General features: G+C 44.2%; 6 protein-coding genes across 6 annotated transcripts; all 6 read left to right on the plus strand.

Moving 5' to 3' along the window:
• The first annotated feature begins 23,732 nt into the window (after positions 1–23,732).
• On the plus strand, positions 23,733–24,852 carry LOC148356100 (uncharacterized). The gene has a single exon (XM_088348135.1). It carries the CDS (start codon positions 23,851–23,853, stop codon positions 24,799–24,801), a length of 951 nt encoding a protein of 316 aa, XP_088204261.1. The 5' UTR covers positions 23,733–23,850; the 3' UTR covers positions 24,802–24,852.
• Positions 24,853–29,000: 4,148 nt separating this feature from the next.
• LOC148356101 (uncharacterized) lies at positions 29,001–30,120 on the plus strand. Its single transcript, XM_088348016.1, has one exon. The coding sequence runs from the start codon at positions 29,119–29,121 to the stop codon at positions 30,067–30,069; it is 951 nt and encodes a 316-aa protein (XP_088204142.1). The 5' UTR covers positions 29,001–29,118; the 3' UTR covers positions 30,070–30,120.
• Positions 30,121–30,755: 635 nt separating this feature from the next.
• LOC148356102 (uncharacterized) lies at positions 30,756–31,875 on the plus strand. The gene has a single exon (XM_088348134.1). The coding sequence runs from the start codon at positions 30,874–30,876 to the stop codon at positions 31,822–31,824; it is 951 nt and encodes a 316-aa protein (XP_088204260.1). The 5' UTR covers positions 30,756–30,873; the 3' UTR covers positions 31,825–31,875.
• Positions 31,876–35,960: 4,085 nt separating this feature from the next.
• LOC148356103 (uncharacterized) lies at positions 35,961–37,080 on the plus strand. The gene has a single exon (XM_088348003.1). It carries the CDS (start codon positions 36,079–36,081, stop codon positions 37,027–37,029), a length of 951 nt encoding a protein of 316 aa, XP_088204129.1. The 5' UTR covers positions 35,961–36,078; the 3' UTR covers positions 37,030–37,080.
• A 4,099-nt stretch (positions 37,081–41,179) lies between these two features.
• LOC148356104 (uncharacterized) lies at positions 41,180–42,299 on the plus strand. The gene has a single exon (XM_088348004.1). It carries the CDS (start codon positions 41,298–41,300, stop codon positions 42,246–42,248), a length of 951 nt encoding a protein of 316 aa, XP_088204130.1. The 5' UTR covers positions 41,180–41,297; the 3' UTR covers positions 42,249–42,299.
• Positions 42,300–46,398: 4,099 nt separating this feature from the next.
• Positions 46,399–47,518, plus strand: LOC148356105 (uncharacterized). The gene has a single exon (XM_088348006.1). The coding sequence runs from the start codon at positions 46,517–46,519 to the stop codon at positions 47,465–47,467; it is 951 nt and encodes a 316-aa protein (XP_088204132.1). The 5' UTR covers positions 46,399–46,516; the 3' UTR covers positions 47,468–47,518.
• Positions 47,519–65,672: the final 18,154 nt, after the last annotated feature.

The raw sequence follows: 65,672 nt of genomic DNA on the forward strand, positions 1-65,672 counted from the left end.
CTAACCCTAACCCTAACCCTAACCCTAACCCTAACCCTAACCCTAACCCTAACCCTAACCCTAACCCTAACCCTAACCCTAACCCTAACCCTAACCCTAACCCTAACCCTAACCCTAACCCTAACCCTAACCCTAACCCTAACCCTAACCCTAACCCTAACCCTAACCCTAACCCTAACCCTAACCCTAACCCTAACCCTAACCCTAACCCTAACCCTAACCCTAACCCTAACCCTAACCCTAACCCTAACCCTAACCCTAACCCTAACCCTAACCCTAACCCTAACCCTAACCCTAACCCTAACCCTAACCCTAACCCTAACCCTAACCCTAACCCTAACCCTAACCCTAACCCTAACCCTAACCCTAACCCTAACCCTAACCCTAACCCTAACCCTAACCCTAACCCTAACCCTAACCCTAACCCTAACCCTAACCCTAACCCTAACCCTAACCCTAACCCTAACCCTAACCCTAACCCTAACCCTAACCCTAACCCTAACCCTAACCCTAACCCTAACCCTAACCCTAACCCTAACCCTAACCCTAACCCTAACCCTAACCCTAACCCTAACCCTAACCCTAACCCTAACCCTAACCCTAACCCTAACCCTAACCCTAACCCTAACCCTAACCCTAACCCTAACCCTAACCCTAACCCTAACCCTAACCCTAACCCTAACCCTAACCCTAACCCTAACCCTAACCCTAACCCTAACCCTAACCCTAACCCTAACCCTAACCCTAACCCTAACCCTAACCCTAACCCTAACCCTAACCCTAACCCTAACCCTAACCCTAACCCTAACCCTAACCCTAACCCTAACCCTAACCCTAACCCTAACCCTAACCCTAACCCTAACCCTAACCCTAACCCTAACCCTAACCCTAACCCTAACCCTAACCCTAACCCTAACCCTAACCCTAACCCTAACCCTAACCCTAACCCTAACCCTAACCCTAACCCTAACCCTAACCCTAACCCTAACCCTAACCCTAACCCTAACCCTAACCCTAACCCTAACCCTAACCCTAACCCTAACCCTAACCCTAACCCTAACCCTAACCCTAACCCTAACCCTAACCCTAACCCTAACCCTAACCCTAACCCTAACCCTAACCCTAACCCTAACCCTAACCCTAACCCTAACCCTAACCCTAACCCTAACCCTAACCCTAACCCTAACCCTAACCCTAACCCTAACCCTAACCCTAACCCTAACCCTAACCCTAACCCTAACCCTAACCCTAACCCTAACCCTAACCCTAACCCTAACCCTAACCCTAACCCTAACCCTAACCCTAACCCTAACCCTAACCCTAACCCTAACCCTAACCCTAACCCTAACCCTAACCCTAACCCTAACCCTAACCCTAACCCTAACCCTAACCCTAACCCTAACCCTAACCCTAACCCTAACCCTAACCCTAACCCTAACCCTAACCCTAACCCTAACCCTAACCCTAACCCTAACCCTAACCCTAACCCTAACCCTAACCCTAACCCTAACCCTAACCCTAACCCTAACCCTAACCCTAACCCTAACCCTAACCCTAACCCTAACCCTAACCCTAACCCTAACCCTAACCCTAACCCTAACCCTAACCCTAACCCTAACCCTAACCCTAACCCTAACCCTAACCCTAACCCTAACCCTAACCCTAACCCTAACCCTAACCCTAACCCTAACCCTAACCCTAACCCTAACCCTAACCCTAACCCTAACCCTAACCCTAACCCTAACCCTAACCCTAACCCTAACCCTAACCCTAACCCTAACCCTAACCCTAACCCTAACCCTAACCCTAACCCTAACCCTAACCCTAACCCTAACCCTAACCCTAACCCTAACCCTAACCCTAACCCTAACCCTAACCCTAACCCTAACCCTAACCCTAACCCTAACCCTAACCCTAACCCTAACCCTAACCCTAACCCTAACCCTAACCCTAACCCTAACCCTAACCCTAACCCTAACCCTAACCCTAACCCTAACCCTAACCCTAACCCTAACCCTAACCCTAACCCTAACCCTAACCCTAACCCTAACCCTAACCCTAACCCTAACCCTAACCCTAACCCTAACCCTAACCCTAACCCTAACCCTAACCCTAACCCTAACCCTAACCCTAACCCTAACCCTAACCCTAACCCTAACCCTAACCCTAACCCTAACCCTAACCCTAACCCTAACCCTAACCCTAACCCTAACCCTAACCCTAACCCTAACCCTAACCCTAACCCTAACCCTAACCCTAACCCTAACCCTAACCCTAACCCTAACCCTAACCCTAACCCTAACCCTAACCCTAACCCTAACCCTAACCCTAACCCTAACCCTAACCCTAACCCTAACCCTAACCCTAACCCTAACCCTAACCCTAACCCTAACCCTAACCCTAACCCTAACCCTAACCCTAACCCTAACCCTAACCCTAACCCTAACCCTAACCCTAACCCTAACCCTAACCCTAACCCTAACCCTAACCCTAACCCTAACCCTAACCCTAACCCTAACCCTAACCCTAACCCTAACCCTAACCCTAACCCTAACCCTAACCCTAACCCTAACCCTAACCCTAACCCTAACCCTAACCCTAACCCTAACCCTAACCCTAACCCTAACCCTAACCCTAACCCTAACCCTAACCCTAACCCTAACCCTAACCCTAACCCTAACCCTAACCCTAACCCTAACCCTAACCCTAACCCTAACCCTAACCCTAACCCTAACCCTAACCCTAACCCTAACCCTAACCCTAACCCTAACCCTAACCCTAACCCTAACCCTAACCCTAACCCTAACCCTAACCCTAACCCTAACCCTAACCCTAACCCTAACCCTAACCCTAACCCTAACCCTAACCCTAACCCTAACCCTAACCCTAACCCTAACCCTAACCCTAACCCTAACCCTAACCCTAACCCTAACCCTAACCCTAACCCTAACCCTAACCCTAACCCTAACCCTAACCCTAACCCTAACCCTAACCCTAACCCTAACCCTAACCCTAACCCTAACCCTAACCCTAACCCTAACCCTAACCCTAACCCTAACCCTAACCCTAACCCTAACCCTAACCCTAACCCTAACCCTAACCCTAACCCTAACCCTAACCCTAACCCTAACCCTAACCCTAACCCTAACCCTAACCCTAACCCTAACCCTAACCCTAACCCTAACCCTAACCCTAACCCTAACCCTAACCCTAACCCTAACCCTAACCCTAACCCTAACCCTAACCCTAACCCTAACCCTAACCCTAACCCTAACCCTAACCCTAACCCTAACCCTAACCCTAACCCTAACCCTAACCCTAACCCTAACCCTAACCCTAACCCTAACCCTAACCCTAACCCTAACCCTAACCCTAACCCTAACCCTAACCCTAACCCTAACCCTAACCCTAACCCTAACCCTAACCCTAACCCTAACCCTAACCCTAACCCTAACCCTAACCCTAACCCTAACCCTAACCCTAACCCTAACCCTAACCCTAACCCTAACCCTAACCCTAACCCTAACCCTAACCCTAACCCTAACCCTAACCCTAACCCTAACCCTAACCCTAACCCTAACCCTAACCCTAACCCTAACCCTAACCCTAACCCTAACCCTAACCCTAACCCTAACCCTAACCCTAACCCTAACCCTAACCCTAACCCTAACCCTAACCCTAACCCTAACCCTAACCCTAACCCTAACCCTAACCCTAACCCTAACCCTAACCCTAACCCTAACCCTAACCCTAACCCTAACCCTAACCCTAACCCTAACCCTAACCCTAACCCTAACCCTAACCCTAACCCTAACCCTAACCCTAACCCTAACCCTAACCCTAACCCTAACCCTAACCCTAACCCTAACCCTAACCCTAACCCTAACCCTAACCCTAACCCTAACCCTAACCCTAACCCTAACCCTAACCCTAACCCTAACCCTAACCCTAACCCTAACCCTAACCCTAACCCTAACCCTAACCCTAACCCTAACCCTAACCCTAACCCTAACCCTAACCCTAACCCTAACCCTAACCCTAACCCTAACCCTAACCCTAACCCTAACCCTAACCCTAACCCTAACCCTAACCCTAACCCTAACCCTAACCCTAACCCTAACCCTAACCCTAACCCTAACCCTAACCCTAACCCTAACCCTAACCCTAACCCTAACCCTAACCCTAACCCTAACCCTAACCCTAACCCTAACCCTAACCCTAACCCTAACCCTAACCCTAACCCTAACCCTAACCCTAACCCTAACCCTAACCCTAACCCTAACCCTAACCCTAACCCTAACCCTAACCCTAACCCTAACCCTAACCCTAACCCTAACCCTAACCCTAACCCTAACCCTAACCCTAACCCTAACCCTAACCCTAACCCTAACCCTAACCCTAACCCTAACCCTAACCCTAACCCTAACCCTAACCCTAACCCTAACCCTAACCCTAACCCTAACCCTAACCCTAACCCTAACCCTAACCCTAACCCTAACCCTAACCCTAACCCTAACCCTAACCCTAACCCTAACCCTAACCCTAACCCTAACCCTAACCCTAACCCTAACCCTAACCCTAACCCTAACCCTAACCCTAACCCTAACCCTAACCCTAACCCTAACCCTAACCCTAACCCTAACCCTAACCCTAACCCTAACCCTAACCCTAACCCTAACCCTAACCCTAACCCTAACCCTAACCCTAACCCTAACCCTAACCCTAACCCTAACCCTAACCCTAACCCTAACCCTAACCCTAACCCTAACCCTAACCCTAACCCTAACCCTAACCCTAACCCTAACCCTAACCCTAACCCTAACCCTAACCCTAACCCTAACCCTAACCCTAACCCTAACCCTAACCCTAACCCTAACCCTAACCCTAACCCTAACCCTAACCCTAACCCTAACCCTAACCCTAACCCTAACCCTAACCCTAACCCTAACCCTAACCCTAACCCTAACCCTAACCCTAACCCTAACCCTAACCCTAACCCTAACCCTAACCCTAACCCTAACCCTAACCCTAACCCTAACCCTAACCCTAACCCTAACCCTAACCCTAACCCTAACCCTAACCCTAACCCTAACCCTAACCCTAACCCTAACCCTAACCCTAACCCTAACCCTAACCCTAACCCTAACCCTAACCCTAACCCTAACCCTAACCCTAACCCTAACCCTAACCCTAACCCTAACCCTAACCCTAACCCTAACCCTAACCCTAACCCTAACCCTAACCCTAACCCTAACCCTAACCCTAACCCTAACCCTAACCCTAACCCTAACCCTAACCCTAACCCTAACCCTAACCCTAACCCTAACCCTAACCCTAACCCTAACCCTAACCCTAACCCTAACCCTAACCCTAACCCTAACCCTAACCCTAACCCTAACCCTAACCCTAACCCTAACCCTAACCCTAACCCTAACCCTAACCCTAACCCTAACCCTAACCCTAACCCTAACCCTAACCCTAACCCTAACCCTAACCCTAACCCTAACCCTAACCCTAACCCTAACCCTAACCCTAACCCTAACCCTAACCCTAACCCTAACCCTAACCCTAACCCTAACCCTAACCCTAACCCTAACCCTAACCCTAACCCTAACCCTAACCCTAACCCTAACCCTAACCCTAACCCTAACCCTAACCCTAACCCTAACCCTAACCCTAACCCTAACCCTAACCCTAACCCTAACCCTAACCCTAACCCTAACCCTAACCCTAACCCTAACCCTAACCCTAACCCTAACCCTAACCCTAACCCTAACCCTAACCCTAACCCTAACCCTAACCCTAACCCTAACCCTAACCCTAACCCTAACCCTAACCCTAACCCTAACCCTAACCCTAACCCTAACCCTAACCCTAACCCTAACCCTAACCCTAACCCTAACCCTAACCCTAACCCTAACCCTAACCCTAACCCTAACCCTAACCCTAACCCTAACCCTAACCCTAACCCTAACCCTAACCCTAACCCTAACCCTAACCCTAACCCTAACCCTAACCCTAACCCTAACCCTAACCCTAACCCTAACCCTAACCCTAACCCTAACCCTAACCCTAACCCTAACCCTAACCCTAACCCTAACCCTAACCCTAACCCTAACCCTAACCCTAACCCTAACCCTAACCCTAACCCTAACCCTAACCCTAACCCTAACCCTAACCCTAACCCTAACCCTAACCCTAACCCTAACCCTAACCCTAACCCTAACCCTAACCCTAACCCTAACCCTAACCCTAACCCTAACCCTAACCCTAACCCTAACCCTAACCCTAACCCTAACCCTAACCCTAACCCTAACCCTAACCCTAACCCTAACCCTAACCCTAACCCTAACCCTAACCCTAACCCTAACCCTAACCCTAACCCTAACCCTAACCCTAACCCTAACCCTAACCCTAACCCTAACCCTAACCCTAACCCTAACCCTAACCCTAACCCTAACCCTAACCCTAACCCTAACCCTAACCCTAACCCTAACCCTAACCCTAACCCTAACCCTAACCCTAACCCTAACCCTAACCCTAACCCTAACCCTAACCCTAACCCTAACCCTAACCCTAACCCTAACCCTAACCCTAACCCTAACCCTAACCCTAACCCTAACCCTAACCCTAACCCTAACCCTAACCCTAACCCTAACCCTAACCCTAACCCTAACCCTAACCCTAACCCTAACCCTAACCCTAACCCTAACCCTAACCCTAACCCTAACCCTAACCCTAACCCTAACCCTAACCCTAACCCTAACCCTAACCCTAACCCTAACCCTAACCCTAACCCTAACCCTAACCCTAACCCTAACCCTAACCCTAACCCTAACCCTAACCCTAACCCTAACCCTAACCCTAACCCTAACCCTAACCCTAACCCTAACCCTAACCCTAACCCTAACCCTAACCCTAACCCTAACCCTAACCCTAACCCTAACCCTAACCCTAACCCTAACCCTAACCCTAACCCTAACCCTAACCCTAACCCTAACCCTAACCCTAACCCTAACCCTAACCCTAACCCTAACCCTAACCCTAACCCTAACCCTAACCCTAACCCTAACCCTAACCCTAACCCTAACCCTAACCCTAACCCTAACCCTAACCCTAACCCTAACCCTAACCCTAACCCTAACCCTAACCCTAACCCTAACCCTAACCCTAACCCTAACCCTAACCCTAACCCTAACCCTAACCCTAACCCTAACCCTAACCCTAACCCTAACCCTAACCCTAACCCTAACCCTAACCCTAACCCTAACCCTAACCCTAACCCTAACCCTAACCCTAACCCTAACCCTAACCCTAACCCTAACCCTAACCCTAACCCTAACCCTAACCCTAACCCTAACCCTAACCCTAACCCTAACCCTAACCCTAACCCTAACCCTAACCCTAACCCTAACCCTAACCCTAACCCTAACCCTAACCCTAACCCTAACCCTAACCCTAACCCTAACCCTAACCCTAACCCTAACCCTAACCCTAACCCTAACCCTAACCCTAACCCTAACCCTAACCCTAACCCTAACCCTAACCCTAACCCTAACCCTAACCCTAACCCTAACCCTAACCCTAACCCTAACCCTAACCCTAACCCTAACCCTAACCCTAACCCTAACCCTAACCCTAACCCTAACCCTAACCCTAACCCTAACCCTAACCCTAACCCTAACCCTAACCCTAACCCTAACCCTAACCCTAACCCTAACCCTAACCCTAACCCTAACCCTAACCCTAACCCTAACCCTAACCCTAACCCTAACCCTAACCCTAACCCTAACCCTAACCCTAACCCTAACCCTAACCCTAACCCTAACCCTAACCCTAACCCTAACCCTAACCCTAACCCTAACCCTAACCCTAACCCTAACCCTAACCCTAACCCTAACCCTAACCCTAACCCTAACCCTAACCCTAACCCTAACCCTAACCCTAACCCTAACCCTAACCCTAACCCTAACCCTAACCCTAACCCTAACCCTAACCCTAACCCTAACCCTAACCCTAACCCTAACCCTAACCCTAACCCTAACCCTAACCCTAACCCTAACCCTAACCCTAACCCTAACCCTAACCCTAACCCTAACCCTAACCCTAACCCTAACCCTAACCCTAACCCTAACCCTAACCCTAACCCTAACCCTAACCCTAACCCTAACCCTAACCCTAACCCTAACCCTAACCCTAACCCTAACCCTAACCCTAACCCTAACCCTAACCCTAACCCTAACCCTAACCCTAACCCTAACCCTAACCCTAACCCTAACCCTAACCCTAACCCTAACCCTAACCCTAACCCTAACCCTAACCCTAACCCTAACCCTAACCCTAACCCTAACCCTAACCCTAACCCTAACCCTAACCCTAACCCTAACCCTAACCCTAACCCTAACCCTAACCCTAACCCTAACCCTAACCCTAACCCTAACCCTAACCCTAACCCTAACCCTAACCCTAACCCTAACCCTAACCCTAACCCTAACCCTAACCCTAACCCTAACCCTAACCCTAACCCTAACCCTAACCCTAACCCTAACCCTAACCCTAACCCTAACCCTAACCCTAACCCTAACCCTAACCCTAACCCTAACCCTAACCCTAACCCTAACCCTAACCCTAACCCTAACCCTAACCCTAACCCTAACCCTAACCCTAACCCTAACCCTAACCCTAACCCTAACCCTAACCCTAACCCTAACCCTAACCCTAACCCTAACCCTAACCCTAACCCTAACCCTAACCCTAACCCTAACCCTAACCCTAACCCTAACCCTAACCCTAACCCTAACCCTAACCCTAACCCTAACCCTAACCCTAACCCTAACCCTAACCCTAACCCTAACCCTAACCCTAACCCTAACCCTAACCCTAACCCTAACCCTAACCCTAACCCTAACCCTAACCCTAACCCTAACCCTAACCCTAACCCTAACCCTAACCCTAACCCTAACCCTAACCCTAACCCTAACCCTAACCCTAACCCTAACCCTAACCCTAACCCTAACCCTAACCCTAACCCTAACCCTAACCCTAACCCTAACCCTAACCCTAACCCTAACCCTAACCCTAACCCTAACCCTAACCCTAACCCTAACCCTAACCCTAACCCTAACCCTAACCCTAACCCTAACCCTAACCCTAACCCTAACCCTAACCCTAACCCTAACCCTAACCCTAACCCTAACCCTAACCCTAACCCTAACCCTAACCCTAACCCTAACCCTAACCCTAACCCTAACCCTAACCCTAACCCTAACCCTAACCCTAACCCTAACCCTAACCCTAACCCTAACCCTAACCCTAACCCTAACCCTAACCCTAACCCTAACCCTAACCCTAACCCTAACCCTAACCCTAACCCTAACCCTAACCCTAACCCTAACCCTAACCCTAACCCTAACCCTAACCCTAACCCTAACCCTAACCCTAACCCTAACCCTAACCCTAACCCTAACCCTAACCCTAACCCTAACCCTAACCCTAACCCTAACCCTAACCCTAACCCTAACCCTAACCCTAACCCTAACCCTAACCCTAACCCTAACCCTAACCCTAACCCTAACCCTAACCCTAACCCTAACCCTAACCCTAACCCTAACCCTAACCCTAACCCTAACCCTAACCCTAACCCTAACCCTAACCCTAACCCTAACCCTAACCCTAACCCTAACCCTAACCCTAACCCTAACCCTAACCCTAACCCTAACCCTAACCCTAACCCTAACCCTAACCCTAACCCTAACCCTAACCCTAACCCTAACCCTAACCCTAACCCTAACCCTAACCCTAACCCTAACCCTAACCCTAACCCTAACCCTAACCCTAACCCTAACCCTAACCCTAACCCTAACCCTAACCCTAACCCTAACCCTAACCCTAACCCTAACCCTAACCCTAACCCTAACCCTAACCCTAACCCTAACCCTAACCCTAACCCTAACCCTAACCCTAACCCTAACCCTAACCCTAACCCTAACCCTAACCCTAACCCTAACCCTAACCCTAACCCTAACCCTAACCCTAACCCTAACCCTAACCCTAACCCTAACCCTAACCCTAACCCTAACCCTAACCCTAACCCTAACCCTAACCCTAACCCTAACCCTAACCCTAACCCTAACCCTAACCCTAACCCTAACCCTAACCCTAACCCTAACCCTAACCCTAACCCTAACCCTAACCCTAACCCTAACCCTAACCCTAACCCTAACCCTAACCCTAACCCTAACCCTAACCCTAACCCTAACCCTAACCCTAACCCTAACCCTAACCCTAACCCTAACCCTAACCCTAACCCTAACCCTAACCCTAACCCTAACCCTAACCCTAACCCTAACCCTAACCCTAACCCTAACCCTAACCCTAACCCTAACCCTAACCCTAACCCTAACCCTAACCCTAACCCTAACCCTAACCCTAACCCTAACCCTAACCCTAACCCTAACCCTAACCCTAACCCTAACCCTAACCCTAACCCTAACCCTAACCCTAACCCTAACCCTAACCCTAACCCTAACCCTAACCCTAACCCTAACCCTAACCCTAACCCTAACCCTAACCCTAACCCTAACCCTAACCCTAACCCTAACCCTAACCCTAACCCTAACCCTAACCCTAACCCTAACCCTAACCCTAACCCTAACCCTAACCCTAACCCTAACCCTAACCCTAACCCTAACCCTAACCCTAACCCTAACCCTAACCCTAACCCTAACCCTAACCCTAACCCTAACCCTAACCCTAACCCTAACCCTAACCCTAACCCTAACCCTAACCCTAACCCTAACCCTAACCCTAACCCTAACCCTAACCCTAACCCTAACCCTAACCCTAACCCTAACCCTAACCCTAACCCTAACCCTAACCCTAACCCTAACCCTAACCCTAACCCTAACCCTAACCCTAACCCTAACCCTAACCCTAACCCTAACCCTAACCCTAACCCTAACCCTAACCCTAACCCTAACCCTAACCCTAACCCTAACCCTAACCCTAACCCTAACCCTAACCCTAACCCTAACCCTAACCCTAACCCTAACCCTAACCCTAACCCTAACCCTAACCCTAACCCTAACCCTAACCCTAACCCTAACCCTAACCCTAACCCTAACCCTAACCCTAACCCTAACCCTAACCCTAACCCTAACCCTAACCCTAACCCTAACCCTAACCCTAACCCTAACCCTAACCCTAACCCTAACCCTAACCCTAACCCTAACCCTAACCCTAACCCTAACCCTAACCCTAACCCTAACCCTAACCCTAACCCTAACCCTAACCCTAACCCTAACCCTAACCCTAACCCTAACCCTAACCCTAACCCTAACCCTAACCCTAACCCTAACCCTAACCCTAACCCTAACCCTAACCCTAACCCTAACCCTAACCCTAACCCTAACCCTAACCCTAACCCTAACCCTAACCCTAACCCTAACCCTAACCCTAACCCTAACCCTAACCCTAACCCTAACCCTAACCCTAACCCTAACCCTAACCCTAACCCTAACCCTAACCCTAACCCTAACCCTAACCCTAACCCTAACCCTAACCCTAACCCTAACCCTAACCCTAACCCTAACCCTAACCCTAACCCTAACCCTAACCCTAACCCTAACCCTAACCCTAACCCTAACCCTAACCCTAACCCTAACCCTAACCCTAACCCTAACCCTAACCCTAACCCTAACCCTAACCCTAACCCTAACCCTAACCCTAACCCTAACCCTAACCCTAACCCTAACCCTAACCCTAACCCTAACCCTAACCCTAACCCTAACCCTAACCCTAACCCTAACCCTAACCCTAACCCTAACCCTAACCCTAACCCTAACCCTAACCCTAACCCTAACCCTAACCCTAACCCTAACCCTAACCCTAACCCTAACCCTAACCCTAACCCTAACCCTAACCCTAACCCTAACCCTAACCCTAACCCTAACCCTAACCCTAACCCTAACCCTAACCCTAACCCTAACCCTAACCCTAACCCTAACCCTAACCCTAACCCTAACCCTAACCCTAACCCTAACCCTAACCCTAACCCTAACCCTAACCCTAACCCTAACCCTAACCCTAACCCTAACCCTAACCCTAACCCTAACCCTAACCCTAACCCTAACCCTAACCCTAACCCTAACCCTAACCCTAACCCTAACCCTAACCCTAACCCTAACCCTAACCCTAACCCTAACCCTAACCCTAACCCTAACCCTAACCCTAACCCTAACCCTAACCCTAACCCTAACCCTAACCCTAACCCTAACCCTAACCCTAACCCTAACCCTAACCCTAACCCTAACCCTAACCCTAACCCTAACCCTAACCCTAACCCTAACCCTAACCCTAACCCTAACCCTAACCCTAACCCTAACCCTAACCCTAACCCTAACCCTAACCCTAACCCTAACCCTAACCCTAACCCTAACCCTAACCCTAACCCTAACCCTAACCCTAACCCTAACCCTAACCCTAACCCTAACCCTAACCCTAACCCTAACCCTAACCCTAACCCTAACCCTAACCCTAACCCTAACCCTAACCCTAACCCTAACCCTAACCCTAACCCTAACCCTAACCCTAACCCTAACCCTAACCCTAACCCTAACCCTAACCCTAACCCTAACCCTAACCCTAACCCTAACCCTAACCCTAACCCTAACCCTAACCCTAACCCTAACCCTAACCCTAACCCTAACCCTAACCCTAACCCTAACCCTAACCCTAACCCTAACCCTAACCCTAACCCTAACCCTAACCCTAACCCTAACCCTAACCCTAACCCTAACCCTAACCCTAACCCTAACCCTAACCCTAACCCTAACCCTAACCCTAACCCTAACCCTAACCCTAACCCTAACCCTAACCCTAACCCTAACCCTAACCCTAACCCTAACCCTAACCCTAACCCTAACCCTAACCCTAACCCTAACCCTAACCCTAACCCTAACCCTAACCCTAACCCTAACCCTAACCCTAACCCTAACCCTAACCCTAACCCTAACCCTAACCCTAACCCTAACCCTAACCCTAACCCTAACCCTAACCCTAACCCTAACCCTAACCCTAACCCTAACCCTAACCCTAACCCTAACCCTAACCCTAACCCTAACCCTAACCCTAACCCTAACCCTAACCCTAACCCTAACCCTAACCCTAACCCTAACCCTAACCCTAACCCTAACCCTAACCCTAACCCTAACCCTAACCCTAACCCTAACCCTAACCCTAACCCTAACCCTAACCCTAACCCTAACCCAGATCCTGCGGTCCCCCTCGGGGACCTTCGCCGAAGGAGACACCCGGGCCCAAGGGGACGAGGACGGCAGGGAGTCCCACGGGGCCCCCTGAACCACAGGGATCACCACCGAGACGGGAAAATGGAAGGGGAGAAGAAACCTCTGGACGACAGGACAACAAAGGTCCCAAGCCACTTCCACAAAGACCACAGAGGCCCACGCGAACCTCCAATCCTGTCTCCAGAGATGACCCGGACCCAAGACCTAACCTTAACCCTACCCCAAACCCTAACCCTAACCCTAACCCTAACCCTAACCCTAACCCTAACCCTACACCCAACCCCAGCCACAGCCCCTTTCACCCAAACAGACATCCCAGAACACCCCGGAAAATTCAACAATGGACACTTACAGCGGTCAAACCAAATATAATCTTGGGAGATTCCAATCTCTCGAGGATAGAATCTTACTCCAGAGAGGACGTCCAGATCGACAGCTACCCCGGAGCAACGTTTTACCACATGGCACATCTTCTAGAAAAAACTCCACGAAACGACAAGGTACAGAGGGTCATTCTGTCGGTTGGAATAAACAACAGGGAGCAACAACCTAAGAAGACAGCTGTGAAACAACTCCAGATGATGGTGAAAAACACCAAGGCCACCTTCCCAGCAGCTGAAATCTGGATACCGCTGATCAACTACTCACAGCAACTAGAAGACCCCCATAAACTCAACCTGGAGGAAATCAATGACCACATCTCCAGGAACATGCCATGCCTACCAAAACTCCCAGAACAGGACTTCCACACCACCGGAGACGGGATCCACTGGACAGGTGAGACAGCAGACAAGATGTTAAAACACTGGCTACACAATTTAAACTAAACACCCCCACAAACCCAAATAGGGAGGGGTATAAGAACATCATCCTACTAGCTCAGAACTTCACACTAGCTCAGAACTTCACACCTACACAAAATCAGATTAGTCTACTAGAAAAAGGCTTATCGTTTGTCCCCACGGTAAATATTCGTAAGAAACAAAAGGAAATCCTAAGAGGAGAAATCCAAGATTTCCACCGAAAGCTTAAATTAGCAGCCTTCTTTGACAGGTCAGAAGATTCGGAACAAAAACATTTCATACCAAAATCTGATTGGGAACCAAGAAACAACCAAATCCCTAACATAATAACACAAGTAATTGAGGAGAACCAAAGCCTAATTAACACATTAAACCCGCAGTCTCACAGAGACAAAGATAACCTTAGCAGAGGAGAATGTGAAGCCCTCTTTCAATTAGCTAACAACAAACAGATAGTTATTAAACCAGCGGACAAGGGTAGTGCAATAGTTATCCTAGACAGAACACAATATATATATGAAGCACACAGACAATTAAACAATACGTCACATTATAAGAAATTAACAAAACCAATATACCCAGAAACAGCCCAGAAAATAGAAGATATCCTACAAACACTTCTAGAAAATGAAGATATAACTAAAAAACAAAAACGCTACCTAATAGGGGAAGAGGAAGCCAGACCCCGTAGATTTTACCTGCTACCTAAAATACACAAATCACCACTAACGTGGACTATTCCGTATGAAGTGCCGACAGGAAGACCTATTGTGTCAGACTGTGGCAGCGAATCCTACAGGATCGCGGAATACATAGACCACTTCCTCACTCCACTATCCACAAAACATAATAGCTACATTAAAGATACATATGATTTTGTAAACAAAATAAAACAGATTAAAATAACGCAGGAAACAATCTTATTTACCATAGACATAGATAGCCTCTACACAAACATTAACACGGTCGCAGGGTTAACAGCAGTAAAGCGCTGGATGGAAAAATACCCGGACGACAAACGCCCAGACACAGAACTAATACAACTCCTAGAAATTAACCTCACTAGGAACGACTTTGAATTCAACAAGGAATTCTACTTACAGATCAGTGGTACAGCCATGGGCAAAAAATTTGCACCTGCCTATGCTAACATCTACATGGCACATTGGGAGGAGACAGCTTTTGAAAAATGCGACAAACTACCCACCAATTATTTTAGGTACTTAGATGACATTTGGGGAACGTGGACACATAGCAAAGAGGAATTTCAACAATGGATAGAAATCCTCAACACACACCATAGTACAATTACGGTCAAACACTCCACAAATGACCACCAGATAGATTTTCTAGACACAACTACTTATAAGGGACCCTCATTCACCCAAACACAAACTTTAGACACAAAGGTCTTCTTTAAAGACACAGACACACATGCACTCTTACACAAAAACAGCCTTCATCCAAAGCACACCTACAGAGGCTTAATAAAATCACAGTTGCTCAGGTACCACAGAATCTGCTCGCAACGTACGGACTTTGAAAAGGCCACCCAAACCCTGTTCAAGGCACTGGGACCGAGAGGATACTCTAGATCGTTCCTCAGGCAAGTCCGTAAAACATTTTTAACCACAGGGCAACGGGACACACAAAAAATTATCCCTCTAATAAGTACGTACTCAGAATTTAGCCAAAATGCTAATAGAAAAATTAGACAAAATGTAAACCAGACACTACAGAACACAGACATAATCCAAGATTACAAAATCATCTCAGCCTTTAAAAGAAACAAAAACCTAAAAGACTACCTAGTAAAAAGTAAATTACCAGAAATCAACATAACACAAACGCAGGGCCCCACATTCTACAAAAAGGCCACCACAGTTAGGAACACCGTCACCAACACAAACTACCTAATTAAACAAACAATCACACCTACTACGGAAAACTGTATATATGTCATAAAGTGTAAACACTGTGACATTAAATATGTAGGGGAGACGGGGAATTCTATCAGATGTAGATTAGCACAACACATTTACAACATTAGGAATATTAGACAAAATAATACACATCTTGTCGCCCACTTCATTCAACATGGACTACAGGCTTTAGAAATATGGGGCCTGCAAACAAATAGCAATTGGAATCAAAAGGAAAGACGCAGGGCAGAAAGACACTGGATAGAAAGACTTAACACTCTTTTCCCAGATGGACTAAACGAACGCAGGTGAGAAACGCTCCAGCTTCCATGATGGCCAGTGCAGAGACTTGGTTTCCCAAGGACCTCCCAAAAATTTTCGGGGGGACCTTGAGAAATCAAGATTGCTTCCTAACCTAACCCTAACCCTAACCCTAACCCTAACCCTAACCCTAACCCTAACCCTAACCCTAACCCTAACCCTAACCCTAACCCTAACCCTAACCCTAACCCTAACCCTAACCCTAACCCTAACCCTAACCCTAACCCTAACCCTAACCCTAACCCTAACCCTAACCCTAACCCTAACCCTAACCCTAACCCTAACCCTAACCCTAACCCTAACCCTAACCCTAACCCTAACCCTAACCCTAACCCTAACCCTAACCCTAACCCTAACCCTAACCCTAACCCTAACCCTAACCCTAACCCTAACCCTAACCCTAACCCTAACCCTAACCCTAACCCTAACCCTAACCCTAACCCTAACCCTAACCCTAACCCTAACCCTAACCCTAACCCTAACCCTAACCCTAACCCTAACCCTAACCCTAACCCTAACCCTAACCCTAACCCTAACCCTAACCCTAACCCTAACCCTAACCCTAACCCTAACCCTAACCCTAACCCTAACCCTAACCCTAACCCTAACCCTAACCCTAACCCTAACCCTAACCCTAACCCTAACCCTAACCCTAACCCTAACCCTAACCCTAACCCTAACCCTAACCCTAACCCTAACCCTAACCCTAACCCTAACCCTAACCCTAACCCTAACCCTAACCCTAACCCTAACCCTAACCCTAACCCTAACCCTAACCCTAACCCTAACCCTAACCCTAACCCTAACCCTAACCCTAACCCTAACCCTAACCCTAACCCTAACCCTAACCCTAACCCTAACCCTAACCCTAACCCTAACCCTAACCCTAACCCTAACCCTAACCCTAACCCTAACCCTAACCCTAACCCTAACCCTAACCCTAACCCTAACCCTAACCCTAACCCTAACCCTAACCCTAACCCTAACCCTAACCCTAACCCTAACCCTAACCCTAACCCTAACCCTAACCCTAACCCTAACCCTAACCCTAACCCTAACCCTAACCCTAACCCTAACCCTAACCCTAACCCTAACCCTAACCCTAACCCTAACCCTAACCCTAACCCTAACCCTAACCCTAACCCTAACCCTAACCCTAACCCTAACCCTAACCCTAACCCTAACCCTAACCCTAACCCTAACCCTAACCCTAACCCTAACCCTAACCCTAACCCTAACCCTAACCCTAACCCTAACCCTAACCCTAACCCTAACCCTAACCCTAACCCTAACCCTAACCCTAACCCTAACCCTAACCCTAACCCTAACCCTAACCCTAACCCTAACCCTAACCCTAACCCTAACCCTAACCCTAACCCTAACCCTAACCCTAACCCTAACCCTAACCCTAACCCTAACCCTAACCCTAACCCTAACCCTAACCCTAACCCTAACCCTAACCCTAACCCTAACCCTAACCCTAACCCTAACCCTAACCCTAACCCTAACCCTAACCCTAACCCTAACCCTAACCCTAACCCTAACCCTAACCCTAACCCTAACCCTAACCCTAACCCTAACCCTAACCCTAACCCTAACCCTAACCCTAACCCTAACCCTAACCCTAACCCTAACCCTAACCCTAACCCTAACCCTAACCCTAACCCTAACCCTAACCCTAACCCTAACCCTAACCCTAACCCTAACCCTAACCCTAACCCTAACCCTAACCCTAACCCTAACCCTAACCCTAACCCTAACCCTAACCCTAACCCTAACCCTAACCCTAACCCTAACCCTAACCCTAACCCTAACCCTAACCCTAACCCTAACCCTAACCCTAACCCTAACCCTAACCCTAACCCTAACCCTAACCCTAACCCTAACCCTAACCCTAACCCTAACCCTAACCCTAACCCTAACCCTAACCCTAACCCTAACCCTAACCCTAACCCTAACCCTAACCCTAACCCTAACCCTAACCCTAACCCTAACCCTAACCCTAACCCTAACCCTAACCCTAACCCTAACCCTAACCCTAACCCTAACCCTAACCCTAACCCTAACCCTAACCCTAACCCTAACCCTAACCCTAACCCTAACCCTAACCCTAACCCTAACCCTAACCCTAACCCTAACCCTAACCCTAACCCTAACCCTAACCCTAACCCTAACCCTAACCCTAACCCTAACCCTAACCCTAACCCTAACCCTAACCCTAACCCTAACCCTAACCCTAACCCTAACCCTAACCCTAACCCTAACCCTAACCCTAACCCTAACCCTAACCCTAACCCTAACCCTAACCCTAACCCTAACCCTAACCCTAACCCTAACCCTAACCCTAACCCTAACCCTAACCCTAACCCTAACCCTAACCCTAACCCTAACCCTAACCCTAACCCTAACCCTAACCCTAACCCTAACCCTAACCCTAACCCTAACCCTAACCCTAACCCTAACCCTAACCCTAACCCTAACCCTAACCCTAACCCTAACCCTAACCCTAACCCTAACCCTAACCCTAACCCTAACCCTAACCCTAACCCTAACCCTAACCCTAACCCTAACCCTAACCCTAACCCTAACCCTAACCCTAACCCTAACCCTAACCCTAACCCTAACCCTAACCCTAACCCTAACCCTAACCCTAACCCTAACCCTAACCCTAACCCTAACCCTAACCCTAACCCTAACCCTAACCCTAACCCTAACCCTAACCCTAACCCTTGACATCTTTTCACACCACCAACAGATTTGCAGCCCTAACAGATTCGCCACCACCCCCACCTACAAAACCAAAAATCAACACCATGACAACTCAGAACCAGAACCAGGTAAGTACAGAAAATATTAACGACACCATCTCTCCTTTAGAAGAATCCCTCAGTCCCCTTCAGTGGCCCTCACTGAATGAGACAAACAGACGCGAGGGGACGAGGACAACAGGGAGTCCCAGGGGGCTCCCTAAACAACGAAGAACAACAACAACGCGGAACCAGGACCAGGTAAGTATAAACAACTTTAACCACACTATCTCTCCTCCAGACAGATCCTGGGGTCTCCCTCGGGGACCTTCGCTGAGGGAGACACCCAACAGTCCCCTTCAGGGAACTTCACTGAGTGAGACAGACAAACGCAGGGACAGATCCTGCGGTCTCCCTCGGAGACCTTCGCTTGGAGAAACACCCAACAGTCCCCTTCAGTGGCCTTCACTGAAGGAGACAAACGAACGCGAAGGGACGAGGACAACAGGAAGTCCCAGGGGGCTCCCTAGACCACAAAGAACAACAACTCAGGACCAGGACCAGGTAAGTTCAAATAATTTTAACCACACTATCTCTCCTTTAGACAGATCCTGCGGTCCCCCTCGGGGACCTTCGCCGAAGGAGACACCCGGGCCCAAGGGGACGAGGACGGCAGGGAGTCCCACGGGGCCCCCTGAACCACAGGGATCACCACCGAGACGGGAAAATGGAAGGGGAGAAGAAACCTCTGGACGACAGGACAACAAAGGTCCCAAGCCACTTCCACAAAGACCACAGAGGCCCACGCGAACCTCCAATCCTGTCTCCAGAGATGACCCGGACCCAAGACCTAACCTTAACCCTACCCCAAGCCCTAACCCTAACCCTAACCCTAACCCTAACCCTAACCCTAACCCTACACCCAACCCCAGCCACAGCCCCTTTCACCCAAACAGACATCCCAGAACACCCCGGAAAATTCAACAATGGACACTTACAGCGGTCAAACCAAATATAATCTTGGGAGATTCCAATCTCTCGAGGATAGAATCTTACTCCAGAGAGGACGTCCAGATCGACAGCTACCCCGGAGCAACGTTTTACCACATGGCACATCTTCTAGAAAAAACTCCACGAAACGACAAGGTACAGAGGGTCATTCTGTCGGTTGGAATAAACAACAGGGAGCAACAACCTAAGAAGACAGCTGTGAAACAACTCCAGATGATGGTGAAAAACACCAAGGCCACCTTCCCAACAGCTGAAATCTGGATACCGCTGATCAACTACTCACAGCAACTAGAAGACCCCCATAAACTCAACCTGGAGGAAATCAATGACCACATCTCCAGGAACATGCCATGCCTACCAAAACTCCCAGAACAGGACTTCCACACCACCGGAGACGGGATCCACTGGACAGGTGAGACAGCAGACAAGATGTTAAAACACTGGCTACACAATTTAAACTAAACACCCCCACAAACCCAAATAGGGAGGGGTATAAGAACATCATCCTACTAGCTCAGAACTTCACACCTACACAAAATCAGATTAGTCTACTAGAAAAAGGCTTATCGTTTGTCCCCACGGTAAATATTCGTAAGAAACAAAAGGAAATCCTAAGAGGAGAAATCCAAGATTTCCACCGAAAGCTTAAATTAGCAGCCTTCTTTGACAGGTCAGAAGATTCGGAACAAAAACATTTCATACCAAAATCTGATTGGGAACCAAGAAACAACCAAATCCCTAACATAATAACACAAGTAATTGAGGAGAACCAAAGCCTAATTAACACATTAAACCCGCAGTCTCACAGAGACAAAGATAACCTTAGCAGAGGAGAATGTGAAGCCCTCTTTCAATTAGCTAACAACAAACAGATAGTTATTAAACCAGCGGACAAGGGTAGTGCAATAGTTATCCTAGACAGAACACAATATATATATGAAGCACACAGACAATTAAACAATACGTCACATTATAAGAAATTAACAAAACCAATATACCCAGAAACAGCCCAGAAAATAGAAGATATCCTACAAACACTTCTAGAAAATGAAGATATAACTAAAAAACAAAAACGCTACCTAATAGGGGAAGAGGAAGCCAGACCCCGTAGATTTTACCTGCTACCTAAAATACACAAATCACCACTAACGTGGACTATTCCGTATGAAGTGCCGACAGGAAGACCTATTGTGTCAGACTGTGGCAGCGAATCCTACAGGATCGCGGAATACATAGACCACTTCCTCACTCCACTATCCACAAAACATAATAGCTACATTAAAGATACATATGATTTTGTAAACAAAATAAAACAGATTAAAATAACGCAGGAAACAATCTTATTTACCATAGACATAGATAGCCTCTACACAAACATTAACACGGTCGCAGGGTTAACAGCAGTAAAGCGCTGGATAGAAAAATACCCGGACGACAAACGCCCAGACACAGAACTAATACAACTCCTAGAAATTAACCTCACTAGGAACGACTTTGAATTCAACAAGGAATTCTACTTACAGATCAGTGGTACAGCCATGGGCAAAAAATTTGCACCTGCCTATGCTAACATCTACATGGCACATTGGGAGGAGACAGCTTTTGAAAAATGCGACAAACTACCCACCAATTATTTTAGGTACTTAGATGACATTTGGGGAACGTGGACACATAGCAAAGAGGAATTTCAACAATGGATAGAAATCCTCAACACACACCATAGTACAATTACGGTCAAACACTCCACAAATGACCACCAGATAGATTTTCTAGACACAACTACTTATAAGGGACCCTCATTCACCCAAACACAAACTTTAGACACAAAGGTCTTCTTTAAAGACACAGACACACATGCACTCTTACACAAAAACAGCCTTCATCCAAAGCACACCTACAGAGGCTTAATAAAATCACAGTTGCTCAGGTACCACAGAATCTGCTCGCAACGTACGGACTTTGAAAAGGCCACCCAAACCCTGTTCAAGGCACTGGGACCGAGAGGATACTCTAGATCGTTCCTCAGGCAAGTCCGTAAAACATTTTTAACCACAGGGCAACGGGACACACAAAAAATTATCCCTCTAATAAGTACGTACTCAGAATTTAGCCAAAATGCTAATAGAAAAATTAGACAAAATGTAAACCAGACACTACAGAACACAGACATAATCCAAGATTACAAAATCATCTCAGCCTTTAAAAGAAACAAAAACCTAAAAGACTACCTAGTAAAAAGTAAATTACCAGAAATCAACATAACACAAACGCAGGGCCCCACATTCTACAAAAAGGCCACCACAGTTAGGAACACCGTCACCAACACAAACTACCTAATTAAACAAACAATCACACCTACTACGGAAAACTGTATATATGTCATAAAGTGTAAACACTGTGACATTAAATATGTAGGGGAGACGGGGAATTCTATCAGATGTAGATTAGCACAACACATTTACAACATTAGGAATATTAGACAAAATAATACACATCTTGTCGCCCACTTCATTCAACATGGACTACAGGCTTTAGAAATATGGGGCCTGCAAACAAATAGCAATTGGAATCAAAAGGAAAGACGCAGGGCAGAAAGACACTGGATAGAAAGACTTAACACTCTTTTCCCAGATGGACTAAACGAACGCAGGTGAGAAACGCTCCAGCTTCCATGATGGCCAGTGCAGAGACTTGGTTTCCCAAGGACCTCCCAAAAATTTTCGGGGGGACCTTGAGAAATCAAGATTGCTTCCTAACCTAACCCTAACCCTAACCCTAACCCTAACCCTAACCCTAACCCTAAACCCTAAACCCTAACCCTAACCCTAAACCCTAACCCTAAACCCTAACCCTAAACCCTAACCCTAAACCCTAACCCTAAACCCTAACCCTAACCCTAACCCTAACCCTAACCCTAACCCTAACCCTAACCCTAACCCTAACCCTAACCCTAACCCTAACCCTAACCCTAACCCAAGATTGCTTCCTAACCCTAACCCTAACCCTAACCCTAACCCTAACCCTAACCCTAACCCTAACCCTAACCCTAACCCTAACCCTAACCCTAACCCTAACCCTAACCCTAACCCTAACCCTAACCCTAACCCTAACCCTAACCCTAACCCTAACCCTAACCCTAACCCTAACCCTTTACCTGCTACCTAAAATACACAAATCACCACTAACGTGGACTATTCCGTATGAAGTGCCGACAGGAAGACCTATCGTCTCAGACTGTGGCAGCGAATCCTACAGGATCGCCGAATACATAGACCACTTTCTCACTCCACTAGCCACAAAACATAATAGCTACATTAAAGATACATATGATTTCGTAAACAAAATAAAACAGATTAAAATAACGCAGGAAACAATCTTATTTACCATAGACATAGATAGCCTCTACACAAACATAAACACGGTCGCAGGGTTAACAGCAGTAAAGCGCTGGATGGAAAAATACCCGGACGACAAACGCCCAGACACAGTACTAATACAACTCTTAGAAATTAACCTCACTAGGAACGACTTTGAATTCAACAAGGAATTCTACTTACAGATCAGTGGCACAGCCATGGGTAAAAAGTTTGCACCTGCCTATGCTGACATTTACATGGCGCATTGGGAGGAAACAGCTTTTGAAAAATGCGACAAACTACCCACCAATTATTTTAGGTACTTAGATGACATTTGGGGAACGTGGACACATAGCAAAGAAGAATTTCAAAAATTCATAGAAATGCTCAACACACACCATAGTACAATTACGGTCAAACACTCCACAAATGACCACCAGATAGATTTTCTAGACACAACTACTTATAAGGGACCCTCATTCACTCAAACACAAACTTTAGACACAAAGGTCTTCTTTAAAGACACAGACACACATGCACTCTTACACAAAAACAGCCTTCATCCAAAGCACACCTACAGAGGCTTAATAAAATCACAGTTGCTCAGATTCCACAGAATCTGCTCGCAACGTACGGACTTTGAAAAGGCCACCCAAACCCTTTTCAAGGCACTGCGACCAAGAGGATACTCAAGGTCCTTCCTCAGACAAGTCCGTAAAACATTTTTAACCACAGGGCTACGAGACACGCAGAAAATCATTCCGCTAATTACCACGTACTCAGAATTTAGCCAAATTGCTAATAGAAAAATTAGACAAAATATCAATCAGACACTACAGAACACAGGCATAATTCAAGATTACAAAATCATCCCAGCCTTTAAAAGGAACAAAAACCTCAAAGATTACTTAGTAAAAAGCAAACTACCTGAAATTAACACAATACAAACACAGGCGCCCACATTTTACAAACAAGCCACCACAGTTAGGAACACCATTACAAAAACAAACTACCTGATTAAACAAAGAATCACTCCTACCACAGAAAACTGTATTTATGTCATAAAATGTAAACACTGTGACATTAAATATGTAGGAGAGACAGGAAATTCTATCAGATGTAGACTAGCACAACACATTTACAACATTAGGAACCTTAGACAAATTAATACACATCTTGTTGCACACTTCATTCATCATGGGATACAAGCTTTAGAAATATCGGGCCTTCAAACAAATAGCAATTGGACACAAAAAGAAAGACGCTTAGCAGAAAAAGACTGGATAAAAAAACTAAACACTCTCTTTCCTAATGGACTAAACGAACGCAGGTAAGACACACAAAAAAACACTATATTTTCCTGTATGGCGAGTGCTAAAAAATTGGTTTCCCGGGGACCCCCAGAAAAAATTTATTTTGGGGGACCTTGGGAAAGCAATATTGTTTCAAAAACCTAACCCTAACCCTAACTTTCTAACCCTAACCCTAACCCTCTAACTCTAACCCTAACCCTCTAACTCTAACCCTAACCCTCTAACTCTAACCCTAACCCTCTAACCCTAACCCTCTAACCCTAACCCTCTAACCCTAACCCTCTAACCCTAACCCTCTAACCCTAACCCTCTAACCCTAACCCTCTAACCCTAACCCTCTAACCCTAACCCTCTAACCCTAACCCTCTAACCCTAACCCTCTAACCCTAACCCTCTAACCCTAACCCCTAACCCTTAACCCTAATGGACTAAACGAACGCAGGTAAGACACACAAAAAAACGCTATATTTTCCTGTATGGCGAGTGCTAAAAAATTGGTTTCCCAAGGACCCCCAGAAAAATTTTTTGGGGGGACCTTGGGAAAGCAATATTGTTTCAAAAACCTAACTAAAGCCAGAGCCTCCAGGAAATATTAGCAGCAAAAATTGATTTACAAACAACAACATAACTAAAATAAACGGGATATACCAAATTAAAAGGAAAATAGACAAATTCCACTGTGAAAAGGTAGGAAAAACAAAATTCCCACCCACCGAAGTAAGGGCCAGAGCCATTAAAGCCACAAAAGAATGAAAAGAAAAGCGAATCGACGACTGCAGTAATGAGTCGTTAAAGCTGACCGCCAAAAAAACAATAGCTTCACCCCCTCACTAAACGAGGAGGGGGATGCCAGGTGAGGATTCCGAACCCATTTGGCCACACCTCCACCGACACTATTTAAGAGGACTACACAAACATTTTAACTCATTTCACTTGAAAAAGGCTTAGTTTAGCCGAAACGTTGTGAACTAACTAATTTGGAAGACAGAAAAGAGAGGAAGAACCTTTCGTCGACGCAAAGGGAACCTCCTGCTGCCTATTCCTTAAAAAAAAACAGGAACACTTGGACTACCAGGACAAGAAAAGAAGCGGACGCAAGAACAAGGGAGGCTATTACTTAGTGGTGGATACCTTACGGTGACAACTCAAGCCACGAAGTACTAGCCCAGGTAAGTAAAAGCATTATTATAATACCAATTCAAAATACCTCAAAGTATTGGACGAGACCGGGCACAAGAACAAGGGAGATTTCTTTGTGGTGAGAACCTAACAGGATCAACCGAGCTACAAAGGGACAACTCGGGTAAGTAAAAACATTATTATAACACCAATTCTCTTTCAGACAACGCCAACGTCCAACCACACTCTTAACACTAAACACACATCAAGATTACACTACGCACAAACACATAGAAACCTCACTTGCACAAACATAAACATTATGGCAACCTTCACGGAAACCGCGAAAATCCTATTTCGCATTATCCAAACCTTACACCACTTGCAGAATATTACATCATCGGGGGCCAAAACTTCACCACCAGCCAGCCTCCAAAGAAAAATGCAGGAACTAGCCACCCTAATTAAACCAGCGTCCCCCACAGAAGAGACCATGATGAAAATACAAGGAAATGCTGTTAACTGGCTACAGACTTGCATGCAAATCCTCGAAGAACACTACCTGGATAATCTGAAAAGTCTCAACGGGAAACTGGAGGGTATCCGGCTAACCAACTGGCTGGAGGCATTTGAAGTGGCAACTAGATGGGCTAGAAAAAAGTTGGGCAAACGATTACATCACTCAACAGTAGAAATCGCACTAGAAACGGCCACCGGGTGTCTGGAAGCTAGAGGAGGCACAACTCCAATCTCGCAACCCGAGGACCCCTTAACAGCTTTCCACAACACCAACAGATTTACAGCCCTAACAGACCAGAACGAGTGGCCCCCACTGAATGGGACAAACGAACGCGAGGGGACGAGGACAAGAGGGAGTCCCCGGGGACGCCCGAGATCACCAAGAACAGCAACAAGTCGGAACCAGGACCAGGTAAGTAAAGACAATTTTAACCACACTATCTCACCTTCAGACAGATCCTGCGGTCGCCCTCGGGGACCTTTGCTGAGGGAGACAACCAACAGTCCCCTTCGGTGGCCTTCATCTAGTGGGACGGACGAACACGAGGAGATGAGGACAACGGGGAGGCCCAGGGGGTCCCCAAAGCCAGGAGGAACACCAACGGCTCAGAACCAGACTCAGGTAAGTGGAGACAATTTTGACCACACTGTCTCTCCTTTGGACAGATCCTGCGATCTCCCTCGGGGACCTCCACTGAGGGAGACACCCGAGCCCGAGGGAACAAGGATGGCAGGGAGTCCCACGAGACCCTCGGAACCACAGGAAACACCACCGAGACGGGAGAGTGGGGGAGGAGAAGGAACCTCTGGGCAACAATACTACAGAGGCCCCGAACCACTTCCACAAAGACCACGGAGACCCACACGAACCTCCAATCGTGTCTCTACGACCCTAACCCCAACCACGCCTAACCGCAGTCACAGCTACTTTCACCCAAACAGACATCCAAGAACACCTCGGAAGATTCAAGAATGGACACTCACAGCTGTGAAACCAAATCTAATTTTGGGAGACTCCAATCTCTCGAGAATCGAATCCTACTCCAGAGAGGACATCCAAGTTGACAGCTATCCCGGGGCAACTTTTTACCACATGGCACATCTTCTAGAGAAAACTCCACGGAATTACAAGGTACAAAGGGTCATCTTGTCCGTTGGAGTAAACAACAGGGAACAACAGCCCAAGAAGACAGCTGTCAAACAACTCCAAATGATGGTGAAAAATACCAAAGCCACCTTCCCAGCAGCTGAAATCTGGATACCGCTGATCAACTACTCACAGCGACTAGAAGACCTCCATAAACACAACCTGGAGGAAATCAATGACCACATCTCGAGAAACATGCCATTCCTCCCAAAACTCCCGGAGCGCGACTTCCACACCACCGAAGACGGGATCCACTGGACAGGTGAGACAGCGGACAAGATGTTGGAACACTGGTTTCACAATTTAAACTAGACATCCCCACGAACCCAAATAGGGAGGGGTATAAGAACATCATTCTACTAGCTCAGAATTTCACACCTACAGAAAACCAGATTAGTGTACTCGAGAAGGGCTTATCGTTCGTCCCCACTGTGGACGTCCGAAAGAGACAAAAGGAGATTTTGAGAGGGGAACTACACGAATTCCACCGAAAGCTTAAATTAGCAGCCTTTTTCAACAGGTCAGAAGATTTAGAACAAAGACATTTCATACCAAAGTCTAATTGGGAACCGAGCAACAATCAAATCCCTAACATAATAACACAAATAATTAACGATAATCAAAGCCTAATTGACACACTTAACCCGCAGTCCCACAGAGACAAGGATAACCTTAGCAGAGGAGAATGTGAAGCCCTCTTTCAATTAGCTAACAACAAACAGATAGTTATTAAACCAGCGGACAAGGGTAGTGCAATAGTTATCCTAGACAGAACACAATATATATATGAAGCACACAGACAATTAAACAATACGTCACATTATAAGAAATTAACAAAACCAATATACCCAGAAACAGCCCAGAAAATAGAAGATATCCTACAAACACTTCTAGAAAATGAATATATAACTAAAAAACAAAAACGCTACCTAATAGGGGAAGAGGAAGCCAGACCCCGTAGATTTTACCTGCTACCTAAAATACACAAATCACCACTAACGTGGACTATTCCGTATGAAGTGCCGACAGGAAGACCTATCGTCTCAGACTGTGGCAGCGAATCCTACAGGATCGCCGAATACATAGACCACTTTCTCACTCCACTAGCCACAAAACATAATAGCTACATTAAAGATACATATGATTTCGTAAACAAAATAAAACAGATTAAAATAACGCAGGAAACAATCTTATTTACCATAGACATAGATAGCCTCTACACAAACATAAACACGGTCGCAGGGTTAACAGCAGTAAAGCGCTGGATGGAAAAATACCCGGACGACAAACGCCCAGACACAGTACTAATACAACTCTTAGAAATTAACCTCACTAGGAACGACTTTGAATTCAACAAGGAATTCTACTTACAGATCAGTGGCACAGCCATGGGTAAAAAGTTTGCACCTGCCTATGCTGACATTTACATGGCGCATTGGGAGGAAACAGCTTTTGAAAAATGCGACAAACTACCCACCAATTATTTTAGGTACTTAGATGACATTTGGGGAACGTGGACACATAGCAAAGAAGAATTTCAAAAATTCATAGAAATGCTCAACACACACCATAGTACAATTACGGTCAAACACTCCACAAATGACCACCAGATAGATTTTCTAGACACAACTACTTATAAGGGACCCTCATTCACTCAAACACAAACTTTAGACACAAAGGTCTTCTTTAAAGACACAGACACACATGCACTCTTACACAAAAACAGCCTTCATCCAAAGCACACCTACAGAGGCTTAATAAAATCACAGTTGCTCAGATTCCACAGAATCTGCTCGCAACGTACGGACTTTGAAAAGGCCACCCAAACCCTTTTCAAGGCACTGCGACCAAGAGGATACTCAAGGTCCTTCCTCAGACAAGTCCGTAAAACATTTTTAACCACAGGGCTACGAGACACGCAGAAAATCATTCCGCTAATTACCACGTACTCAGAATTTAGCCAAATTGCTAATAGAAAAATTAGACAAAATATCAATCAGACACTACAGAACACAGGCATAATTCAAGATTACAAAATCATCCCAGCCTTTAAAAGGAACAAAAACCTCAAAGATTACTTAGTAAAAAGCAAACTACCTGAAATTAACACAATACAAACACAGGCGCCCACATTTTACAAACAAGCCACCACAGTTAGGAACACCATTACAAAAACAAACTACCTGATTAAACAAAGAATCACTCCTACCACAGAAAACTGTATTTATGTCATAAAATGTAAACACTGTGACATTAAATATGTAGGAGAGACAGGAAATTCTATCAGATGTAGACTAGCACAACACATTTACAACATTAGGAACCTTAGACAAATTAATACACATCTTGTTGCACACTTCATTCATCATGGGATACAAGCTTTAGAAATATCGGGCCTTCAAACAAATAGCAATTGGACACAAAAAGAAAGACGCTTAGCAGAAAAAGACTGGATAAAAAAACTAAACACTCTCTTTCCTAATGGACTAAACGAACGCAGGTAAGACACACAAAAAAACACTATATTTTCCTGTATGGCGAGTGCTAAAAAATTGGTTTCCCGGGGACCCCCAGAAAAAATTTATTTTGGGGGACCTTGGGAAAGCAATATTGTTTCAAAAACCTAACCCTAACCCTAACTTTCTAACCCTAACCCTAACCCTCTAACCCTAACCCTAACCCTAACCCTAACCCTAACCCTAACCCTAACCCTAACCCTTTACCTGCTACCTAAAATACACAAATCACCACTAACGTGGACTATTCCGTATGAAGTGCCGACAGGAAGACCTATCGTCTCAGACTGTGGCAGCGAATCCTACAGGATCGCCGAATACATAGACCACTTTCTCACTCCACTAGCCACAAAACATAATAGCTACATTAAAGATACATATGATTTCGTAAACAAAATAAAACAGATTAAAATAACGCAGGAAACAATCTTATTTACCATAGACATAGATAGCCTCTACACAAACATAAACACGGTCGCAGGGTTAACAGCAGTAAAGCGCTGGATGGAAAAATACCCGGACGACAAACGCCCAGACACAGTACTAATACAACTCTTAGAAATTAACCTCACTAGGAACGACTTTGAATTCAACAAGGAATTCTACTTACAGATCAGTGGCACAGCCATGGGTAAAAAGTTTGCACCTGCCTATGCTGACATTTACATGGCGCATTGGGAGGAAACAGCTTTTGAAAAATGCGACAAACTACCCACCAATTATTTTAGGTACTTAGATGACATTTGGGGAACGTGGACACATAGCAAAGAAGAATTTCAAAAATTCATAGAAATGCTCAACACACACCATAGTACAATTACGGTCAAACACTCCACAAATGACCACCAGATAGATTTTCTAGACACAACTACTTATAAGGGACCCTCATTCACTCAAACACAAACTTTAGACACAAAGGTCTTCTTTAAAGACACAGACACACATGCACTCTTACACAAAAACAGCCTTCATCCAAAGCACACCTACAGAGGCTTAATAAAATCACAGTTGCTCAGATTCCACAGAATCTGCTCGCAACGTACGGACTTTGAAAAGGCCACCCAAACCCTTTTCAAGGCACTGCGACCAAGAGGATACTCAAGGTCCTTCCTCAGACAAGTCCGTAAAACATTTTTAACCACAGGGCTACGAGACACGCAGAAAATCATTCCGCTAATTACCACGTACTCAGAATTTAGCCAAATTGCTAATAGAAAAATTAGACAAAATATCAATCAGACACTACAGAACACAGGCATAATTCAAGATTACAAAATCATCCCAGCCTTTAAAAGGAACAAAAACCTCAAAGATTACTTAGTAAAAAGCAAACTACCTGAAATTAACACAATACAAACACAGGCGCCCACATTTTACAAACAAGCCACCACAGTTAGGAACACCATTACAAAAACAAACTACCTGATTAAACAAAGAATCACTCCTACCACAGAAAACTGTATTTATGTCATAAAATGTAAACACTGTGACATTAAATATGTAGGAGAGACAGGAAATTCTATCAGATGTAGACTAGCACAACACATTTACAACATTAGGAACCTTAGACAAATTAATACACATCTTGTTGCACACTTCATTCATCATGGGATACAAGCTTTAGAAATATCGGGCCTTCAAACAAATAGCAATTGGACACAAAAAGAAAGACGCTTAGCAGAAAAAGACTGGATAAAAAAACTAAACACTCTCTTTCCTAATGGACTAAACGAACGCAGGTAAGACACACAAAAAAACACTATATTTTCCTGTATGGCGAGTGCTAAAAAATTGGTTTCCCGGGGACCCCCAGAAAAAATTTATTTTGGGGGACCTTGGGAAAGCAATATTGTTTCAAAAACCTAACCCTAACCCTAACTTTCTAACCCTAACCCTAACCCTCTAACTCTAACCCTAACCCTCTAACTCTAACCCTAACCCTCTAACCCTAACCCTCTAACCCTAACCCTCTAACCCTAACCCTCTAACCCTAACCCTCTAACCCTAACCCTCTAACCCTAACCCTCTAACCCTAACCCTCTAACCCTAACCCTCTAACCCTAACCCCTAACCCTTAACCCTAATGGACTAAACGAACGCAGGTAAGACACACAAAAAAACGCTATATTTTCCTGTATGGCGAGTGCTAAAAAATTGGTTTCCCAAGGACCCCCAGAAAAATTTTTTGGGGGGACCTTGGGAAAGCAATATTGTTTCAAAAACCTAACTAAAGCCAGAGCCTCCAGGAAATATTAGCAGCAAAAATTGATTTACAAACAACAACATAACTAAAATAAACGGGATATACCAAATTAAAAGGAAAATAGACAAATTCCACTGTGAAAAGGTAGGAAAAACAAAATTCCCACCCACCGAAGTAAGGGCCAGAGCCATTAAAGCCACAAAAGAATGAAAAGAAAAGCGAATCGACGACTGCAGTAATGAGTCGTTAAAGCTGACCGCCAAAAAAACAATAGCTTCACCCCCTCACTAAACGAGGAGGGGGATGCCAGGTGAGGATTCCGAACCCATTTGGCCACACCTCCACCGACACTATTTAAGAGGACTACACAAACATTTTAACTCATTTCACTTGAAAAAGGCTTAGTTTAGCCGAAACGTTGTGAACTAACTAATTTGGAAGACAGAAAAGAGAGGAAGAACCTTTCGTCGACGCAAAGGGAACCTCCTGCTGCCTATTCCTTAAAAAAAACAGGAACACTTGGACTACCAGGACAAGAAAAGAAGCGGACGCAAGAACAAGGGAGGCTATTACTTAGTGGTGGATACCTTACGGTGACAACTCAAGCCACGAAGTACTAGCCCAGGTAAGTAAAAGCATTATTATAATACCAATTCAAAATACCTCAAAGTATTGGACGAGACCGGGCACAAGAACAAGGGAGATTTCTTTGTGGTGAGAACCTAACAGGATCAACCGAGCTACAAAGGGACAACTCGGGTAAGTAAAAACATTATTATAACACCAATTCTCTTTCAGACAACGCCAACGTCCAACCACACTCTTAACACTAAACACACATCAAGATTACACTACGCACAAACACATAGAAACCTCACTTGCACAAACATAAACATTATGGCAACCTTCACGGAAACCGCGAAAATCCTATTTCGCATTATCCAAACCTTACACCACTTGCAGAATATTACATCATCGGGGGCCAAAACTTCACCACCAGCCAGCCTCCAAAGAAAAATGCAGGAACTAGCCACCCTAATTAAACCAGCGTCCCCCACAGAAGAGACCATGATGAAAATACAAGGAAATGCTGTTAACTGGCTACAGACTTGCATGCAAATCCTCGAAGAACACTACCTGGATAATCTGAAAAGTCTCAACGGGAAACTGGAGGGTATCCGGCTAACCAACTGGCTGGAGGCATTTGAAGTGGCAACTAGATGGGCTAGAAAAAAGTTGGGCAAACGATTACATCACTCAACAGTAGAAATCGCACTAGAAACGGCCACCGGGTGTCTGGAAGCTAGAGGAGGCACAACTCCAATCTCGCAACCCGAGGACCCCTTAACAGCTTTCCACAACACCAACAGATTTACAGCCCTAACAGACCAGAACGAGTGGCCCCCACTGAATGGGACAAACGAACGCGAGGGGACGAGGACAAGAGGGAGTCCCCGGGGACGCCCGAGATCACCAAGAACAGCAACAAGTCGGAACCAGGACCAGGTAAGTAAAGACAATTTTAACCACACTATCTCACCTTCAGACAGATCCTGCGGTCGCCCTCGGGGACCTTTGCTGAGGGAGACAACCAACAGTCCCCTTCGGTGGCCTTCATCTAGTGGGACGGACGAACACGAGGAGATGAGGACAACGGGGAGGCCCAGGGGGTCCCCAAAGCCAGGAGGAACACCAACGGCTCAGAACCAGACTCAGGTAAGTGGAGACAATTTTGACCACACTGTCTCTCCTTTGGACAGATCCTGCGATCTCCCTCGGGGACCTCCACTGAGGGAGACACCCGAGCCCGAGGGAACAAGGATGGCAGGGAGTCCCACGAGACCCTCGGAACCACAGGAAACACCACCGAGACGGGAGAGTGGGGGAGGAGAAGGAACCTCTGGGCAACAATACTACAGAGGCCCCGAACCACTTCCACAAAGACCACGGAGACCCACACGAACCTCCAATCGTGTCTCTACGACCCTAACCCCAACCACGCCTAACCGCAGTCACAGCTACTTTCACCCAAACAGACATCCAAGAACACCTCGGAAGATTCAAGAATGGACACTCACAGCTGTGAAACCAAATCTAATTTTGGGAGACTCCAATCTCTCGAGAATCGAATCCTACTCCAGAGAGGACATCCAAGTTGACAGCTATCCCGGGGCAACTTTTTACCACATGGCACATCTTCTAGAGAAAACTCCACGGAATTACAAGGTACAAAGGGTCATCTTGTCCGTTGGAGTAAACAACAGGGAACAACAGCCCAAGAAGACAGCTGTCAAACAACTCCAAATGATGGTGAAAAATACCAAAGCCACCTTCCCAGCAGCTGAAATCTGGATACCGCTGATCAACTACTCACAGCGACTAGAAGACCTCCATAAACACAACCTGGAGGAAATCAATGACCACATCTCGAGAAACATGCCATTCCTCCCAAAACTCCCGGAGCGCGACTTCCACACCACCGAAGACGGGATCCACTGGACAGGTGAGACAGCGGACAAGATGTTGGAACACTGGTTTCACAATTTAAACTAGACATCCCCACGAACCCAAATAGGGAGGGGTATAAGAACATCATTCTACTAGCTCAGAATTTCACACCTACAGAAAACCAGATTAGTGTACTCGAGAAGGGCTTATCGTTCGTCCCCACTGTGGACGTCCGAAAGAGACAAAAGGAGATTTTGAGAGGGGAACTACACGAATTCCACCGAAAGCTTAAATTAGCAGCCTTTTTCAACAGGTCAGAAGATTTAGAACAAAGACATTTCATACCAAAGTCTAATTGGGAACCGAGCAACAATCAAATCCCTAACATAATAACACAAATAATTAACGATAATCAAAGCCTAATTGACACACTTAACCCGCAGTCCCACAGAGACAAGGATAACCTTAGCAGAGGAGAATGTGAAGCCCTCTTTCAATTAGCTAACAACAAACAGATAGTTATTAAACCAGCGGACAAGGGTAGTGCAATAGTTATCCTAGACAGAACACAATATATATATGAAGCACACAGACAATTAAACAATACGTCACATTATAAGAAATTAACAAAACCAATATACCCAGAAACAGCCCAGAAAATAGAAGATATCCTACAAACACTTCTAGAAAATGAATATATAACTAAAAAACAAAAACGCTACCTAATAGGGGAAGAGGAAGCCAGACCCCGTAGATTTTACCTGCTACCTAAAATACACAAATCACCACTAACGTGGACTATTCCGTATGAAGTGCCGACAGGAAGACCTATCGTCTCAGACTGTGGCAGCGAATCCTACAGGATCGCCGAATACATAGACCACTTTCTCACTCCACTAGCCACAAAACATAATAGCTACATTAAAGATACATATGATTTCGTAAACAAAATAAAACAGATTAAAATAACGCAGGAAACAATCTTATTTACCATAGACATAGATAGCCTCTACACAAACATAAACACGGTCGCAGGGTTAACAGCAGTAAAGCGCTGGATGGAAAAATACCCGGACGACAAACGCCCAGACACAGTACTAATACAACTCTTAGAAATTAACCTCACTAGGAACGACTTTGAATTCAACAAGGAATTCTACTTACAGATCAGTGGCACAGCCATGGGTAAAAAGTTTGCACCTGCCTATGCTGACATTTACATGGCGCATTGGGAGGAAACAGCTTTTGAAAAATGCGACAAACTACCCACCAATTATTTTAGGTACTTAGATGACATTTGGGGAACGTGGACACATAGCAAAGAAGAATTTCAAAAATTCATAGAAATGCTCAACACACACCATAGTACAATTACGGTCAAACACTCCACAAATGACCACCAGATAGATTTTCTAGACACAACTACTTATAAGGGACCCTCATTCACTCAAACACAAACTTTAGACACAAAGGTCTTCTTTAAAGACACAGACACACATGCACTCTTACACAAAAACAGCCTTCATCCAAAGCACACCTACAGAGGCTTAATAAAATCACAGTTGCTCAGATTCCACAGAATCTGCTCGCAACGTACGGACTTTGAAAAGGCCACCCAAACCCTTTTCAAGGCACTGCGACCAAGAGGATACTCAAGGTCCTTCCTCAGACAAGTCCGTAAAACATTTTTAACCACAGGGCTACGAGACACGCAGAAAATCATTCCGCTAATTACCACGTACTCAGAATTTAGCCAAATTGCTAATAGAAAAATTAGACAAAATATCAATCAGACACTACAGAACACAGGCATAATTCAAGATTACAAAATCATCCCAGCCTTTAAAAGGAACAAAAACCTCAAAGATTACTTAGTAAAAAGCAAACTACCTGAAATTAACACAATACAAACACAGGCGCCCACATTTTACAAACAAGCCACCACAGTTAGGAACACCATTACAAAAACAAACTACCTGATTAAACAAAGAATCACTCCTACCACAGAAAACTGTATTTATGTCATAAAATGTAAACACTGTGACATTAAATATGTAGGAGAGACAGGAAATTCTATCAGATGTAGACTAGCACAACACATTTACAACATTAGGAACCTTAGACAAATTAATACACATCTTGTTGCACACTTCATTCATCATGGGATACAAGCTTTAGAAATATCGGGCCTTCAAACAAATAGCAATTGGACACAAAAAGAAAGACGCTTAGCAGAAAAAGACTGGATAAAAAAACTAAACACTCTCTTTCCTAATGGACTAAACGAACGCAGGTAAGACACACAAAAAAACACTATATTTTCCTGTATGGCGAGTGCTAAAAAATTGGTTTCCCGGGGACCCCCAGAAAAAATTTATTTTGGGGGACCTTGGGAAAGCAATATTGTTTCAAAAACCTAACCCTAACCCTAACTTTCTAACCCTAACCCTAACCCTCTAACTCTAACCCTAACCCTCTAACTCTAACCCTAACCCTCTAACCCTAACCCTCTAACCCTAACCCTCTAACCCTAACCCTCTAACCCTAACCCTCTAACCCTAACCCTCTAACCCTAACCCTCTAACCCTAACCCTCTAACCCTAACCCTCTAACCCTAACCCTCTAACCCTAACCCCTAACCCTTAACCCTAATGGACTAAACGAACGCAGGTAAGACACACAAAAAAACGCTATATTTTCCTGTATGGCGAGTGCTAAAAAATTGGTTTCCCAAGGACCCCCAGAAAAATTTTTTGGGGGGACCTTGGGAAAGCAATATTGTTTCAAAAACCTAACTAAAGCCAGAGCCTCCAGGAAATATTAGCAGCAAAAATTGATTTACAAACAACAACATAACTAAAATAAACGGGATATACCAAATTAAAAGGAAAATAGACAAATTCCACTGTGAAAAGGTAGGAAAAACAAAATTCCCACCCACCGAAGTAAGGGCCAGAGCCATTAAAGCCACAAAAGAATGAAAAGAAAAGCGAATCGACGACTGCAGTAATGAGTCGTTAAAGCTGACCGCCAAAAAAACAATAGCTTCACCCCCTCACTAAACGAGGAGGGGGATGCCAGGTGAGGATTCCGAACCCATTTGGCCACACCTCCACCGACACTATTTAAGAGGACTACACAAACATTTTAACTCATTTCACTTGAAAAAGGCTTAGTTTAGCCGAAACGTTGTGAACTAACTAATTTGGAAGACAGAAAAGAGAGGAAGAACCTTTCGTCGACGCAAAGGGAACCTCCTGCTGCCTATTCCTTAAAAAAAACAGGAACACTTGGACTACCAGGACAAGAAAAGAAGCGGACGCAAGAACAAGGGAGGCTATTACTTAGTGGTGGATACCTTACGGTGACAACTCAAGCCACGAAGTACTAGCCCAGGTAAGTAAAAGCATTATTATAATACCAATTCAAAATACCTCAAAGTATTGGACGAGACCGGGCACAAGAACAAGGGAGATTTCTTTGTGGTGAGAACCTAACAGGATCAACCGAGCTACAAAGGGACAACTCGGGTAAGTAAAAACATTATTATAACACCAATTCTCTTTCAGACAACGCCAACGTCCAACCACACTCTTAACACTAAACACACATCAAGATTACACTACGCACAAACACATAGAAACCTCACTTGCACAAACATAAACATTATGGCAACCTTCACGGAAACCGCGAAAATCCTATTTCGCATTATCCAAACCTTACACCACTTGCAGAATATTACATCATCGGGGGCCAAAACTTCACCACCAGCCAGCCTCCAAAGAAAAATGCAGGAACTAGCCACCCTAATTAAACCAGCGTCCCCCACAGAAGAGACCATGATGAAAATACAAGGAAATGCTGTTAACTGGCTACAGACTTGCATGCAAATCCTCGAAGAACACTACCTGGATAATCTGAAAAGTCTCAACGGGAAACTGGAGGGTATCCGGCTAACCAACTGGCTGGAGGCATTTGAAGTGGCAACTAGATGGGCTAGAAAAAAGTTGGGCAAACGATTACATCACTCAACAGTAGAAATCGCACTAGAAACGGCCACCGGGTGTCTGGAAGCTAGAGGAGGCACAACTCCAATCTCGCAACCCGAGGACCCCTTAACAGCTTTCCACAACACCAACAGATTTACAGCCCTAACAGACCAGAACGAGTGGCCCCCACTGAATGGGACAAACGAACGCGAGGGGACGAGGACAAGAGGGAGTCCCCGGGGACGCCCGAGATCACCAAGAACAGCAACAAGTCGGAACCAGGACCAGGTAAGTAAAGACAATTTTAACCACACTATCTCACCTTCAGACAGATCCTGCGGTCGCCCTCGGGGACCTTTGCTGAGGGAGACAACCAACAGTCCCCTTCGGTGGCCTTCATCTAGTGGGACGGACGAACACGAGGAGATGAGGACAACGGGGAGGCCCAGGGGGTCCCCAAAGCCAGGAGGAACACCAACGGCTCAGAACCAGACTCAGGTAAGTGGAGACAATTTTGACCACACTGTCTCTCCTTTGGACAGATCCTGCGATCTCCCTCGGGGACCTCCACTGAGGGAGACACCCGAGCCCGAGGGAACAAGGATGGCAGGGAGTCCCACGAGACCCTCGGAACCACAGGAAACACCACCGAGACGGGAGAGTGGGGGAGGAGAAGGAACCTCTGGGCAACAATACTACAGAGGCCCCGAACCACTTCCACAAAGACCACGGAGACCCACACGAACCTCCAATCGTGTCTCTACGACCCTAACCCCAACCACGCCTAACCGCAGTCACAGCTACTTTCACCCAAACAGACATCCAAGAACACCTCGGAAGATTCAAGAATGGACACTCACAGCTGTGAAACCAAATCTAATTTTGGGAGACTCCAATCTCTCGAGAATCGAATCCTACTCCAGAGAGGACATCCAAGTTGACAGCTATCCCGGGGCAACTTTTTACCACATGGCACATCTTCTAGAGAAAACTCCACGGAATTACAAGGTACAAAGGGTCATCTTGTCCGTTGGAGTAAACAACAGGGAACAACAGCCCAAGAAGACAGCTGTCAAACAACTCCAAATGATGGTGAAAAATACCAAAGCCACCTTCCCAGCAGCTGAAATCTGGATACCGCTGATCAACTACTCACAGCGACTAGAAGACCTCCATAAACACAACCTGGAGGAAATCAATGACCACATCTCGAGAAACATGCCATTCCTCCCAAAACTCCCGGAGCGCGACTTCCACACCACCGAAGACGGGATCCACTGGACAGGTGAGACAGCGGACAAGATGTTGGAACACTGGTTTCACAATTTAAACTAGACATCCCCACGAACCCAAATAGGGAGGGGTATAAGAACATCATTCTACTAGCTCAGAATTTCACACCTACAGAAAACCAGATTAGTGTACTCGAGAAGGGCTTATCGTTCGTCCCCACTGTGGACGTCCGAAAGAGACAAAAGGAGATTTTGAGAGGGGAACTACACGAATTCCACCGAAAGCTTAAATTAGCAGCCTTTTTCAACAGGTCAGAAGATTTAGAACAAAGACATTTCATACCAAAGTCTAATTGGGAACCGAGCAACAATCAAATCCCTAACATAATAACACAAATAATTAACGATAATCAAAGCCTAATTGACACACTTAACCCGCAGTCCCACAGAGACAAGGATAACCTTAGCAGAGGAGAATGTGAAGCCCTCTTTCAATTAGCTAACAACAAACAGATAGTTATTAAACCAGCGGACAAGGGTAGTGCAATAGTTATCCTAGACAGAACACAATATATATATGAAGCACACAGACAATTAAACAATACGTCACATTATAAGAAATTAACAAAACCAATATACCCAGAAACAGCCCAGAAAATAGAAGATATCCTACAAACACTTCTAGAAAATGAATATATAACTAAAAAACAAAAACGCTACCTAATAGGGGAAGAGGAAGCCAGACCCCGTAGATTTTACCTGCTACCTAAAATACACAAATCACCACTAACGTGGACTATTCCGTATGAAGTGCCGACAGGAAGACCTATCGTCTCAGACTGTGGCAGCGAATCCTACAGGATCGCCGAATACATAGACCACTTTCTCACTCCACTAGCCACAAAACATAATAGCTACATTAAAGATACATATGATTTCGTAAACAAAATAAAACAGATTAAAATAACGCAGGAAACAATCTTATTTACCATAGACATAGATAGCCTCTACACAAACATAAACACGGTCGCAGGGTTAACAGCAGTAAAGCGCTGGATGGAAAAATACCCGGACGACAAACGCCCAGACACAGTACTAATACAACTCTTAGAAATTAACCTCACTAGGAACGACTTTGAATTCAACAAGGAATTCTACTTACAGATCAGTGGCACAGCCATGGGTAAAAAGTTTGCACCTGCCTATGCTGACATTTACATGGCGCATTGGGAGGAAACAGCTTTTGAAAAATGCGACAAACTACCCACCAATTATTTTAGGTACTTAGATGACATTTGGGGAACGTGGACACATAGCAAAGAAGAATTTCAAAAATTCATAGAAATGCTCAACACACACCATAGTACAATTACGGTCAAACACTCCACAAATGACCACCAGATAGATTTTCTAGACACAACTACTTATAAGGGACCCTCATTCACTCAAACACAAACTTTAGACACAAAGGTCTTCTTTAAAGACACAGACACACATGCACTCTTACACAAAAACAGCCTTCATCCAAAGCACACCTACAGAGGCTTAATAAAATCACAGTTGCTCAGATTCCACAGAATCTGCTCGCAACGTACGGACTTTGAAAAGGCCACCCAAACCCTTTTCAAGGCACTGCGACCAAGAGGATACTCAAGGTCCTTCCTCAGACAAGTCCGTAAAACATTTTTAACCACAGGGCTACGAGACACGCAGAAAATCATTCCGCTAATTACCACGTACTCAGAATTTAGCCAAATTGCTAATAGAAAAATTAGACAAAATATCAATCAGACACTACAGAACACAGGCATAATTCAAGATTACAAAATCATCCCAGCCTTTAAAAGGAACAAAAACCTCAAAGATTACTTAGTAAAAAGCAAACTACCTGAAATTAACACAATACAAACACAGGCGCCCACATTTTACAAACAAGCCACCACAGTTAGGAACACCATTACAAAAACAAACTACCTGATTAAACAAAGAATCACTCCTACCACAGAAAACTGTATTTATGTCATAAAATGTAAACACTGTGACATTAAATATGTAGGAGAGACAGGAAATTCTATCAGATGTAGACTAGCACAACACATTTACAACATTAGGAACCTTAGACAAATTAATACACATCTTGTTGCACACTTCATTCATCATGGGATACAAGCTTTAGAAATATCGGGCCTTCAAACAAATAGCAATTGGACACAAAAAGAAAGACGCTTAGCAGAAAAAGACTGGATAAAAAAACTAAACACTCTCTTTCCTAATGGACTAAACGAACGCAGGTAAGACACACAAAAAAACACTATATTTTCCTGTATGGCGAGTGCTAAAAAATTGGTTTCCCGGGGACCCCCAGAAAAAATTTATTTTGGGGGACCTTGGGAAAGCAATATTGTTTCAAAAACCTAACCCTAACCCTAACTTTCTAACCCTAACCCTAACCCTCTAACTCTAACCCTAACCCTCTAACTCTAACCCTAACCCTCTAACCCTAACCCTCTAACCCTAACCCTCTAACCCTAACCCTCTAACCCTAACCCTCTAACCCTAACCCTCTAACCCTAACCCTCTAACCCTAACCCTCTAACCCTAACCCTCTAACCCTAACCCTCTAACCCTAACCCCTAACCCTTAACCCTAATGGACTAAACGAACGCAGGTAAGACACACAAAAAAACGCTATATTTTCCTGTATGGCGAGTGCTAAAAAATTGGTTTCCCAAGGACCCCCAGAAAAATTTTTTGGGGGGACCTTGGGAAAGCAATATTGTTTCAAAAACCTAACTAAAGCCAGAGCCTCCAGGAAATATTAGCAGCAAAAATTGATTTACAAACAACAACATAACTAAAATAAACGGGATATACCAAATTAAAAGGAAAATAGACAAATTCCACTGTGAAAAGGTAGGAAAAACAAAATTCCCACCCACCGAAGTAAGGGCCAGAGCCATTAAAGCCACAAAAGAATGAAAAGAAAAGCGAATCGACGACTGCAGTAATGAGTCGTTAAAGCTGACCGCCAAAAAAACAATAGCTTCACCCCCTCACTAAACGAGGAGGGGGATGCCAGGTGAGGATTCCGAACCCATTTGGCCACACCTCCACCGACACTATTTAAGAGGACTACACAAACATTTTAACTCATTTCACTTGAAAAAGGCTTAGTTTAGCCGAAACGTTGTGAACTAACTAATTTGGAAGACAGAAAAGAGAGGAAGAACCTTTCGTCGACGCAAAGGGAACCTCCTGCTGCCTATTCCTTAAAAAAAACAGGAACACTTGGACTACCAGGACAAGAAAAGAAGCGGACGCAAGAACAAGGGAGGCTATTACTTAGTGGTGGATACCTTACGGTGACAACTCAAGCCACGAAGTACTAGCCCAGGTAAGTAAAAGCATTATTATAATACCAATTCAAAATACCTCAAAGTATTGGACGAGACCGGGCACAAGAACAAGGGAGATTTCTTTGTGGTGAGAACCTAACAGGATCAACCGAGCTACAAAGGGACAACTCGGGTAAGTAAAAACATTATTATAACACCAATTCTCTTTCAGACAACGCCAACGTCCAACCACACTCTTAACACTAAACACACATCAAGATTACACTACGCACAAACACATAGAAACCTCACTTGCACAAACATAAACATTATGGCAACCTTCACGGAAACCGCGAAAATCCTATTTCGCATTATCCAAACCTTACACCACTTGCAGAATATTACATCATCGGGGGCCAAAACTTCACCACCAGCCAGCCTCCAAAGAAAAATGCAGGAACTAGCCACCCTAATTAAACCAGCGTCCCCCACAGAAGAGACCATGATGAAAATACAAGGAAATGCTGTTAACTGGCTACAGACTTGCATGCAAATCCTCGAAGAACACTACCTGGATAATCTGAAAAGTCTCAACGGGAAACTGGAGGGTATCCGGCTAACCAACTGGCTGGAGGCATTTGAAGTGGCAACTAGATGGGCTAGAAAAAAGTTGGGCAAACGATTACATCACTCAACAGTAGAAATCGCACTAGAAACGGCCACCGGGTGTCTGGAAGCTAGAGGAGGCACAACTCCAATCTCGCAACCCGAGGACCCCTTAACAGCTTTCCACAACACCAACAGATTTACAGCCCTAACAGACCAGAACGAGTGGCCCCCACTGAATGGGACAAACGAACGCGAGGGGACGAGGACAAGAGGGAGTCCCCGGGGACGCCCGAGATCACCAAGAACAGCAACAAGTCGGAACCAGGACCAGGTAAGTAAAGACAATTTTAACCACACTATCTCACCTTCAGACAGATCCTGCGGTCGCCCTCGGGGACCTTTGCTGAGGGAGACAACCAACAGTCCCCTTCGGTGGCCTTCATCTAGTGGGACGGACGAACACGAGGAGATGAGGACAACGGGGAGGCCCAGGGGGTCCCCAAAGCCAGGAGGAACACCAACGGCTCAGAACCAGACTCAGGTAAGTGGAGACAATTTTGACCACACTGTCTCTCCTTTGGACAGATCCTGCGATCTCCCTCGGGGACCTCCACTGAGGGAGACACCCGAGCCCGAGGGAACAAGGATGGCAGGGAGTCCCACGAGACCCTCGGAACCACAGGAAACACCACCGAGACGGGAGAGTGGGGGAGGAGAAGGAACCTCTGGGCAACAATACTACAGAGGCCCCGAACCACTTCCACAAAGACCACGGAGACCCACACGAACCTCCAATCGTGTCTCTACGACCCTAACCCCAACCACGCCTAACCGCAGTCACAGCTACTTTCACCCAAACAGACATCCAAGAACACCTCGGAAGATTCAAGAATGGACACTCACAGCTGTGAAACCAAATCTAATTTTGGGAGACTCCAATCTCTCGAGAATCGAATCCTACTCCAGAGAGGACATCCAAGTTGACAGCTATCCCGGGGCAACTTTTTACCACATGGCACATCTTCTAGAGAAAACTCCACGGAATTACAAGGTACAAAGGGTCATCTTGTCCGTTGGAGTAAACAACAGGGAACAACAGCCCAAGAAGACAGCTGTCAAACAACTCCAAATGATGGTGAAAAATACCAAAGCCACCTTCCCAGCAGCTGAAATCTGGATACCGCTGATCAACTACTCACAGCGACTAGAAGACCTCCATAAACACAACCTGGAGGAAATCAATGACCACATCTCGAGAAACATGCCATTCCTCCCAAAACTCCCGGAGCGCGACTTCCACACCACCGAAGACGGGATCCACTGGACAGGTGAGACAGCGGACAAGATGTTGGAACACTGGTTTCACAATTTAAACTAGACATCCCCACGAACCCAAATAGGGAGGGGTATAAGAACATCATTCTACTAGCTCAGAATTTCACACCTACAGAAAACCAGATTAGTGTACTCGAGAAGGGCTTATCGTTCGTCCCCACTGTGGACGTCCGAAAGAGACAAAAGGAGATTTTGAGAGGGGAACTACACGAATTCCACCGAAAGCTTAAATTAGCAGCCTTTTTCAACAGGTCAGAAGATTTAGAACAAAGACATTTCATACCAAAGTCTAATTGGGAACCGAGCAACAATCAAATCCCTAACATAATAACACAAATAATTAACGATAATCAAAGCCTAATTGACACACTTAACCCGCAGTCCCACAGAGACAAGGATAACCTTAGCAGAGGAGAATGTGAAGCCCTCTTTCAATTAGCTAACAACAAACAGATAGTTATTAAACCAGCGGACAAGGGTAGTGCAATAGTTATCCTAGACAGAACACAATATATATATGAAGCACACAGACAATTAAACAATACGTCACATTATAAGAAATTAACAAAACCAATATACCCAGAAACAGCCCAGAAAATAGAAGATATCCTACAAACACTTCTAGAAAATGAATATATAACTAAAAAACAAAAACGCTACCTAATAGGGGAAGAGGAAGCCAGACCCCGTAGATTTTACCTGCTACCTAAAATACACAAATCACCACTAACGTGGACTATTCCGTATGAAGTGCCGACAGGAAGACCTATCGTCTCAGACTGTGGCAGCGAATCCTACAGGATCGCCGAATACATAGACCACTTTCTCACTCCACTAGCCACAAAACATAATAGCTACATTAAAGATACATATGATTTCGTAAACAAAATAAAACAGATTAAAATAACGCAGGAAACAATCTTATTTACCATAGACATAGATAGCCTCTACACAAACATAAACACGGTCGCAGGGTTAACAGCAGTAAAGCGCTGGATGGAAAAATACCCGGACGACAAACGCCCAGACACAGTACTAATACAACTCTTAGAAATTAACCTCACTAGGAACGACTTTGAATTCAACAAGGAATTCTACTTACAGATCAGTGGCACAGCCATGGGTAAAAAGTTTGCACCTGCCTATGCTGACATTTACATGGCGCATTGGGAGGAAACAGCTTTTGAAAAATGCGACAAACTACCCACCAATTATTTTAGGTACTTAGATGACATTTGGGGAACGTGGACACATAGCAAAGAAGAATTTCAAAAATTCATAGAAATGCTCAACACACACCATAGTACAATTACGGTCAAACACTCCACAAATGACCACCAGATAGATTTTCTAGACACAACTACTTATAAGGGACCCTCATTCACTCAAACACAAACTTTAGACACAAAGGTCTTCTTTAAAGACACAGACACACATGCACTCTTACACAAAAACAGCCTTCATCCAAAGCACACCTACAGAGGCTTAATAAAATCACAGTTGCTCAGATTCCACAGAATCTGCTCGCAACGTACGGACTTTGAAAAGGCCACCCAAACCCTTTTCAAGGCACTGCGACCAAGAGGATACTCAAGGTCCTTCCTCAGACAAGTCCGTAAAACATTTTTAACCACAGGGCTACGAGACACGCAGAAAATCATTCCGCTAATTACCACGTACTCAGAATTTAGCCAAATTGCTAATAGAAAAATTAGACAAAATATCAATCAGACACTACAGAACACAGGCATAATTCAAGATTACAAAATCATCCCAGCCTTTAAAAGGAACAAAAACCTCAAAGATTACTTAGTAAAAAGCAAACTACCTGAAATTAACACAATACAAACACAGGCGCCCACATTTTACAAACAAGCCACCACAGTTAGGAACACCATTACAAAAACAAACTACCTGATTAAACAAAGAATCACTCCTACCACAGAAAACTGTATTTATGTCATAAAATGTAAACACTGTGACATTAAATATGTAGGAGAGACAGGAAATTCTATCAGATGTAGACTAGCACAACACATTTACAACATTAGGAACCTTAGACAAATTAATACACATCTTGTTGCACACTTCATTCATCATGGGATACAAGCTTTAGAAATATCGGGCCTTCAAACAAATAGCAATTGGACACAAAAAGAAAGACGCTTAGCAGAAAAAGACTGGATAAAAAAACTAAACACTCTCTTTCCTAATGGACTAAACGAACGCAGGTAAGACACACAAAAAAACACTATATTTTCCTGTATGGCGAGTGCTAAAAAATTGGTTTCCCGGGGACCCCCAGAAAAAATTTATTTTGGGGGACCTTGGGAAAGCAATATTGTTTCAAAAACCTAACCCTAACCCTAACTTTCTAACCCTAACCCTAACCCTCTAACTCTAACCCTAACCCTCTAACTCTAACCCTAACCCTCTAACCCTAACCCTCTAACCCTAACCCTCTAACCCTAACCCTCTAACCCTAACCCTCTAACCCTAACCCTCTAACCCTAACCCTCTAACCCTAACCCTCTAACCCTAACCCTCTAACCCTAACCCTCTAACCCTAACCCCTAACCCTTAACCCTAATGGACTAAACGAACGCAGGTAAGACACACAAAAAAACGCTATATTTTCCTGTATGGCGAGTGCTAAAAAATTGGTTTCCCAAGGACCCCCAGAAAAATTTTTTGGGGGGACCTTGGGAAAGCAATATTGTTTCAAAAACCTAACCCTAACCCTAACCCTAACCCTAACCCTAACCCTAACCCTAACCCTAACCCTAACCCTAACCCTAACCCTAACCCTAACCCTAAGCGATGCAAATAACCAACTGGCGCGAGGCCTTCGAGGTGGCAACTAGATGGGCGAAGAAAAAGTTCGGGAGACGGTTGCATCCTCTCACAGTACAAAGGGCACAAGAAACGGTCATCTGGAGTCTGGGAGACGGAGGAGACACAACTCCAACCTTGCAATCGGAGGACCCCTTGACATCTTTTCACACCACCAACAGATTCGCAGCCCTAACAGATTCGCCACCACCCCCACCTACAAAACCAAAAATCAACACCAGGACAACTCAGAACCAGAACCAGGTAAGTACAGAAAATATTAACGACACCATCTCTCCTTTAGAAGAATCCCTCAGTCCCCTTCAGTGGCCCTCACTGAATGAGACAAACGGACGCGAGGGGACGAGGACAACAGGGAGTCCCAGGGGGCTCCCTAAACAACGAAGAACAACAACAACGCGGAACCAGGACCAGGTAAGTATAAACAACTTTAACCACACTATCTCTCCTCCAGACAGATCCTGGGGTCTCCCTCGGGGACCTTCGCTGAGGGAGACACCCAACAGTCCCCTTCAGGGAACTTCACTGAGTGAGACAGACAAACGCAGGGACAGATCCTGCGGTCTCCCTCGGAGACCTTCGCTTGGAGAAACACCCAACAGTCCCCTTCAGTGGCCTCCACTGAAGGAGACAAACGAACGCGAAGGGACGAGGACAACAGGAAGTCCCAGGGGGCTCCCTAGACCACAAAGAACAACAACTCAGGACCAGGACCAGGTAAGTTCAAATAATTTTAACCACACTATCTCTCCTTTAGACAGATCCTGCGGTCCCCCTCGGGGACCTTCGCCGAAGGAGACACCCAGGCCCAAGGGGACGAGGACGGCAGGGAGTCCCACGGGGCCCCCTGAACCACAGGGAACACCACCGAGACGGGAAAATGGAAGGGGAGAAGAAACCTCTGGACGACAGGACAACAGAGGTCCCAAGCCACTTCCACAAAGACCACAGAGGCCCACGCGAACCTCCAATCCTGTCTCCAGAGATGACCCGGACCCAAGACCTAACCTTAAGCCTACCCCAAACCCTAACCCTAACCCTAACCCTACACCCAACCCCAGCCACAGCCCCTTTCACCCAAACAGACATCCCAGAACACCCCGGAAAATTCAACAATGGACACTTACAGCGGTCAAACCAAATATAATCTTGGGAGATTCCAATCTCTCGAGGATAGAATCTTACTCCAGAGAGGACGTCCAGATCGACAGCTACCCCGGAGCAACGTTTTACCACATGGCACATCTTCTAGAAAAAACTCCACGAAACGACAAGGTACAGAGGGTCATTCTGTCGGTTGGAATAAACAACAGGGAGCAACAACCTAAGAAGACAGCTGTGAAACAACTCCAGATGATGGTGAAAAACACCAAGGCCACCTTCCCAGCAGCTGAAATCTGGATACCGCTGATCAACTACTCACAGCAACTAGAAGACCCCCATAAACTCAACCTGGAGGAAATCAATGACCACATCTCCAGGAACATGCCAAGCCTACCAAAACTCCCAGAACAGGACTTCCACACCACCGGAGACGGGATCCACTGGACAGGTGAGACAGCAGACAAGATGTTAAAACACTGGCTACACAATTTAAACTAAACACCCCCACAAACCCAAATAGGGAGGGGTATAAGAACATCATCCTACTAGCTCAGAACTTCACACCTACACAAAATCAGATTAGTCTACTAGAAAAAGGCTTATCGTTTGTCCCCACGGTAAATATTCGTAAGAAACAAAAGGAAATCCTAAGAGGAGAAATCCAAGATTTCCACCGAAAGCTTAAATTAGCAGCCTTCTTTGACAGGTCAGAAGATTCGGAACAAAAACATTTCATACCAAAATCTGATTGGGAACCAAGAAACAACCAAATCCCTAACATAATAACACAAGTAATTGAGGAGAACCAAAGCCTAATTAACACATTAAACCCGCAGTCTCACAGAGACAAAGATAACCTTAGCAGAGGAGAATGTGAAGCCCTCTTTCAATTAGCTAACAACAAACAGATAGTTATTAAACCAGCGGACAAGGGTAGTGCAATAGTTATCCTAGACAGAACACAATATATATATGAAGCACACAGACAATTAAACAATACGTCACATTATAAGAAATTAACAAAACCAATATACCCAGAAACAGCCCAGAAAATAGAAGATATCCTACAAACACTTCTAGAAAATGAAGATATAACTAAAAAACAAAAACGCTACCTAATAGGGGAAGAGGAAGCCAGACCCCGTAGATTTTACCTGCTACCTAAAATACACAAATCACCACTAACGTGGACTATTCCGTATGAAGTGCCGACAGGAAGACCTATTGTGTCAGACTGTGGCAGCGAATCCTACAGGATCGCGGAATACATAGACCACTTCCTCACTCCACTATCCACAAAACATAATAGCTACATTAAAGATACATATGATTTTGTAAACAAAATAAAACAGATTAAAATAACGCAGGAAACAATCTTATTTACCATAGACATAGATAGCCTCTACACAAACATTAACACGGTCGCAGGGTTGACAGCAGTAAAGCGCTGGATGGAAAAATACCCGGACGACAAACGCCCAGACACAGAACTAATACAACTCCTAGAAATTAACCTCACTAGGAACGACTTTGAATTCAACAAGGAATTCTACTTACAGATCAGTGGTACAGCCATGGGCAAAAAATTTGCACCTGCCTATGCTAACATCTACATGGCACATTGGGAGGAGACAGCTTTTGAAAAATGCGACAAACTACCCACCAATTATTTTAGGTACTTAGATGACATTTGGGGAACGTGGACACATAGCAAAGAGGAATTTCAACAATGGATAGAAATCCTCAACACACACCATAGTACAATTACGGTCAAACACTCCACAAATGACCACCAGATAGATTTTCTAGACACAACTACTTATAAGGGACCCTCATTCACCCAAACACAAACTTTAGACACAAAGGTCTTCTTTAAAGACACAGACACACATGCACTCTTACACAAAAACAGCCTTCATCCAAAGCACACCTACAGAGGCTTAATAAAATCACAGTTGCTCAGGTACCACAGAATCTGCTCGCAACGTACGGACTTTGAAAAGGCCACCCAAACCCTGTTCAAGGCACTGGGACCGAGAGGATACTCTAGATCGTTCCTCAGGCAAGTCCGTAAAACATTTTTAACCACAGGGCAACGGGACACACAAAAAATTATCCCTCTAATAAGTACGTACTCAGAATTTAGCCAAAATGCTAATAGAAAAATTAGACAAAATGTAAACCAGACACTACAGAACACAGACATAATCCAAGATTACAAAATCATCTCAGCCTTTAAAAGAAACAAAAACCTAAAAGACTACCTAGTAAAAAGTAAATTACCAGAAATCAACATAACACAAACGCAGGGCCCCACATTCTACAAACAAGCCACCACAGTTAGGAACACCGTCACCAACACAAACTACCTAATTAAACAAACAATCACACCTACTACGGAAAACTGTATATATGTCATAAAGTGTAAACGCTGTGACATTAAATATGTAGGGGAGACGGGGAATTCTATCAGATGTAGATTAGCACAACACATTTACAACATTAGGAATATTAGACAAAATAATACACATCTTGTCGCCCACTTCATTCAACATGGACTACAGGCTTTAGAAATATGGGGCCTGCAAACAAATAGCAATTGGAATCAAAAGGAAAGACGCAGGGCAGAAAGACACTGGATAGAAAGACTTAACACTCTTTTCCCAGATGGACTAAACGAACGCAGGTGAGAAACGCTCCAGCTTCCATGATGGCCAGTGCAGAGACTTGGTTTCCCAAGGACCTCCCAAAAATTTTCGGGGGGACCTTGAGAAATCAAGATTGCTTCCTAACCCTAACCCTAACCCTAACCCCTAACCCTAACCCTAACCCTAACCCTAACCCTAACCCTAACCCTAACCCTAACCCTAACCCTAACCCTCTAACCCTAACCCTCTAACCCTAACCCTCTAACCCTAACCCTCTAACCCTAACCCTCTAACCCTAACCCTCTAACCCTAACCCTCTAACCCTAACCCTCTAACCCTAACCCTCTAACCCTAACACCCTCTAACCCTAACACCCTAAGCCTAACACCCTAACACCCTCTAACCCTAACACCCTAAGCCTAACACCCTAACCCTAACCCTAACACCCTAACACCCTAACACCCTAACCCTAACACCCTAACCCTAACCCTAACACCCTAACACCCTAACCCTAACACCCTAACCCTAACCCTAACCCTCTAACCCTCTAACCCTCTAACCCTCTAACCCTCTAACCCTCTAACCCTCTAACCCTCTAACCCTCTAACCCTAACCCTAACCCTAACACTGTGACATTAAATATGTAGGAGAGACAGGAAATTCTATCAGATGTAGACTAGCACAACACATTTACAACATTAGGAACCTTAGACAAATTAATACACATCTTGTTGCACACTTCATTCATCATGGGATACAAGCTTTAGAAATATCGGGCCTTCAAACAAATAGCAATTGGACACAAAAAGAAAGACGCTTAGCAGAAAAAGACTGGATAAAAAAACTAAACACTCTCTTTCCTAACGGACTAAACGAACGCAGGTAAGACACACAAAAAAACACTATATTTTCCTGTATGGCGAGTGCTAAAAAATTGGTTTCCCGGGGACCCCCAGAAAAAAATTTTTTTGGGGGACCTTGGGAAAGCAATATTGTTTCAAAAACCTAACCCTAACCCTAACTTTCTAACCCTAACCCTAACCCTCTAACTCTAACCCTAACCCTCTAACTCTAACCCTCTAACCCTAACCCTCTAACCCTAACCCTCTAACCCTAACCCTCTAACCCTAACCCTCTAACCCTAACCCCTAACCCTTAACCCTAATGGACTAAACGAACGCAGGTAAGACACACAAAAAAACGCTATATTTTCCTGTATGGCGAGTGCTAAAAAATTGGTTTCCCAAGGACCCCCAGAAAAATTTTTTTTGGGGGACCTTGGGAAAGCAATATTGTTTCAAAAACCTAACCCTAACCCTAACCCTAACCCTAACCCTAACCCTAACCCCCCACAAACCCAAATAGGGAGGGGTATAAGAACATCATTCTACTAGCTCAGAACTTCACACCTACACAAAATCAGATTAGTCTACTAGAAAAAGGCTTATCGTTTGTCCCCACGGTAAATATTCGTAAGAAACAAAAGGAAATTCTGAGAGGAGAAATCCAAGATTTCCACCGAAAGCTTAAATTAGCGGCCTTCTTCAACAGGTCAGAAGATTCGGAACAAAAACATTTCATACCAAAATCTGATTGGGAACCAAGAAACAACCAAATCCCTAACATAATAACACAAGTGATTGAGGATAACCAAAGCCTAATTAACACATTAAACCCGCAGTCTCACAGAGACAAAGATAACCTTAGCAGAGGAGAATGTGAAGCCCTCTTTCAATTAGCTAACAACAAACAGATAGTTATTAAACCAGCGGACAAGGGTAGTGCAATAGTTATCCTAGACAGAACACAATATATATATGAAGCACACAGACAATTAAACAATACGTCACATTATAAGAAATTAACAAAACCAATATATCCAGAAACAGCCCAGAAAATAGAAGATATCCTACAAACACTTCTAGAAAATGAATATATAACTAAAAAACAAAAACGCTACCTAATAGGGGAAGAGGAAGCCAGGCCCCGTAGATTTTACCTGCTACCTAAAATACACAAATCACCACTAACGTGGACTATTCCGTATGAAGTGCCGACAGGAAGACCTATCGTCTCAGACTGTGGCAGCGAATCCTACAGGATCGCGGAGTACATAGACCACTTTCTCACTCCACTATCCACAAAACATAATAGCTACATTAAAGATACATATGATTTCGTAAACAAAATAAAACAGATTAAAATAACGCAGGAAACAATCTTATTTACCATAGACATAGATAGCCTCTACACAAACATAAACACGGTCGCAGGGTTAACAGCAGTAAAGCGCTGGATGGAAAAATACCTGGACGACAAACGCCCAGACACAGTACTAATACAACTCCTAGAAATTAACCTCACTAGGAACGACTTTGAATTCAACAAGGAATTCTACTTACAGATCAGTGGCACAGCCATGGGTAAAAAGTTTGCACCTGCCTATGCTGACATTTACATGGCGCATTGGGAGGAAACAGCTTTTGAAAAATGCGACAAACTACCCACCAATTATTTTAGGTACTTAGATGACATTTGGGGAACGTGGACACATAGCAAAGAAGAATTTCAAAAATTCATAGAAATGCTCAACACACACCATAGTACAATTACGGTCAAACACTCCACAAATGACCACCAGATAGATTTTCTAGACACAACTACTTATAAGGGACCCTCATTCACTCAAACACAAACTTTAGACACAAAGGTCTTCTTTAAAGACACAGACACACATGCACTCTTACACAAAAACAGCCTTCATCCAAAGCACACCTACAGAGGCTTAATAAAATCACAGTTGCTCAGATTCCACAGAATCTGCTCGCAACGTACGGACTTTGAAAAGGCCACCCAAACCCTTTTCAAGGCACTGCGACCAAGAGGATACTCAAGGTCCTTCCTCAGACAAGTCCGTAAAACATTTTTAACCACAGGGCTACGAGACACGCAGAAAATCATTCCGCTAATTACCACGTACTCAGAATTTAGCCAAATTGCTAATAGAAAAATTAGACAAAATATCAATCAGACACTACAGAACACAGGCATAATTCAAGATTACAAAATCATCCCAGCCTTTAAAAGGAACAAAAACCTCAAAGATTACTTAGTAAAAAGCAAACTACCTGAAATTAACACAATACAAACACAGGCGCCCACATTTTACAAACAAGCCACCACAGTTAGGAACACCATTACAAAAACAAACTACCTGATTAAACAAAGAATCACTCCTACCACAGAAAACTGTATTTATGTCATAAAATGTAAACACTGTGACATTAAATATATAGGAGAGACAGGAAATTCTATCAGATGTAGACTAGCACAACACATTTACAACATTAGGAACCTTAGACAAATTAATACACATCTTGTTGCACACTTCATTCATCATGGGATACAAGCTTTAGAAATATCGGGCCTTCAAACAAATAGCAATTGGACACAAAAAGAAAGACGCTTAGCAGAAAAAGACTGGATAAAAAAACTAAACACTCTCTTTCCTAACGGACTAAACGAACGCAGGTAAGACACACAAAAAAACACTATATTTTCCTGTATGGCGAGTGCTAAAAAATTGGTTTCCCGGGGACCCCCAGAAAAAAATTTTTTTGGGGGACCTTGGGAAAGCAATATTGTTTCAAAAACCTAACCCTAACCCTCTAACCCTAACCCTAACCCTCTAACTCTAACCCTAACCCTCTAACCCTAACCCTAACCCTCTAACTCTAACCCTAACCCTCTAACCCTAACCCTCTAACCCTAACCCTCTAACCCTAACCCTCTAAACCCTAAACCCTAACCCAGACCTGGGCAAATTACGGCCCGCGGGCCACATCCGGCCCTTTGTACGTCCCTGTCCGGCCCGCGTAGGACCAATTATACACCATAAAAAAAAAAATAAACTTTTATTTTGAAATTTTATTTTGACTACATATACACGTCATAGACGTAGCGCCTTCACGCGCGTATACACTTGAGTGAGTGAAGGTGATACTGTTCGCCAGGGTACCCTTCAAGATGTCGGCACACCCCAAGAAAAGAAAAGTTGATAACGAATGCCGTGTTTTCAACAAGACATGGACTGCCAAATATTTCTTTACAGAAATTAAAGGTAAAGCAGTGTGCTTAGTCTGTGGTACACAGGTTGCTGTGTTTAAAGAATATAATTTGAGTCGCCACTACACGACCAAGCATGAAGATGAATACAGAAACCTGTCTGGTGAAGAGCGTGCAAGAAAGTCTGATGCATTGCTAGCAAAACTACAAACCCAACAAGGTTTTTTCACTAAACTTCACACTTCCAGAGATGCAGCCGTCAGGACAAGTTATGTAATTTCTCATAAAATCGCCAGAAAAAGTAAGGCATTTTCCGACGGAGAGTTCATTAAGGAGTGTTTATTGGACTCTGCTGAGCTGATATGCCCAGAAAAAAAGGGCGCGTTTGAGAACGTTTCACTCTCCCGACGCACTGTAACGAGGCGGATTGAGGACATCGCGGGAAATTTAGAGCTTCAGTTGAAGAAAAGAGCGGCCGACTTTGACTTTTTTTCTCTGGCTTTGGATGAGAGCTGCGATATACGTGACACCGCCCAGCTGCTCATCTTCTTACGTGGGATAACCGCAGACTTTCAAATCACGGAGGAGTTGGCAGCCATGCAGTCAATAAAAGGGACAACCACAGGTAATGACTTGTTCAGAGAGGTAAATGCATGTATGGACATGTTAGGACTGAAATGGGACAAGCTTGCAGGTGTGACAACAGATGGTTGTCCAAATCTTGTCGGGAAAAATATTGGACTTTTAAAGAGAATGCAGGATAAAGTGACAGAAATGAACCCTGATCAGAAATTGACATTTTTGCATTGTATCATACATCAGGAAGTGTTGTGTAAGACAGTGTTAAAAATGAAACATGTTGTTGATTCTGTCACTAAAATAGTTAACTTCATCAGAGCGAGAGCTTTAAATCACAGACAGTTTGTTGCTTTGTTGGAGGAAAATGAGGCTGAACATGGTGACATAAGCTATTACTGCACTGTTAGGTGGCTCAGCCTTGGCAAAATTCTGAAAAGTGTCTGGGACCTGAGAGACCAGATTCAGGAGTTCTGTGTTCAGAAAGGTCATGACGTCTCAGAACTTTCAGATGAAGACTGGTTGGCAGACCTCGGATTCACTGTGGATGTGACTGCACTAATGAACGAACTTAATGTCAAACTGCAGAGCAAGGGCCTTTTTGTGCATGAGATGTACAGTGCAGTGAAGGCTTTTATGAGAAAACTGCAGCTTCTCTCAAGCCAAGTGAAGGACAACATTCTGACCTTCTTGCCAACACTTAAGGAAGCCAAAAGATCAGGCGATCACCTCCAAAAGTACTCAACCATGTTAGAAACATTGCATGCAGAGTTTTCAAGGCGATTTCAAGATTTCAAAACTCTTGAGAGTGAAATGCACATGGTCTCTTCTCCCTTCAAATGCAGTGTGGATGATGCGCCAAGTGAAGTTCAGATGGAACTCATAGATCTGCAGTCTGACACACTTCTGGCAGATCACTTCAAGTCAGTCTCACTGCTGGATTTTTACTCCTCCCTCAAAGAGGAGAACTTTCCACACCTGAGGAAGCATGCTCAGAGAATCCTAGTCCTCTTTGGATCTACCTATCGTTGTGAACAGACATTCTCAGTTATGAAGTTTAATAAATCCACACATAGATCCTCCATGACTGATGACCACCTCTCAGCTGTCCTTCGCATAGCCACTTCAGACATTCCGCCGGATTTCAATGCTCTTGTTCAAGCCCAGAACAGACTGGATTATTCTCACTGAAGAGGTGACATGAGGTGAAGAACATTAAAAGTTATTGTTTGTGGAAATTAACAAGTTAAAAATAAATTGCACTGGTTCAATGATTGTTTTTCTTATTTAACCAATACACGACAATTTCACATAGCCTAATATAAATATTTACAGAGTGCTATATTCTTCTGATTATCAGCATCAGCTATTCAAAATATTTAATTTGAGCATTTTACAATGAAAGAAAGTGTGTGGCCCTCTGACACAATTCAGGTTTCTCATGCGGCCCCTGATAAAAATTAATTGCCCACCCCTACCCTAACCCCTAACCCTAACGGACTAAACGAACGCAGGTAAGACACACAAAAAAAACGCTATATTTTCCTGTATGGCGAGTGCTAAAAAATTGGTTTCCCAAGGACCCCCAGAAGAATTTTTTTTGGGGGACCTTGGGAAAGCAATATTGTTTCAAAAACCTAACCCTAACCCTCAAAAACCTAACCCTAACCCTCTAACCCTAACTCTAACCCTAACCCTCTAACTCTAACCCTAACCCTCTAACCCTAACCCTCTAACCCTAACCCTCTAACCCTAACCCTCTAACCCTAACCCTCTAACCCTAACCCTCTAACCCCTAACCCTAATGGACTAAACGAACGCAGGTAAGACACACAAAAAAACCGCTATATTTTCCTGTATGGCGAGTGCTAAAAAATTGGTTTCCCAAGGACCCCCAGAAAATTTTTTTTGGGGGACCTTGGGAAAGCAATATTGTTTCAAAAACCTAACCCTAACCCTAACCCTAACCCTCTAACTCTAACCCTCTAACCCTAACCCTCTAACCCTAACCCTCTAACCCCTAACCCTAATGGACTAAACGTACGCAGGGAAGACACACAAAAAAACGCTATATTTTCCTGTATGGCGAGTGCTAAAAAATTGGTTTCCCGAGGACCCCCAGAAAAAAATTTTTTGGGGGACCTTGGGAAAGCAATATTGTTTCAAAAACCTAACCCTAACCCTAACCAATGAAAAATACAGAATAAGACTAACCCCTAACCCTAATCTTAACCCTAACCACCAGTGAGCGCCATATAATCATTTTTGCAAATGAGACGTGTCTGCATTAAAAAGCCTGACACTTTACTAAAGTGACCACAAGAGAGAGCTAAAGCGACAGCCTAGACGTGGATGCATTATTTCAAGTGACCACAAGAGGGAGCTAAAGGAAGCTTAAACGATACAAATCGCAAATACAGAATAACCCTAACCCTTAACACCTAACCCTTAACTCCAAACCCTAAACCCTAACCCTTAACTCCTAACCCTAAACCTTAACTCCTAACCTAGACCTTCTAACCCTAACCCTAAACCCAAGCCAAAACCCTAAACCCTAAACTTAACCCACAGGGCGCGCCATATAATCATTTTCGCAAATGAGACGTGTCTGCATTAAAAGGCATGACACTTTACTCAAGTGACCAGGCTGAGAGTAAGTGTCCCGGCTCCTAGGCTTTGTAGCGTATTATGAACTGACCGATAACAATTATTTTCCCCCCATTTTATTAACACTCCACTTATTGAAACATGAATATTTTGTTTGTTTGTTTGTACATGATTCAATTGTTTGTTTGTTTGTACATGATTCAAATTGAATCTTTTCTTCCGGCGCCGTCACGAATGGCAGCCACTCCAGCAGCTCCCGTGTTATTTTCGATTGTTCTCGATTGTTCTCAGCTCAGGGATGCTGCTGGAAATGTGAATTTCCCTTCGGGGATGAACAAAGTATCTATCTATCTATCTATCTATCTATCTATAACGGATAATGAATAACGAAGATAGAATAATAACCCTTAAAAACACCCACAAGAGGGAGCTAAAGCTAGACGTGGATGCATTATTTCAAGTGACCACAAGAGGGAGCTTAAGCGACAGCCTAGACATGGATGCATTATTACAAGTGACCACAAGAGGGAGCTCAAGCGACAGCCTAGACATGGATGCATTATTACAAGTGACCACAAGAGGGAGCTCAAGCGACAGCCTAGACGTGGATGCATTATTACAAGTGACCACAAGAGGGAGCTCAAGCGACAGCCTAGACGTGGATGCATTATTACAAGTGACCACAAGAGGGAGCTCAAGCGACAGCCTAGACGTGGATGCATTATTTACAAGTGACCACAAGAGGGAGCTCAAGCGACAGCCTAGAAGTGTATTCTTTCTACTTTTATGCATACAATTTTAAGTTTGCCTGCAAGTTGTGCATCTAATCCATCATTGAGACTTTGATGTCGATACAACTTACAAAGAAGACTTTGCTTTACCTGGAAATGGCACGTTCAACAAATGTAACGTGGATGCATTGGAAGGCCTGACACTTGACTCAAGTGACCACAAGAGGGAGCTAAAGCAACACCAATCGCAAATACAGAAGAGCGGCTCAGCAATACGCTAGATCAGGGGTGGGGGAAACACCACCGACAAAAATTACACTAGAGTAATACTATAATACAAGAGTCTACTACAGAAACACTACCAAAAATAGCACTACAGTTATACTGAAACACAAAAACACTACTACAGAATGATTACAATGGAAATACTACAAAAATACTATGAGAGAAATATTAAATAAAAAAATTATACTACTAAAAAAAAAAACAACCGAAATACTGCACAAAAAAATATATAAAACAGAAAAATTACTAATACATACTTGTCAACCTGTACGTTTTTGCCATACAAAGTACGTTTATTATGCATTTTAAGACGTGTACGACGTACAAGAAAATCTGTACGGAAAATTTGTCAATTGTGGGTATACACCGACTATCACGAAACAACATATCAAATCAAGTCAGGTCGCCGCGGTAGCCTCTAGCCTCCGTATCGTTTTTTTTTGTTGCAAACGAAGCGAGCCGTTTGATGCTACTGTGCGCATGCGTCTGCCGCCTGGGGATTTCCCATCATGCGCCATTTCGAAAAAATACGGCGTACGGTTATTTTGTATTTGGTGCGGTCAAATACGACAGTTTGTACGGGCATAGAGCCGTGGAAGTTGACAGGTATGCTGATATATGACAATAGAAACGTTACAAAAATACAACTACAATAATACTACAAAAACACCACCGTTACAACAAAAATTCTGCCTAAGAAATTCGAACCATGAAAACACCACATTAACATTCAAACATTCTCCAAGTATTTCAAGCGCTCGTACAAACAATCATTCAAAAAAAAAATCTAATTGCAATGCCCTCCACCTTAGACAATTCACGAGCACGTGTTGTGCAATCCACAGTCAGGAGGAAAGAAAGAATCCAATTCCTACCTAGAGTCGCACCACCTTGTTGTGGAAGTGATCAGGGGATGTCCCTTGTTGGCTCCAAGGAGTCCGGGTCGAGGTAGGTAGGGTTAGGTCTCTCTTGAGTTGTTCTGAAATAATTGTCATCAAAAGTTTGAGGTATTCTTTCATAAAGCGTGCAATGCAGTATTAAAAAAAAGCATTCCTTTATTACTTCTGCAGTAGTCCTTTTGTAATATTTCTGTGTAGTGCAGTACTGTAGTTTTGTAATATTTAGTCGTGTTTTACACCAGTATTATAACATTACAGTAAACCTCGGATAAGTCGGACTCGCATAAGTCGGATTCTCGGATAAGTCGGACAAATTGCGTGGAACGTTTGTTCTCTAGGCTTTTCTGTAGTATTACACCTCGCATAAGTCGGATTTTATAAGTCGGATCCTCGCCTAAGTCGGATGGATTTTTCCGTACAATTGACCCTTTTTAATGGTTTTCGCCTCTGATAAGTCGGATCGGTATCAGGTCGCCTAGGACATCTCCCAAATGCTCTAAATTTCAGCCTCCAGTGGCAGTAAGCGATGGAATTTTCCGGGAAGATTTTCACTCCTCACAGATTTTCCGGGAAGATTTTCACCCCTCCCAGATTTTCCGGGAAGATTTCTTGATGTGACGTGGCGTTCCGTGATTGGCAGAGGCTATTCATCAAACTCCTCCTCAGTGTTGAATGATAGCACTCTCAATCACAGCACGCGGTCATAGAACAAAGCCTCGTAATCATAATCCCATTGTTTCTTATTACAGTAGTGCTAGCATTCAAATTGAATTTGTGTGAATTTCTTTGGACTTCCTTGCGGTCTGTGCGGTCTACGGTGTGGCGATGGCCTCAAGTTCTAAAACCAAAGGCAGGAGTCTCAAGACTAGAACGTATGAAGAAAAGCTCGCTATCATTGAATTCCAAGAAAAGAGCAAATGGACGTTGAAAGACCGCCCCCGAAACTCAACGACGCCTACAGTGCACTGCGCACTTTGAGGTATTACGGCCTTGCTGCATGCCCAGAACTCGAAGACCTTGCCGATCAGATGGAGACGTTGCTGCTGAAACAATCCCAGTTATCTATGCAACAAACCAAAATTACAGACTTTTTCAAATGAGTACAATGTAACTCCGAACCTAACAGACTTACGAATCTAACGGACGATGAATCGTACGGATAAAATTACATAACCAGTTCATATACAGTGTATTATTAACCATAGTTCATATCAACCATGTTCATGTTCATTTTAAGAACTTTTTTGATAATAAATCACGTTCATGTTACAAGATATCATTGCTTGGTATTTCATTTTACATATACAAGTATGCACTTTTCTAAGAGTTAAATTTCTTCTTAGTTCGAAATTTTGCGACCTCGGATAAGTCGGATCCTCGGATAAGTCGGATGAAAATGACCGGTCCATCTGGATCCGACTTATCCGAGGTTTACTGTATTTCCTTTTGTAGCATTGTTGTAGGACTTCTGTTGCAATATTTATTTACAAGTCTTTTTGTATCATTTGTGTTGTCATATTTTGTAGTATTTTATATCGTAGAACTGTTATAGTACATCTGCAGTAATACTGTAGTTTTTTTTGTATTATTGTTGTCGTATTTTTATATTATATCTGCAGTTGTGTTTTTATAGTATTACTGTATTTTATTTCATAGCACTTTGTAGTGTTTTTACAGTAGTATTAAAAGACTATTTCCTCGGTATAATTATTGTTTTGTATATGCAGTATTTTTGGAGTTGAATTTGTTGTAATATTCATTTCTGTTCGCCTTGCCGTAGGTCGCCCAGCACCCCTATAGCTCTAAAACTGAATTCGCCCCTGCTTCTATGAGCAACAATGTCTTACATGTCGCCCCAAGCCACTTACAAGAGGAACCTGAAATTGCGCCAAGCCACTGGCATTCACGTCGAAACTGAACAATGTGCAAAAAAAATGAAAAAAACAACGACGATACGAAACAGAGACGACAAATATTTAAAGTAAATCTCACATGAGTTTAATGTTATCCTTTCCTTTCTACGAGCAACGTTATCGGACTGCGGGACCTGAAATGGCGGCAACGTGTCGACCCAAGATAATCGTTCAATTGATCACATTTACAAAGAAAATAAACGAAGACAATACATAATTTGATCTTTTTTTATGGGGTTTGAACAAATTTATTGACACCAATAACAGCAAACAAACAATGTGAGGTTTTAACAACCCTTCTCGACAATCTTAACAGCAATCAGGCATATTCACAATTTCGTTATGTAACATCTACAGAGACGACGAACATTAAAAGTAAATCTCACATGTGTTTGAAACCTTATCCGCCGTTTCTCCGAGCAACAACATTTCATTTCATTAACATCGTTCGTTCAAGTGCGTCACACTTGAAAGGGGAAAGAGTTTCCAAACAAACTCACCAAAAGTCGTCTTGTTGAGATTTTTTGTGGTCTTCAGGAATCGCCAAATGGAAAAAAATTCAAGTTGCAATTTTTGGGGTGACCTGCAATGGCGACTGACGAAATGCGCCACTCGGACGATCGCGTTTGAATACGAGTGGGCGGGACAAATGAAGACGCGCTCCGAGCGAAGCGTCACGTGACCGGAAATACGAAGCCTCGTTTCCGGCCGAGCTGGTCTAACCGACCTAATATATCATTTTGTCTTCATTCTGATCATAAAAAAGGACTATGTAAATACTACAGAAATACTACTACAGTAACACTATGATTGAAAAAACAAAAAACAATTACAGAATATTTACGACAGAAATACTAAAAAAAAAAAATACAGTAATATTTAAAAATACTTACGAAATACAACAACAATACTAGTATGGAAATACTTCAAAAATACTTCTACAGAAATACAAAAACACTACATTCATACTATAATACCAAGGTACTGCTACATATATATTAAAACAGAAAGACTACCAAAACATACTTCTACAGAAGTATTATGACAGAAATACTACAGAGATTTAATTACAGTAATACAATACTAAGAAAATTCTACAGATATACGACAAAGATTCTATTATGAGAATACTACAAAAATATGATTGCAGAAATACTATAAAATATCACTGATGTAATACTCTAAAATACAACTCTTCAGAATAGTCAAGAATTTTAACAAAAATGTCCTCTTGGCTAGAAAATAATGAGTTGTTACAACATTCATGACAGCATATTCCTATTGTCATTTGATTTTATAGCCCCAGAGACACATCGGTAATTACATTACACCCCTGCAGAAATTGTACCCCCCTATTCGATACGCTTTCTGATCATTTTGAATTGTTTCACCGTATACGTGACACCTAGAAATATTTTTCTTTGACATGGAAAAGGAGACTCCAAAAAGTACTAAGTACCGGTGCCGAGGCCAAGCCAGGCGAGCGGAAAGCGTGCAGTGGAAAAGAGAAACCCTGTCATCACAAGAGCAATTAGCATGCATGCTGGTTGCCAAAAAAGCTGTTTCGAAAACCTTTTTGATTTTTATAATTTGGGGCAGTCGTTTGGAACCTGCTCACTCTCCGAATGAAAGAAAAACATCAAAAGGGTCTTGTCTGTTTGCAACAGGTGCCCGTCGTGTCCTTCTTGTACGAAACGGCTTTACCGGTGTTGTGCCCTTTTCCGACTCCTATGCAAATTCCTCCCCCCCTGATCGTATTCTATATAAAACGCTTATTAAAACAATAAAGCGAGCTAATTATAACAATTGGGAGATCCTAGTCTATATAACGCGTTTATTTAAACATTAAAGCGCGATCTTATTCTACAAATTGCGTTTTTTAACGCGGATGAAAATGTCACCAACGTCAATGTACGCTTCCGACAAAAGCGATCGTATTCTATATAAAACGCTTTAAAACAAAATAAAGCGAGCTAATTATAACAATTGGGAGATCCTAGTCTATATAACGCGTTTATTTAAACATTAAAGCGCGATCTTATTCTACAAATTGCGTTTTTTAACGCGGATGAAAATGTCACCAACGTCAATGTACGCTTCCGACAAAAGCGATCGTATTCTATATAATACGCTTTAAAAAAATAAAGAGAGCTAATTATAATAATTGGGAGATCCTAACGTGTTTATTTAAACAATAAAGCGCGATCGTATTTTACAAAATGCGTTTGTTAACGCGGATGGAAAAGTCACCAACGTCACTGTACGCTATGATTTCTGCAATCACAACTAATTGTACACAAATAATATTTATTTGATTTACTATAATATCCGTATGTATTGTCTTTTTTATTGTGAATGAAACCCTGGTTGCATTGGATCCCGTGGTGTAAACAAATTGTTGTTGTTTTATTTCATTTAAAATCGGAGGGGGGGAGGAATTTGCATAGGAGTCGGAAAAGGGCACAACACCGGCCGGCTCGCCGCCAGTCGAGAGCTGATTCCCTTCTAGATGATCTTTTTTTTTCTTTTTACATTTTTGGCTTTTCTTATTTTGCTTTCGATTATTACTAGGACGGCTTCTTTTCCGCATTCGCAGTGTTGCAGAAATGAGTTATTTGCTGTCCCATTCAGATGCTGAGATTATTATTCAAGCCCTACTCCCGATCTCCCCAAGTCTAGCATTAAGAGCCTGCAGCTGATACAAAATGCTGCAGCGGGACTTTTAACTAAGACAAGAAAGTTTGATCACATGACCCCAA

Source organism: Urocampus carinirostris, chromosome 11 (genome assembly GCF_059441175.1).
Source record: "Urocampus carinirostris isolate Australia breed hairy pipefish chromosome 11, RoL_Ucar_1.0, whole genome shotgun sequence".
NCBI classification, from domain to species: domain Eukaryota; kingdom Metazoa; phylum Chordata; class Actinopteri; order Syngnathiformes; family Syngnathidae; genus Urocampus; species Urocampus carinirostris.

What these genes read in the sequence shown, in the direction of transcription:
- LOC148356100 (XM_088348135.1), top strand. Translation starts at nt 23,851, where the DNA reads ATGCTCAACACACACCATAGTACAATTACGGTCAAACACTCCACAAAT.
- LOC148356101 (XM_088348016.1), top strand. Translation starts at nt 29,119, where the DNA reads ATGCTCAACACACACCATAGTACAATTACGGTCAAACACTCCACAAAT.
- LOC148356102 (XM_088348134.1), top strand. Translation starts at nt 30,874, where the DNA reads ATGCTCAACACACACCATAGTACAATTACGGTCAAACACTCCACAAAT.
- LOC148356103 (XM_088348003.1), top strand. Translation starts at nt 36,079, where the DNA reads ATGCTCAACACACACCATAGTACAATTACGGTCAAACACTCCACAAAT.
- LOC148356104 (XM_088348004.1), top strand. Translation starts at nt 41,298, where the DNA reads ATGCTCAACACACACCATAGTACAATTACGGTCAAACACTCCACAAAT.
- LOC148356105 (XM_088348006.1), top strand. Translation starts at nt 46,517, where the DNA reads ATGCTCAACACACACCATAGTACAATTACGGTCAAACACTCCACAAAT.